The sequence below is a fragment of the Dendrobates tinctorius genome, unplaced genomic scaffold, assembly GCF_039654945.1.
Source record: "Dendrobates tinctorius isolate UK_male_01 unplaced genomic scaffold, ASM3965494v1 ptg000030l, whole genome shotgun sequence".
NCBI classification, from domain to species: Eukaryota; Metazoa; Chordata; class Amphibia; order Anura; family Dendrobatidae; genus Dendrobates; species Dendrobates tinctorius.
In genome coordinates this window covers 33,363,525-33,435,613 of record NW_027361698.1, presented here as the reverse complement: position 1 = coordinate 33,435,613, position 72,089 = coordinate 33,363,525, and the positions used below count along the sequence as shown (strand labels likewise).

Here is a 72,089-nt window from a genome sequence, read left to right as displayed (position 1 = left end):
CCTCTGAGAAATCACCAGCAAGGCAGAAAGGCGTCGGCTGCCTTATATCCAGTCAGCAATTCCAGTCACCCAGTCATCATCATCCTGCTCAGGTGCTTGGTAATCAGCCTCACTACCTTCCTTCACCAGAAGAGGGAGTTCATCAGACCTCAATGGTGAAGGGGAAAATGAACTCGCAACAGTTATTGCTTGTTTTCTATCATCGTTAGGAAAGGTCAGGTGATGCAAATGTCCAAGCTTTATAAAAAAACAGCCTCCTCTAAGGCTAGGTTCACACTTGCATTCAGGAGGGCTGCGGATGGCCGGGGGGCAGGTCTTTCCCCCTCTGACACCGATGCCTCACATCCATCATTCATTTCCTGCGTATGTCTTTGCTCCGCCTCCTCTGTGTTTAATTCAAATGCAGGCGCCTGCACTGTAATATATTTTCTTGGGCATGTGCAGTTAGCACTGCCCATTCTCTCACATCACTTCATGGCCTGGCTATTGGGCCTGTGTGGACACGCTGCCAGAGATCCCGCCCTGCAGTCACTTATGATTTATTCACACTGCGGGGCTGGGAATCTTGGGCATGAGCAGTAGTTCTCTGCGGCTCTCATGCCCAAGATTCCCAGCCCCGCAGTGTGAATAAATCATAAGCGACTGTGGGGCAGGATCTCTGGCAGCACGTCCACGCAGGCGCGATAGCCAGGCCATGAAGTGATGTGAGAGAACGGGCAGCGCTAACTGCGCATGCCCAAGAAAATATATTACAGCGCAGGCGCCAGCATTTGAATTGAACACAGAGAAGGCGGAGCAAAGACATAAGCAGGAAATGAATGATGGATGTGAGGCGTCGGTGTCAGAGGGGGAAAGACCTGCCCCCCGGTCAAAATTCTGGTATGTCTGACTAATTTTAAAAACGTTTATTTCAGTGGTGGAAGGGACCCTAATTAAATGAGCCACCTTGACAGAATGCAGCATTAGTGCTGCACAAGGTGGCTCTTTTACTTAAAAACGCCTGGGGGAGATGACAGGTTCCCTTTAAATGAATAAAACGCTGCCTTTGTCTGTACATAGTGTTTCGAGTATATTGTGCCAAGTACTGCTCATATAAGAGGATGGTGGCCCATTCCGGTACAGGAGTCCACCAAAGGATTCTCCTGTTCTCCTGTGGGTCAGTCCAAGCCTGGATGCCAGCATATCCGCATAGTTGTTTTTTTTGCAAAAGACGCTTCAGGACAAGGTTGGCAATATTTTTCCAGAAGCATATTTCTTTGTTATGGCCTCTGCAACAGCTTTGCTGCTGGCATCTTTTTTTTGGGGGGGGAATTTTACAAATATTCCAAGCCGGAGCTGCCTGAAGATTGGACTTCTCACTTCTTTAACCATGGTTAAAAAAAATAGTTAAAAAAAGGCCGAACATATACACAGCAAGTCATTTTGACATTGTTGTGGATGTGTTAATTATTTTTAACATTTATAAATCCCTTTTTCAGGCGGGTTCCAGGAGGTATCCGCCTTAAAAACATGTCTTGTGCACTTTTAAACAGAAAAGGCAGTGAAAAGTCTCAGCTTTTTCCTGAGGTAACAGATGCCTTACAGAAGTTGGGCTGGTGACCTGAATACTGTTTTTATAAGTAGAATATAATTGTTTATGTAGGGAATTTTAGACTTCACGATTGCAGCACACAAATTGATTTTTTCTGTTTTAGAAATGGGGAGGGGGATGGCGTGGAGATCCATGTATTAGCCCTGTAGATTTAATAAAAATGCTTTCTGTGCTGACTCACAATGCTGAAGTTGATACAGGAAAGATGTATATCTTTGTACCGTGTTAGCCAGTAGATAATAATAAGAAACTCCCGAAAAAGAAACCAACTTCAGCATTGAAAAATATTCAGAATTGAGAGTCCTCAGTGTTTGATACCTTTTAATGGCTAACTGAAAAGATGGTAACACATTGCAAGTTTTCGAGACTACTCAGGTCTCTTCATCAGGCATAGACTAATGCAAAATCTGAAGAGTCACATATTTATGCACAATACAGCACAGAAAAAATGCAATAGATGAGACAAGTGACGTGAAGCAGAATTATGATTATGGGAGAGGGAGAAACATAAATATTGAACCAGTTCATAGATAAGGAGTCCGGATGTTTTATTGTCCTCTGATTGTGGTCTCCTAATGTGTTGTGATGCCCCCACAAGGTCTTAGGAGCAAATTCCTTAATTGATGTAAAAAGACATAAATCCATGCGACACATTCATTCCAGCCTTGAGAGTGTCAAAGGTCGTCATAAATTTATACTCACAGACTCTTCTCTCTCTCTGAGATGTGAAGTTACCTTTCAATACCAGTAATTTCATATCCCTGGTGTTGTGGTCCATCATACAAAAATGTTTTGCCACAGGTAGATCCATTCTTTTTTCTCTTATTGTGAGACGATGAGCATTCATCCTTGTTCTAAGCTTTTGCCCTGTCTCCCCCACATACAGACCCCCAGTTGGACATTTAGTACAAATAATTAAGTACACCACATTAGATGTAATGCAGCTGAAAGTACCTGGGATCTTGTAGTCCTGATGTGAATTGGGGATCTTTATCTTGTCCATGGTCATTATAGATGGACAGGTTTTACATTTTTTTCTGGTTGCAAGGAATGGTTCCTCCAGCTGTTGGAGAGAACAGGGAGCTTCTGACAATGATGCTTCTTAGATTTGGGGGCTGCCTAAAGCACAGTAGTGGGGGGTCTGGAAAAATGGATTGTAATCAGGCATCTTTTTGTAGTAAAGGTTGTAATTTCCGTGCAGCTCCCCTTAGCACTTCCAGATTTGGGTTGTAGGTGACTACTAGAGGCACCCGGTTATTTTCTTCTTTAGCTTTGTAATGTAGCAGGTGATTCCTTGACATTCTGGTGGCTCTTGTAATTTGGTTTTCAATTGTTCTTGGATGGTAGCCCTGATTCAAAAAGGTCTTTTTGAGGCGACCAAGTTGTTTGTCTCTATCCATGGGGTTGGAACATATACGATTGTATCTGATGGCTTGGCTATAGATAATAGAGTTCTTTATGTGTTTTGGATGGAAACTGTCACATTTAAGGTATGTTGGACGGTCAATTGGCTTCTGATACAGGGATGTCTCTATTTCATTGTTTTTTAGCTTAATGATGGTGTCCAAAAAGTTAATCTCAGTGCTGGAGTAGTTGAGTGTTAAATTGATGGTGGGATGAAATTGATTAAACTGTTCGTGGAACGTCTTTAGCTGTTGCTCAGACTCCGTCCAGCTGATTAAAATATCATCAATAAAGTGGTAGTAGGCCAGGGGCCTGATGGGGCATGAGGACAAAAAGTCGCTTTCAAGCTTGGCCATGAAAAGATTTGCATACTGTGAGCCATTTTACTTCCCATAGCTGTGCCAGTCTCCCGTAGATAGATCTTGTCAAATTCAAAGTAATTGTGGGTGAGGATGAACTTTATAAGTTTCACCACAGCATCAGCATCAGTCCCTGAGTTTTCCATGAAGAATTTGCCTGAAACTACCATCCAAGAACAATTGAAAATGAAATCACAAGAGCCACCAGAATGTCAAGGAATCACCTGCTACATTACAAAGCTAAAGAAGAAAATAACCGGGTGCCTCACCTACAACCCAAATCTGGAAGTGCTAAGGGGAGTTGCACGGAAATTACAACCTTTACTACAAAAAGATGCCCGATTACAATCCATTTTTCCAGACCCCCCACTACTGTGCTTTAGGCAGCCCCCAAATCTAAGAAGCATCATTGTCAGAAGCTCCCTGTCCTCTCCAACAGCTGGAGGAACCTTTCCTTGCAACCAGAAAAAATGTAAAACCTGTCCATCTATAATGACCATGGACAAGATAAAGATCCCTGTTGTGAGTTGATTTTCTGGTCTACCAGTTGTGAGTTCTCCTTCCAGGCTCCCTCTGGTGGTAACAGGAGGTAGTGAGGCTGATTTAATCAGTAGAGATCTGCCACCTGATAATGAGGATGACGATTGGACCTCTGGAATCTCAGACTGGATTTAAAACAGCCGACGCCCTATTCTGGTGCTGGTGATCCTTCTGGCTTTTCAGGTCTTGGTTTTTAGCTTTGTTCCAGTCATCTCAAGCTAAGTTTTTCTGCTAATGTTCACACTTGATTTTGTTGGTCTATTCAGTTTTTTGTGTGGTGCTGAATTTCCACTCATATTTATCTGTATTTGCCAAATTGCTTTTTGTCCCTTATTAGATTGGCCTCTTTTTGCTCTGTCTCAGAATATTTCAGAGTGCTGATATAGTGGGAGAAGTCTAGTGACTTTAGGGTTAATTTTGTTATCAGAAGTGTTGGACATTATTTTGTAGGGTTTTTGGCAGATTGCAGACAGTGTCTTTCCTTTCCTATCCTTTCTAGTTAGTTTGGGCCCCATTGTTTGCTCAGCCTATTTTCCTGCCTGTGTTTGTGTTTTCATCTTGTTTCACCATCAATACATGTGTGGGGGCTGTCTTTCCTTTGGGGTCTGCACTGGGGCAGTTAGTTTTCCCCTTTTCTTGCTTTAGGTTTATTTAGTCCTCCGGCTGTGACGTGGCGTCTAGATTCATCGTAGGCACGCTCCACGGCTGCTGCTAGTTGTGTGGTTAGGATCAGGGATCTGCAATCTGCATAGTTATCAACCTCTCTGGTTTTCTGTGACTTAGCTTGTTTAGTTTTTCTCCTCGGTGACCCATTCATAACAGATCCCCAATTCACATCAGGAATACAAGATCCCAGGTACTTTCAGCTGCATTACATCTAATGTGGTGTACTTAATTATTTGTACTAAATGCCCAACTGGGGGTCTGTATGTGGGGGAGACAGGACAAAAGCTTAGAACCAGGATGAATGCTCATTGTCACACAATAAGAGAAAAAAGAATGAATCTACCTGTGGCAAAACATTTTTGTATGATGGACCACAACACCAGGGATATGAAATTACTGGTATTGAAAGGTAACTTCACATCTCAGAGAGAGAGAAGAGTCTGTGAGTATAAATTTATGACGACCTTTGACACTCTCAATGCTGGAATGAATGTGTCGCATGGATTAATGTCTTTTCACATCAATTAAGGAATTTGCTCCTTAGACCTTGTGGGGGCATCACAACACATTAGGAGACCGCAATCAGAGGACAATAAAACATCCGGACTCCTTATCTATGAACTGGTCCAATATTTATGTTTCTCCCTCTCCCATAATCATAATTCTGCTTCACGTCACTTGTCTCATCTATTGCATTTTTTCTGTGCTGTATTGTGCATAAATATGTGACTCTTCAGATTTTGTATTAGTCTATGCCTGATGAAGAGACCTGAGTAGTCTCGAAAGCTTGCAATGTGTTACCATCTTTTCAGTTAGCCATTAAAAGGTATCAACCACTGAGGACTCTCAATTCTGAATATTTTTCAATGCTGAAGTTGGTTTCTTTTTCGGGAGTTTCTTATTCGTAAATATTTTTTTCTTCTATTTTTTATAGGTTTAACAACAATTCACAATAATAAAATACAATGCAGCGAGGTGCCCTTATGTGAATACACTGAATAACAGCTACAAAAATGAAAAAAATTGACAGAAAATGGGCAGTCTGCAGGAAGGGCATTATCATTAAAAGGGTTAAATGGTTAAAGTGAGCAAATACCCAATTTTGACATATTTGAATAAGTAACTGATGTTTTTAAGGGGTTAAATGACTTTGGGCCACTAATGTCACACCACCTTTACATATATAGTGATGTTCCACCTCAAATTCAGGTCACTCTAGCCTAGCCCAAAAGTGTCATGGGTATCAGAACAGGTATCAAAGCGAGCAAATAGACAATTTTCACAGATTTGAATAAGTTACTGGTGTTTTTAGGAGGTTAAATGACTTTGCGCCACTGATCTCACACCACCTTTACATACATAGTGATGCCCCACATCAAATTCAGGTCACACCAGCCTGGCTTCAAAGGGTCCTGGGCATCAGAACGGGCATAAAAGTGGGCAAATAGACAATTTTCACAGATTTGAATATGTTACTGGTGATTTTAAGGGGTTAAATAACTTTTGGTCACTAATATCACACCAATATTACATACATATTAATGGCCTGTATCAAACTCGGTGTTAGGGCCACTTCCTCCCAGCCCCCCGCTACTTACCTCCTCGCTCCTGCATCCCAGCGTGCTGCTTGACGGGGAACGCGGCGGTCTCCTCCTGCGCTGTCCAGAGGAGCTTCGGGTTTCACGCATGCGCACTAGGATGCAGCTGCACGCAGTGCCCGCATCTTTATCCACGGCTGCGTCCTGACCTGGAAGCTCCATCTGGCCAATGGAGTTGTGCTGACAGGTATATCAGGAAACCTTCCCTTAGTGGAGGCGCCTGATTACTGTTGTGTGCGTGTGTGTGTGTGTTACGCCATACCTGTACTTAGGCCGCCTGCTATCTGTTACCTTTACCTCCGTCCTTCCTGTGGCCACCCGCTCTTTAGTTACCAGTCTCCTGTCTGTGTGTCCTTTCGGTACCCTCGCCACCTTGTGGTGGGCCTCTCACTCTCTGTCCCCTCAATCCCTCCCAGGGGTTCCCTTGCCTTCGCTGCTCCCTCTGGCTCTGTACCTCGTTCTCCTGTTTGGTCTCTTCTCCTGTCTCAGTCTGTCTGCGCCCTGTGGGAATCCTCCTTTTCGTTCCCTCAGTGCTCCAACCCTGCATTACTTTTTCTTTCGGCATTTTACCGCCCTACGAGCCGCCCTCTTGGTATCGGCTGTCGAGGTACTTGAGCCCCTTGGGCCTGCCCCTAATGATCCCTGTATGGGGGTCAGTTTCACTTGATAAGCTCGCCTAAGGGGAGTTCGGTACCGCGACCCAGAGGGTCCACTCTAGGAAGCTCGCCTGTCAAGCGTGACACTCAGGTCATTCTAGCCTGATCCAAATGAGTTCTTGGCATGAGAACTGGCATCAAAGTGATCAAGTAGACAATTTTTTATAGATTTAATTAAGTAACTAGTAGAGATGAGCGACTTTGCCTTTTTCAGGGTCGAGTCAGGTTTCATGAAACCCGACTTTCTCAAAAGTCGAGTCGAACGAAATCGGCTGACTATTGGGAAAAGTCGCAGGTCCGACTGAAACACGAAACCCAATGCAAGTCAATGGGGAAGCAAAGTCGGCAGGGAGTGGAGGACACCTACATGCCGGACCGCTTTTTTTAAAGTGCGCAAAATCGCTCTCTCTCTCTCTCCCTAGACGCTGCACATGTCATCTCATTGCCCACAGTGTTTGTCCTTGCTCATTGGCTGAAAGAAAAGTCACATGCAAGCATTCTGTGAAATCCGAATTTGGCGCTCGGGTTGACGACTGAGTGGCCGACCTCACGCTATGGTCGTGTTTCGCTCGGCGAAACCCGACTATGGCGAAAGCCGGCGACTTTTGAGTCTGACCGACCTGTTTTGCTCAACTCTAGTAACTAGTGTTTTTAAGGAGTTAAAAGAAATTGTGTCACTGATCTCACACCAGCATTACATACAAATTGATGTCCCACATCAAATTCAGGTCACTCTAGCCTGGCCCAAATGTGTTCTGGCTGCAGAAATGGCATAAAAATGGGTAAATAGCAAATTTTCACAGATTTTCACAGCACAAAACAGGAAGATCCACATCAAAATCAGTTTTCTTTCAGGCTGGCCAGAGAGGTTACTGATCAAAAAAGCTGGTATCAAAGGTTTCAAATTGTGACAGTATGTGTGCAAGCATATTTGGACCAGGCTGAATTTGATACGGGCTATCACTATCTGTGTACTGGAGGTGTGAAATCAGTGGCCCTAAGTCATTTAACCCCTTAAAAACACCAGTTACTTATTCAAATCTGTGAAAATTGGCTATTTGCTCATTTTGATGCCAGTTCTCATGCCTAGAACACATTTGGACCAAGCTGTAGAGACCTGAATTTGATGCTGGGCATCACTATCTGTGTGTCTGAAGTGTGAGAGCAGTGGCCCAAAGTCATTTAACCCCTGAAAAACACCAGTTACTACTTTGAATCTGTGAAAATTGGCTATTTGTACCCTTGGATGTCATTTCTGATGCCCAGGACGGTTTGGCACAGGCAAGAACGACCTGAATTTGATGTGGGGCATACCTATGTATGTAATGGTGGTGTGAGATCAGTAGCCCAAAGTCATTTAACTCTTTCAATGACGCCCTTCCGATCCAACTTTGCTGCCAATTTTTGTGGCAGTTTTATCATTATTGCAGCTGTTTTTAAGTGTATTCACATCAGGGCACCCTGCTGCATTGTATTTTATTATTGTTATTTTCAGCTTTTGCAAAATAAGAAGCCAACTTTAGCCCCGAATAAGAAACTTGACAAAAAAGAAATCATCTTCAGCATCGTTGCTGACTCTTGGGTGTGAGCGTGAATTGCTGTGTTACCAAGTTTATGTCCCTCGGACAATTTTGAGTGTTCCTGATAGATTTTTTCATGCTAATTTCAGAAATGACTTCAGATTTTTCCTATCACGTAAGGTTTTTGAGAAATGATATGAAAAATCATTATAATATTCTGTTAGAATTCTAAAAACTCACATATGAACTTTTTCTGAAACAGTATATTCTGAATTTTCCACTGAAATAACATAAATAGCTGATCTACACATATGCAAGCACTTGTTATTTGAATTCCGTGCAGGTGCAGTGAATCATTCAGCTGACCGTGTATGGAGCATACCACATCTCCTGGGCAGGAGAAGAATCAAAGGACAATACTGACATACTTAGAGCATGGCTGAATGGATCACGGCCTTAAATACCGTTCACTGTCCCAATGATATGGAGCGAGCAGAGAGATCATGTAACAGATTGCTACTTCTGCTTACAAATGTAACAGAATATTCAACAAAGAACAAGAAATCAATAGAATATCCTAATCTTCCTTCAGCCATAAGACCAGTGCCACACGATGAAAGTCTTCGTGTTCCAAAGCCTCCCAAAGTATGGACAATGGAGAATGACCAAGATGAACTAGCAATGTCAGTGGAAAATGAAACTGCTGCAGACCCAGATTTTGAGCCTTCTACATCTACTCCACATCTGTTCCGTCAAGCTGATCTGAGTGACTTGGTCAGAGATTTCAAATTGTCAAAGAGGCGGGCAGAATTCTTGGTATCAAGGCAACAAAAACGGAATCTCTCATTACCAGGAGAAAGAGTTTGTTTTTTGCTGTTGTCAAGAAGACCTTAATCAATTTTTCAACCATGTCGACAGTTTAACCTTTTGCAACGATGTCTTGGGGTTGTTTGGTGCTCTTGAATGCAAACATGACCCGAAGGAATGGCGACTGTTCATTGACACGTCAGTTTTAAGTATGAAGCCTGTTTTACTACACAACGGAAATAACTATCCTTCTATACCTATTGGACATGCCATACATATGAAAGAAACGTATGAGAATATGGAGTTATTGTTGACCCACATTAATAGAAATTATAACTGGAACATATGTGGTGATCTAAAAGTTGTTGCACTTCTTGGGCTGCAGCTTGGATATACCAAGTATTGTTGTTTTATTTGTGAGTGGGACAGTCGTGCACGAGAAATGCACTATTTCAGAAAGGACTGGCCACTCCTGCTGGACAGAAGAATGTTAAACATAATCCTCTCGTTGATCCAGCAAAGATATTTCTCCCTCCTTTGCATATTAAACTTGGCTTATGAAGAATTTTGTCAAAGCAATGAACAAAGAATCAGCATCCTTTTCTTACTTGCAACCGAAATTTCCAAGAATAAGTGATGCAAAGATTAATGAAGGTATTTTTATTGGCCCACAGATCAGAGATATAATGAACGACAGTAGCTTTGATGGTCTTTAGCATGGTGCTGAACAAGTGGCATGGAGAGCCTTTAAAGATGTGACCTTCAACTTCCTTGGCAACAGCAGGGCACTGAACTTTGAACAACTCGTGGACAACATGTTCACAGCATATCATTTGGTGAAATGCAAAATTTCACTAAAAATGCATTTTCTACATTCTCACTTAGACTTTCTCCAGCCAATCTTGGTGCCGTTAGCGAAGAACACGGTGAAAGAGTTCACCAAGACATTGCGCTGATGGAGAAAAGGTACCAGGGAAAGTGGAGTACGTCCATGCTGGCTGACTATTGCTGGAATCTTATTTGAGAAGCATCTAACACGGATTATAAATGAAAGTCGTCTGCAAAACACTTTTGGACAATTGCTTTTGCTACTGACATCGATGCACATGTATGTAGTGTTTCGGACGTCATAATGTAGACTATAAACTGTTGTTCCTTAACCCCTTACTGCCAGCTGATATGGTATTACCCCCTTTGAGGTGAGCTCCGGCGATGAGCCCACCTCCAAGCCGCGACACGTCAGCTGCTTTTAACAGCATACATGTGCCTGCAATAGGCGTGAACGGAATCGCGATCCATCCGCGTCTATTAAGTAGTTAAATGCCCGCTGTCAAACCCGTCCGGAAATACATGCAGCGACGACCCCTGTCACGTGATCGGGGGTCATCGCTGCGTTGCCATCACAACCAGAGGTTTCCTCGAGACCTCTATGGTTGTTGATGGCAGATTGCTATGAGCGCCACCCTGTGGTCGGCGCTCATAGCAAGCCTGAAATTCTGCTGCATAGAGGTGATATGAGCATCACCTCTATGTAGCAGAGACGATCACACTATGGCAGCTTCTAGCCTCCTGTGGAGGCTATTGAAGCACGCCAAAAGTTTTATAAATCTGGTATTTCTGTTATCGCACCGACCAGATGACTAAAGATATCTAATCACTTATACTGCATGAGGACTGGCGTAAAAAAATAAAACCAATTTTTCACCAGCTGTTGGTTTGTTCATTCTGCCTCCCAAAGATCACAGTAAGGTTCGGCACACATTTATGCTGTGCTCTGTGCTGAGAAAATGTCTGAAATATGTGATTCAGATAGAACCCCTAAAAGAAGATTCCCTATAATGAGGCAGATGAAGACACTGTGGATGCAGTCTGGCCTATGATACAGCGGTTTCGGTGAACAGAGGCCAGAGTCCAGATTAACTCTACTGCCTCATTATAGTGTATGAATCCTTCAGGGGTTTCATCTGAATCACGTCACGATTTAGATGGAAAACCCAAAATAATTGCTCAGCGTAGAGCACAGGATAAATGTGATCCCAAATGTAAAATGCTCCCAAAAACAGCTTCAACTCAATCCACAAAAAAAGTCCCCACTCAGATCCGTCATCTGTCAATGAAATATAGGGGGCTTCCACATTACTGACAACACAAAGGCTCTGGAAAAGAAACACAGCTCCTGCCCCCCACCAAAATAAATTCAGCAAATTCTGTGCTCCCAAATCCAAATGCCTCTTCTCTTCTGAGCCCCATAGTGTACCTAAACCACTTTTAGCATCCACATGTTTGGCATTTTTGTAGCGATAACAGTCCACCTAATTTATGGGTGTGTGTCTCCAGAAGCACGAGCTGGGCATAACGTACTGGTTAATACAGCATACTGATCCCTACAATGACAGTTTGCGGTTTTCACTTGGCAACATCCACTTCTGCTTGTTTCTGGAAAACACCTATGAATTCAAAATCGTCACTTGTTGTAAGGGTCTGGTACTTTGCCCTGCCCTTGAGCTTCCTGTCTTTCCTGTTATTTTAGTCTGGGTCAGGAGATCCTCCTTGTCTGAGTATTTTGTTGCTGTTGGCTCCTGAGCTTCTGCCTGTTTCTTCTGGACTCCTTGCTGCTGCTGCTTGTTACTTGGTGCTCTACCTCTCCACATTCTGCTGCCTTCAGTCCTCTGTGCTGCCCCTTGATCCTGACCAGGATTGCCTACTGCCTGGACTTCTGGTGTGGAGCTACTTGCCTCTAGAACTGCTGTGGTCAGTAAGAAATTCTGACACCATTATTTCTTCCTGGACTGTGTCTGCTGGGCTGCGGTGCTGGACTTGAGCGGGACTTTTCAGCCCAAAAGGTACATTTAGAGACCTTCTCCTGCTAATGCTCCACCAGTGTATTGCTGGACTTCCATGTTTAAGTGCTGTGTGCATTCTCACTCATATTAATTTAAAACCCCGCTTTAAAGGATAAAAACCAACAGCTACAATTATAATTAATAATGAAACTAAGTGGCGTTGTGCTGTTGGCGGCAGCCTAAATGGACCAGAGAGTATTATACTAGGACAGTCGAAAACTACTAAAAAAGCCTAAAACCAAAAAGAACCACACATTGACCAGAAAGTGCCAGAGAAAAATGATACATTTTATTAATATAATAGAAATATAATAGAGAAACGCATCATTATTAAAAAAAATTTTTTTGTGTATGCTAAAATATTGGGGCAATTGTTGTGAATTCTCTTTCTGGTCTCCCTTTGGTTATTACTGAAGGTAGTGGAACTGGTCAGATTGACAGATGGGTTGTGAGTTCTCTTTCCGGGCTCCCTCTGGTGGTTACTGGAGGTAGTGGAGCTGATCTGATTGACAGAGGCTGGCCACTTGATAATGAAGATGAGGATGACGATTGGAGATCTGGGGTTTCAGATTGGGATTTATGACAGCTGACTCCCTCTATCCCTGCTGGTTATTTTCTTCCTGTGCCTTCTGAGGTCTGATGTCTCCTGCTCTGTCCCTGCATGGTTCAGCTAAGTGGTTCATTTGCTATTCTGTTTGCATTTGATCTGGTTTTGTCTATCTCTGCTTTGTGCGGGTCAGCCAGCTCCGGCTGGGGCTGTGCTGAATCACCGCCCATATGTTACTGCATGTGCCAGTTTGGTTTGTCCCCTGTTATATTGGTCTTTTTTTGCTTTGCTTTCAGAATATACCAGAGTGCTGATATAGTGAGGACGAAGTCGTGCGACTTCAGTGTTTTTTGTTCATCAGACGTGTTGGACTTTTTAGCAACAAAAGCCCCATAAATGTAAGGTGATATGGAGACAAGGGGAAAGAAACCCCCACTCCAACACCATATGCACAAGCTCAAAATAGATATGCGTACAAGGAGAAGCATAAGAGCATGCGATCAATTGTATGTAAAAAATTTTTTTTCAAATTTTATTAAATACAGATAATACTAAAGAAGTAACAAAAAGAAGTGCTCATAAATAGGTGCGGACAATATGTCCCATGGGACAGCCCCTCAACCTACCCCAGATGGAACAAGACTGGTGAGAACACCATTAGGGGAAGTGTAACATATATGGTATCTATACACAAACAAGAAGTATTCAGCTCACCCCTCTTCACTCCTGATCACACCTCCGACGCACGGAAACACCCTGACCCGGGTGTATAGTGCATGCACAACATAAAGAAGGATTTTTCCAGAGTCTCCAGGAGATAAAATAATAATTGCTTTATTGAGAATATAAAATCTTCATATCATCAGGTAAAAACGACATAAAGAGGCGTATGGAGGGGAGCAATTTCCTACGCGTTTCACCCTAAGAGGGCTTAATCATGGAATGCCATGGTATCTATGTCATGAAGCCCCATTGCCATCCAGGGGCCAGAGTACTGCAGGTCAAATAGCCAGGCAAAGTACAAGTGCTCATTGTATTAGGGGCATGGCGTGAATACCCCATAATTGTAAATCGCCCCAGAGCTGCAGAAAAACCCCGTGGGTTAAATTACCAGGGAGGGGAGGAGGAGGAGAGCCCGGCAGTGAAGCCCCCGACACGCATTTCGCGACGTTCCCCGCCGCTTTATCAAGGAGGAGATGGCTGTAAATGTCCAAGTAGGGCCTTCAAATAGCCCTTGAACCCGGTCATGTGACCGGTATCCAGCCAATGATGTTAGTGCCTGCAGCGCAAGCGCCATGGCATCCGCAGGTCCTTCACTGCAGCCACGCATCATACACAGTGCGCACGCGCCGGGAAAACCCGGGGCAGAGCACCGTGCATACAGATGCCGGCCACAGCACGGAGCCACGGACAACATGGCGATGCGCACGGCCATAAAAGGGAAGTGGATATGGAAACAACTATATGGAACCAAAATTGGGGGATATATAAAGGGGCCAAAGCAGAGTCATAAGAATTAACCCTAGCTTAACCCTATGTCCTCAAACTAAGCTATGCATGGGCGCAGGAGTAATTTGCCTAAATAAGCATATAACAGTATGATAAAATGAGTATACATTAAAGCCAAAATAGGGCATAAGGCTACTTTCACACTTGTGTTTTTTTGCTGCGCGTTTTTTGCGCACACAAACGCATGAAAAAAACGCATCATGCGTTTGTGTGCTTTTTTTGCGGGTTTTGGTGCATTTTTTAAAAAAATGCATGCTTTTTTTGCGCATACGTGCGCATTACAATGCGCACGTATGTGCACCCATAGACTTTGATGGGTGTTTTGCTGTAAAAAAATGCATTGCGTTCGCATGCGTTTTTTGGGGCAAGTCGGACGCAAAAAAATGCAACAGGATGCATTTTGTGCGCCCGAGCACACACTGCAAAAAACCGCATGCGCATACAAACGCGTACGTGCGCATATGTATGCGCACATATGCGCACCCATGTTAAAGCATAGGGGAAAAAAACGCATGCTTTTTTTGCGCTAAAAAGCAGCGCAAAAAAGCGCAAGTGTGAAACCAGCCTAACAGTCATCAAAAAGGTATGCAATAAATTGCATAGGAAATTTAACCATAAATGCATCTCTGATGAAAAAACCTATGTCCACATGTGTAAGTAACACATAAATAAAGCATAACAACAGTTAGACAGATATACAATAGGTTCCAAATAGTTGCTTGTTTGTGGAGAATAGAAGATGGCATATCAGATCCACTATATAGGGCTAGACCGAAGCCAGCAAGGACTCACTGAATGAACTAAAAAGATAAGAATGAATGAAGAAAACAATGAATAAAAAATATTATTAAAAAACAAAAGAGGTTAAAACCAATCACTGCTGAGCAACATGGGAAATATAAGGTTATGCGGAACAATGAAAAGGAAAAACAGGAAAGTAAACAGTTTACAATATACGTCCTCATATATCAGAACAAAGTGTGAGGAAAAAGGAACCACTGCAGATACCCACTGGGATTAAGGGTCTTGTATGGACATATATAGGGAATGGGGTAAAACTTAGAAATTCATTCAGTCCTCTCGGGCTCATGGTATCCAGTTGTACAATCCATTTCACCTCCATTTGCCCGAGAACTTTTTTATAGTCACCCCCTCTTATACCCATATGAAGTGCATCGATACCCCTAATTTGAAGCAGCCCCGCATTGTGGTGCGCCCGAAAGTGTCGGGGAATGGTTTTGAGCTCTAACGGTTGGGACGCAGTCCTGGCCGCACCAATGTCCCTCACATGTTCACGTATTCGCACCCTCAGCTCCCTGGTGGTGAGGCCAACGTAAATTTTAGGACACGGGCATGTGGCATAGTATATAACATTCGACGTTCCACATGAAATCCGATGTCTGATCTTGTATTCTCTCATACCATCCGAGGAGCTGAAGGTGGAACAGCGCAGGACATTGGTGCAAGCCAGGCAATGTCCACATGAGAAGGATCCACATATCGGACCACAAGAACCAAAGAAGTTCTTGGGGGTAGGCACATAGTGACTCCGCACCAATAAATCACTCAGATTTCTTGAGCGGCGTGGCGTCAAGGATGGGTAGTGTCCTAGGGCATTCCTCAGGGCCAGATCTGTCTCCAAAACAGGCAAATGTTTTTGTAAGATGGCGCGCATATTACGCCATTCGTGATTGTATGTAGAGATAAACCGTATGGGTCCATCTCTTTTAAGCAAACCACTCTTCTTAGGCTGGTTTCACATTAGCGCATTTTCAGCGCGCGCACGGCCGGGGGTAGCTCCGCCCCCGAGCCGGCTCTCTGCCCGGCGTGCCCGCCCCTTCCTTGTAGCGCCGCCTCCTAGCGGACAGCGGCGCCTGCGATCGGCGCACCCTATCTTTAGCATAGGGTGCGCCGATCGTGCGCAGGCCGTGCGCTAGTTGCGCTTTGACCTGCGCTGCGCACTTTTGACGGTGCGCCGTGCGCGCCAAAATCCGAAAAGTTTGATTTTGGCGCGCACGGCGCACCGTCAAAAGTGCGCAGCGCAGGTCAAAGCGCAACTAGCGCACGGCCTGCGCACGATCGGCGCACCCTATGCTAAAGATAGGGTACGCCGATCGCAGGCGCCGCTGTCCGCTAGGAGGCGGCGCTACAAGGAAGGGGCGGGCACGCCAGGCAGAGAGCCGGATCGGGGGCGGAGCTACCCCCGGCCGTGCGCGCGCTGAAAATGCGCTAATGTGAAACCAGCCTTAGTCGGTTGTAAAAGGCCACAACGTGGGGTGTGTCTCGCCCTATTGTAGCCCCTCTTGACACACCTGCGGCTATAGCCCCTTGTCAAAAAACGATCACTCAAATCATGGGCTTGCCTCTCAAATCGATCATCGGTGGAGCAGATGCACCGCATGCGGAGAAACTGTCCAACCGGGATGGCCCTCACCGTGGCCGGATCATGGGCCGATGACGCATGTAATAAAGAATTGACAGAGGTGGGTTTCCTGAATACGTCCGTCTGGATGCGCCGATTCGCATCGACCTCCAGGCGGATGTCCAGGAAATCCACACTCCTGTCATCATACTTGTATGTCAAACGAATGTTAATACTATTATCATTCAAAGACCTCATGAAATCACCGAGCTGGTCAACAGTACCATCCCACAAAAACATCTATGAAGCGGTACCAGCACAGCACATGGGAAACGTCCCGTGGGCCCCAGTCGCCAAACAACCTAGTTCATTCAGTGAGTCCTTGTCTGGCTTCGGTCTAGCCCTATATAGTGGTTTTTTAATCAGAGATGCATTTATGGTTAAATTTCCTATGCAATTTAGTATACAATCATGGCCAAAAGTATTGACACCCCTGCAATTCTGTCAGATAATACTCAGTTTCTTCCTGAAAATGATTGCAAACACAAATTCTTTGGTATTATTATCTTCATTTAATTTGTCTTAAATGAAAAAACACAAAATTAATTGTCCTAAAGCCAGATTGGATATAATTCCACACCAAACTTAAAAAAGAGGGTGGACAAAAGTATTGGCAATGTTTGAAAAATCATGTGATGCTTCTCTAATTTGTGTAATTAACAGCACCTGTAACTTACCTGTGGCACCTAACAGGTGTTGGCAATAACTAAATCACACTTGCAGCCAGTTAACATGGATTAAAGTTGACTCAACCTCTGTCCTGTGTCCTTGTGTGTACCACATTGAGCATGGAGAAAAGAAAGAAGACCAAAGAACTGTCTGAGGACTTGAGAAACCAAATTGTGAGGAAGCATGAGCAATCTCAAGGCTACAAGTCCATCTCCAAAGACCTGAATGTTCCTGTGTCTACCGTGTGCAGTGTCATCAAGAAGTTTAAAGCCCATGGCACTGTGGCTAACCTCCCTAGATGTGGCCGGAAAAGAAAAATTGACAAGAGATTTCAACGCAAGATGGTGCGGATGTTGGATAAAGAACCTCCACTAACATCCAAACAAGTTCAACTGCCCTGCAGTCTGAGGGTACAACGGTGTCAACCCGTACTATCCGTCGGCATCTGAATGAAAAGGGACTGTATGGTAGGAGACCCAGGAAGACTCCACTTCTTACCCCGAGACATAAAAAAGCCAGGCTGGAGTTTGCCAAAACTTACCTGAAAAAGCCTAAAACATTTTGGAAGAATGTTCTCTGGTCAGATGAGACAAAAGTAGAGCTTTTAGGGCAAAAGCATCAACATAGAGTTTACAGGAGAAAAAAGAGGCATTCAAAGAAAAGTACACGGTCCCTACAGTCAAACATGGCGGAGGTTCCCTGATGTTTTGGGGTTGCTTTGCTGCCTCTGGCACTGGACTGCTTGACCGTGTGCATGGCATTATGAAGTCAGAAGACTACCAACAAATTTTGCAGCATAATATAGGGCCCAGTGTGAGAAAGCTGGGTCTACCTCAGAGGTCATGGGTCTTCCAGCAGGACAATAACCCAAAACACACTTCAAAAAGCACTAGAAAATGGTTTGAGAGGAAGCACTGGAGACTTCTAAGGTGGCCAGCAATGAGTCCAGACCTGAATCCCATAGAACACCTGTGGAGAGATCTAAAAATGGCAGTTTGGAGAAGGCACCCTTCAAATATCAGGGACCTGGAGTAGTTTGCCAAAGAAGAATGGTCTAAAATTCCAGCAGAGCATTGTAAGAAACTCATTGATGGTTACCGGAAGCGGTTGGTCGCAGTTATTTTGGCTAAAGGTTGTGCAACCAAGTATTAGGCTGAGGGTGGCAATAGTTTTGTCTGGCCCATTTTTGGAGTTTTGTGTGAAATGATCAATGTTTTGCTTTTTGCTTCATTCTCTTTTGTGTTTTTTCATTGAAGACAAATTAAATGAAGATAATAATACCAAAGAATTTGTGTTTGCAATCATTTTCAGGAAGAAACGGAATATTATCTGACAGAATTGCAGGGGTGTCAATACTTTTGGCCATGACTGTATACCTTTTTGATGACTGTTATGCCATATGTTGGCTTTAATGTATACTCATTTTATCATACTGTTATATGCTTATTTAGGCAAATTACTCCTGTGCCCATGCATAGCTTAGTTTGGGGACATAGGGTTAAGCTAGGGTTAATTCTTATGACTCTGCTTTGGCCCCTTTTGTATATCCCCCAATTTTGGTTCCATATAGTTGTTTCCATATCCACTTCCCTTTTATGGCCGTGCGCATCGCCATGTTGTCCGTGGCTCCGCGCTGCGGCCGGCATCTGTATGCACGGTGCTCTGCCCCAGGTTTTCCCGGCGCGTGTGCACTGTGTATGATGCCTGGCTGCAGTGAAGGACCTGCGGACGCCATGGTGCATGCGCCGCAGGTGCTAACATCATTGACTGGATACCGGTCACATGACTGGGTTCAAGGGCTATTTGAAGACCCTACTTGGACATTTACAGCCATCTCCTCCTTGATAAAGCGGCGAGGACGTCGCGAAACGCGTGTCGGGGGCTTCACTGCCGGGCTCTCCTTCTCCACTCCCTGGTAAGTTAACCCACGGGGTTTTTCTGCAGCTCTGGGGCCATTTACAATTATGGGGTATTCACGCTATGCCCCTAATACAATGAGCACTTGTACTTTGTCTGGCCATTTGACCTGCAGTACTCTGGCACCTGGATGGCAATGGGGCTTCATGACATAGATACCACATATGTTACACTTCCCCTAATGGTGTTCTCACCAGTCTTGTTCCATCTGTGGTAGGTTGAGGGGCTGTCCCATGGTACATATTGTCCGCACCTATTTATGAGCACTTCTTTTTGTTACTTCTTTTGTATTATGTGTATTTAATAAAATTTGAATTTTTTTTTTACATACAATTGATTGCATGCTCTTATGTTTCTCCTTGTACACATGTTGGACTTTTTGCAGGGTTTTTTGCGTGATTGCAGTGTCTTTCCTTTCCTGTCCTGTCTAGTCAGTGTAGTCCCCATCATTTGCTCAGTCTATTTTCCTGCCTGCATTTGTGTTTTCATCTTGTCTCATAAATAATATGTTTGGGGGCTATCTATTCCTTTGGGGTCTGCTCCGGGGCAGTTTAGATTTCCCCTTTCTTGCTTTAGGCTTAGTTAGCTCTCCAGTTGTGCCGAGTCATCTAGGATCATTGTAGATAAGCTCCACGGTTACTGCTATCTGTGTGGATAGGATCAGGGGTCTGTAATCCACTTAGTTACCAACCTCTCTAGTTTTCTGTGACTTAGCCTGGGCCTGCTATCCTCCTCGGTGACCCATTCATAACAGGCAATACTATCCTGATACAGAGGCATACCAATACAATGAATGGTGCTAATAAATATAGAGGTTAATAACCCCCTGATGAAGGCTATGTGCCGAAACACGCGTTGGGATGGGCATCTATCCTGGAGACCAGGAGCTATACATACTGTGAGTCACTATTAACCTCTATTTTACAGTTGTACCTTTATTACTATTGTATTCCTGGTCTGGTCTATATACTATTACACCCCTTTGGGTGTCTAAGTAATAGGTTAAATCTATATCGTGGCATATCTTATACTGACACCCACCTACTGGTGCTTTTTGAAATTGCACTGCACTTTATTTTTGTACGTTAACCCTATAAATGCTACTGTATATATTTTTTATGCACTTTATTAATGTATGTTTCACCTTGTTGCTATTTTAATATTTTTTCAGTCACTGTACAATAGTAGGCAGTTTTGCACATTATTAATGTATGAATTCACATTGATGTTGTTTATATATTTTTAAAAGTCACTGCACAGTTGTAGGTAATTATTTATTAGTACCATTCATTGTATTGGTATGCCTCTGTATCAGGATAGTATTGCCCCAATTTTGTAGCATACACAAAAATTTTTTTTTAATAATGATGCATTTCTCTATTATATTTCTATTATATTAATAAAATTTATAACTTTTATCTGGGACTTTGTGGTCGATTTGTCACTCATATTATCGCTGGACTTCCATGTTTAAGAACTGGGTGCATTCACACTCATATTATTGCTGGACTTCCATGTTTAAGTGCCATGTCCACTCCTGCGTCATATTACTGCTGGACTGGTTCGTATTAGCGGTCATGCCCTGCTATTCAGTTTGTTGAACATTTCTATATTGGGCTGTGCACTTCATTACAATTGCAGGAAGATCTGTTAGATTTGTTTCCATTTCTTACTTTGTTAAATACACTTGTTTGCCTCAGCTTTGTACTCAAATTTGTTTTATCCCATGCAATCAGATACCATAGTACCCACATAATTGTTACACTTGTATATAAATTCCCAAAGGGGTAAAATTTCTAATATGGGGTCACTTGAGGGGGGATTCTGCTCTTTGAGCACTCAGAGGCTCTGTATATGGAGTTTGCAAACTATTCAAGGAAAATCTGCGCTCCTGAAGGCAAATAGCGCTCCATCCCTCCCGAATCATAGAATCATAGAATCATAGAATCATAGAATCGTAGAGTTGGAAGGGACCTCCTGGGCCATCTGGTCCAACCCCCTACTCAAAGCAGGATTCGCTAAATCATCCCAGTCAGATGTCTGTCCAGCCTCTGTTTGAAGACTTCCATTGAAGGAGAACTCACCACTTCTCGTGGCAGCCTGTTCCACTCATTGATCACTCTAACTGTCAAAAAGTTTTTTCTAATATCTAATCTGTGTCTCCTCCCATTCAGTTTCATCCCATTGCTTCTAGTCTTTCCTTGTGCAAATGAGAATAAAGTTGATCCTTCTACAATGTGACAGCCCTTTAGATATTTGTAGACAGCAATTAAGTCTCCTCTCAGTCTTCTCTTTTGCAAACTAAACATTCCCAAATCCTGCAACCTTTCCTCATAAGACAGGGTTTGCAGACCGGTCACCATTCTGGTCGCTCTTTTCTGAACTTGCTCCAGTTTGTTGATGTCTTTTTTAAAATGTGGTGCCCAAAACTGGACACAATATTCCAGATGAGGTCTGACCAAAGAGGAGTAGAGGGAAATAATGACTTCACGTGATCTAGACTGTATGCTTCTGTTAATACATCCTAGAACTGCATTTGCCTTTTTTGCTGCTGCATCACACTGTTGACTCATATTCAGTCTGTGATCTATTAGTATACCCAAGTCTTTTTCACATGTGCTGTCACTTAGCCCTATTCCTCCCATTCTATATAAGCTTTTTTCATTTTTATTGCCCAGATGTAGTACTTTGCATTTCTCCCTGTTAAAAACCATTCTGTTAGTTACTGCCCACTTCTCCAGTTTATTTAAATCTTTTTGAATCCTCTCTCTCTCTTCTCTAGTATTAGCTATCCCTCTTAGCTTTGTGTCATCAGCAAATTTAATCAGTTTACCCTCAATTCCTTCATCTAAATCATTGATAAAGATGTTGAACAATACAGGGCCCAGGACAGAGCCCTGTGGTACCCCACTTGAGACATTCTTCCAACTGGATGTGCAGCCATTTACGACCACTCTTTGGGTCCGATCACTAAGCCAGCTATGAATCCACCTAACAGTTGCCTTGTCCATTCCATACTTAGTCATTTTTTCAATAAGGATTCTATGAGAGACTTTGTCAAATGCTTTGCAGAAGTCAAGATATACTATATCTACAGCATTTCCTTGATCCACCCAATCATTGATACCGTCATAGAAGGAAATTAAGTTAGTCTGACATGACTTATTAGTTACAAACCCATGCTGTTTGATCACTTCATTCTTATCCAGGTATTGACTTACATGTTGTTTAATAATTTGTTCAAAGATCTTTCCTGGTATAGAAGTCAGACTCACCGGCCTATAGTTGCCTGGGTCCACCTTCTTCCCCTTTTTGAAGATAGGAACAACATTTGCTCTTCTCCAGTCTTCTGGCACTTCTCCTGTTCTCCAAGAATTTTCAAAGATTATGGAGAGTGGTTCAGAAATTTCTTCTGCTATCTCCTTCAGTACTCTGGGGTGTAATTCATCTGGACCTGGAGACTTGAATTCATTTAGGTTAGCTAAGTGTTTCCTCACTATCTTTCTGTTTATAGATATCCTGGATTCTTCTATTCCCTTAATAGGACAGTGAATAACAGTTGGTGTTACATTTCCTTTCTGAGAGAAAACAGATGCAAAATAGGAATTTAAAAGTTCAGCCTTCTCAACATCCTGTCTTACCATTTCATCATTTTCATCCTGTAAAAATCCTATAGCATCTTTGACTTTTCTTTTACTTTTGACATATCCCCAAAATCCTTTATTATTGCTTTTGACATCTCTTGCAAGCCTCAATTCATTTTCAGCTTTAGCTAATCTGATTTGTGCCCTGCAGATTCTGCAGACAGCATTATATTCTTCTTTAGATATGCCTCCCTCTTTCCATTTTATAAACATTTTTTTCTTCCTTTTTAGCATGTGCTTAAGTTCTGTGTTCACCCATCCTGGTTTCCTTAAATGCTTCCTATTCTTCCCTCTTTTCGGAATTGTTAACAACTGTGCTTTGAGAATTTCATTTTTCAAGATTTCCCATCCTTCCTGGACATTTTTGTCTTTAAGGATATCCAGCCATTGGATCCCTCCAATTATCTTTCTGAATCCCTTAAAATCTGCCTTTCTGAAATCTAACCTTGACGTCTGAGTCTTCACAGGTCTTCCGCCTCTAGTTATCCAAAATTCTAAAATAGCATGGTCGCTACCTCCTAGGGTTCCAGCCACTTTTACCTCCTCAACCATTTCCTCCCTGTTTATAAGGATTAGATCCAAGGTAGCAGTTCCCCTTGTTTTCTCCCCTACCTTTTTGAAGATAAAGTTGTCAGCAAGAGAGGATAAGAATTTCCTTGACCTGTTAGTTTTGCCTGAGAGAGATTCCCAACAAATGTCTGGATAGTTGAAATCTCCCATGACAACTATGTCATATTTTTTGGAGAACTTGGCCATTTGATGCATAAAGAGTTCATCCATATCTTCAGCTTGCACAGGCGGCCTGTAGTAAATGCCTACAATGGTGTCCTTTCCATTGTTCTGTCCTTGTATTCTTACCCAAACAGTTTCCACAGAACTCCCAGTCTCTGAAGCTTCAATCTCTGTGCAGATATACGCGTTTCTAACATACAATGCAACACCTCCTCCTCGTTTATCAAGTCTGTTTCTTGCAAATAAGTTGTATCCTTCTAGTCTTGTATTCCAATCATGTGTATCGTCCCACCAAGTTTCAGTGATTCCAATGACATCATATTTCTTTTCCTGTGTTAGTAGTTCCAATTCTCCTTGTTTGTTGCCCATGCTTTGTGCATTAGTATAGAAATATTTTAGTTTGTGATTGGTTTCTCTTTCTCCAATATTTTTATTAATTAGATTCTTTCGTCTTTGTTCTTCCTTTCCACTTCTATTAGCAGAGTTCTCAATAGCATTTGTCAGGTGTATGGCTTTTTCTGGTCTTTTGCTTCCCTTCCCATGTTGTTCTAGTTTAAAGCTCTCCTTACAAGTGTAGCAAGGCGACTTCCAAATACATGCTTTCCAGTCTTCGTAAGGTGCACCCCATCTCTAGCAAGTAGTCCATCGTATAAGTAGTTCACTCCGTGATCCAGAAATCCAAATCGTTGCTGACGGCACCATCGACGTAGCCAGTTGTTCACCTGCAGAATCTTATTCCACCTCCTTGTTCCATGGCCATCCACTGGGAGGATGGAAGAGAAGACCACCTGCGCTCCCAGTTCTTTCACTTTCTTGCCTAAGTCTTCAAAGCCTCTGCAGATGGTTTCCAGGTCGTTTCTTGTGGTGTCATTTGTCCCCACATGTAGTAGCAGGAATGGGTAGTCATTAGAGTTGAGCGATACCGTCCGATACTTCAAAGTATCGTATCGGATGGTATCGGCCGATCTTTAAAAAAAGTATCGGTATCGCCGATTCCGATACCGGAAGTCCCATTCAAGTCTATGGGACTTCCGGTATCGGAATAAGAAAAACCCTTTCCTGCCCTTGTACAGCCTCTCTGGGGTCTGTACGGGCCTTTCGGGGGGCTGTGCCGGCCTGCCAGGGGGTCTGTGCAGGCTCCGGTGGTCTGTGCCGGCCTGCCGGGGGGCTGTGCAGGCTCCGGGGGGCTGTGCCGGCCTGCCGGGGGGCTGTGCCGGCCTGCCGGGGGGCTGTGCCGGCCTGCCGGGGGGCTGTGCAGGCTCCGGGGGGCTGTGCCGGCCTGCCGGGGGGCTGTGCAGGCTCCGGGGGTCTGTGCAGGCATCGTCCGATGGGACTACAAGTCCCATCGGGCGATGCCTGCTACCATGACAGTGATTGACACATTAGCCAATGATGGGACAGTAGTAGTCCCATCATCCGGCTAATGTGTTAAATGTAAAAAAAAAAAAAAATTACATGCTACATACATACAACATGCATACTACATACATGCTACATTCATACTACATGCAACATACATACTACATATATACTACATGCATGCTACATACATACTGCATGCTACATACATACTACATGCATGCTACATGCATCATACATAACACATATATACTACATGCATGCTACATACATACTACATGCTACATACTACATATATACTACATGCATGCTACATACTACATGCTACATACATACTACATATATACTACATGCATGCTACATACATACTGCATGCTACATGCATGCTACATACATACTACATACATACTACATGCTACATACATACTACATATATACTACATACATACTACATGCATGCTACATACATACTACATGCATGCTACATACATACCACATACATAACACATATATACTACATGCATGCTACATACATACTACATGCTACATACATACCATATACATACTACATGCATGCTACATACATACTACATGCATGCTACATATATACTACATGCATGCTACATACATACTACATGCTACATACATACTACATATATACTACATGCATGCTACATACATACTACATGCTACATACATACTACATATATACTACATGCATGCTACATACATACTACATATATACTACATGCATGCTACATACATACTACATATATACTACATGCATGCTACATACATACCACATATATACTACATACATACAATACATTCATACAATACATACATAGACATACAGTACATATAACATAGAGTAACATACTTACCAATACTTGTCACATTGTTCCCCGAAGCCATTGTCTTTCCGGAATAAATATTAACATAACAAACCACAAAAATACTCACCCACGATCTGAAGCAGTCCACGAGTGTGTCCCACGACGATCTTGGGTAGAGAACTGCAGCATCAGCTGTTGCTGCCGTTCTCTACTGGCTGCAGGAATCCAATGACGGAAGGTAGGTATCCTTCCGCACTGTATTCCTCCGCCACTTAAAAAAAAAAAAGTCCCTAGTCTCACTTTATGCCATTGCTGTGTGGGAAATTCCCACGCAGCAATGGCATAAAGTGAGACTAGGGACTTTTTTTTTTTTAAGTGGCGGAGGAATACAGTGCGGAAGGATACCTACCTTCCGTCATTGGATTCCTGCAGCCCGTAGAGAACGGCAGCATCATCTGATGCTGCAGTTCTCTACCCAAGATCATCGTGGGACACACTCGTGGACTGCTTCGGATCGTGGGTGAGTATTTTTGTGGTTTGTTATGTTAATATTTATTCCGGAAAGACAATGGCTTCGGGGAACAATGTGACAAGTATTGGTAAGTATGTTACTCTATGTTATATGTACTGTATGTCTATGTATGTATTGTATGTATGTAGTATATATGTGGTATGTATGTAGTATGTATGTAGCATGCATGTAGTATATATGTAGCATGTATGTAGTATGTATGTGGTATGTATGTAGCATGTAGTATGCATGTAGCATGCATGTAGTATGTATGTGGTATGTATGTAGCATGTAGTATGTATGTAGCATGCATGTAGTATATATGTAGTATGTATGTAGCATGTAGTATGTATGTAGTATGTATGTAGTATGTATGTAGCATGCAGTATGTATGTAGCATGTATGTAGTATGTATGTAGTATATATGTAGTATGTATGTAGCATGCATGTAGTATGTATGTAGCATGTAGTATGTATGTAGCATGTATGTAGTATGTATGTAGTATATATGTAGTATGTATGTAGCATGTAGTATGTATGTAGCATGTAGTATGTATGTAGCATGTAGTATGTATGTAGCATGCATGTAGTATATATGTAGTATGTATGTAGCATGTAGTATGTATGTAGCATGCATGTAGTATGTATGTAGTATTTTTTTTTTTTTTTTTTTTTTTTTTTAACATTTAACACATTAGCCGGATGATGGGACTACTACTGTCCCATCATTGGCTAATGTGTCAATCACTGTCATGGTAGCAGGCATCGCCCGATGGGACTTGTAGACCCATCGGACGATGCTTGCACAGACCCCCGGACATCAGCACAGCCCCCCGGCAGGCCGGCACAGCCCCCCGGCAGGCCGGTACAGACCCCCACAGGGTGCACAGACCACCGGCAGGCCGGCACAGCCCCCCGGCAGGCCGGCAGAGACCCCGGGCAGTCCACACAGCCCCCCGGCAGGCCGGCACAGCCCCCCGGCAGGCCGGCAGAGACCCCCGGAAGGCCCGAAATGACGGCGCATCATGATGCGCACACACCGCGCATCATGATGACGTCAGGCCGTCAATCAACTGAACTTCCGATTCCGATGCCGAATTCCGATATTGAAAAAATATCGGAAGTCGGTATCGGAATTCCGATACAGCAAGTATCGGCCGATACCCGATACTTGCGGTATCGGAATGCTCAACACTAGTAGTCATCTGTAGGTCTGAAGAGTCCTGATATCCTGTCAGACACATCTTTAATTTTTGCACCTGGAAGACAGCACATTTCTCTTGAAGTTATATCCGGTCTGCAGATAGCGGCCTCTGTTCCTCTCAACAGGAAATCCCCCATGACCACCACTCTCCGTTTCTTCTTCACAACATTTTTCTTTCTCCATCCAGGAGGACTCTGAAGGCGTACAAGGTTGCTGTTTGTTGGCAAAGTCTTATCCTGATGTATTTCTTCATCATTTTCCTGCGTGAGAGCCTGGTACTGGTTTCTGAGCAGTATGGGTGCTGACTGCCTCCTGATCCTCCTGCTTCTCTGGGTCACATGTCTCCATTCCTCTGTTTCTTCAGGTGCACTTCGAATTTCTTCTCTTTCTGTAACATGAAGAGATAATTCTGCTCTGTCCAAGAACTCTTCACCTTCCTTAATGATCTTCAACGTAGCCAACCTCTCTTCGAGATTTTGCAACTTTTCCTCCAACAGGGACACAAGCTTGCATTTGTGGCATGTGAAATTTGGCTTTTCCACTGGTAAGTCTGTGAACATGTAGCAAGAAATGCAGCTCACCAAATGGCTCCTGGCCTCTTCCATCTTGAGATTTCTTAAAAACGATGAAAGATGAGCCAAAATTATCGGCGCGCGTTTTTTCCGATTTCCTCTTTTCAGCTGCAACGGCCAAAACCCAGTGATCGTAGAGCTCGCGGAGACTCTTCACTTATCCCAGAAGGCACTGGGAATATGCAAATGATCTCCTCAAGACTCTTCCCCTGGTTTTCCGATTTCCTCTTTTCAGCTGCAACGGCCAAAACCCAGTGATCGTAGAGCTCGCGGAGACTCTTCACTTATCCCAGAAGGCACTGGGAATATGCAAATGATCTCCTCAAGACTCTTCCCCTGGTTTTCCGATTTCCTCTTTTCAGCTGCAACGGCCAAAACCCAGTGATCGTAGAGCTCGCGGAGACTCTTCACTTATCCCAGAAGGCACTGGGAATATGCAAATGATCTCCTCAAGACTCTTCCCCGGTTTTGGAATCTCGTCATGTGGCTAAGCACTGCTGTACAGCAATATATAGGGTATTTCTACATTCAGCAGAAATTGTGGGACAAATTTTGGTGCCATTTTTACCCATTTCTTAGTGTGAAAATGTAAAATCTGGTGCTAAAACATTTTTTTTTGTCGTAAAAATGTAATTATTTTTTTTTCACTGACCAATGGTATAAAATTCTATGACCCACCTGTGGTGTCAATATGACACTGCACTCCTAGATTTATTTATTGAGAAGTGTAGTTTGTAAAATGGTGTCTCTTATGGGGGATTCTGCTGTTTTGGGACCTCAGGGGCTCTACTAATGTGACATGGCACCCTCAAACCAGTCCAGCAAAATCTGAACTCCAATGTGGCGCTTCGTCCATTCTGAGTTTTGCACTGTGCCTCAAAAGTAGTTTTTGTCCGCATAAGGGGCATCAGCGTACTCAGGAGAAATTACACAGCAAATTGTATGATGCAATTTCTCCTGCTACCCTTATGAAAATGCAATATTTGGAAACTAAAAAAACATTTTTATGGGAAAAAATATAATTTTATTTTATTTTCACAGCTCATTGTTATGAACTTTCGTGAAGCAACTGGGGCTAAAAGACATTTTTGTGGGAAAAATGTGATTTTTTTTTTTATATTCATGGCTCAATGTTTTAAACTTCTGTGAAGCACCTGGGGGTTCAAGGTGCTCACCACACATATAGGTAAGTTTCCTGAGGGGTCTAGTTTCCAAAATCGTGCAAATTGTGGGGTTTTTTCGCTGTTTAGACACATCAAGGGCTCTCCAAATGCGACATGCCTTCCATTAATTTTTCCAGCACATTTTGCATTCAAAATTTAAAATGGCACTCCTTCCCTTCCGAGGCCTACCATGTGCCCAAATAGTAGTTTTCCTCCACATAAGGAGTATCGGCATGCTCAGGAGAAATTGCACAGCAAATTTTAAGGTCCTTTTTTTCCTGTTACCCTTGTGAAAATAAAAAATTGGGGTCTAAATAACATTTTTTTGATAAAAAGATAAATGTTAATTTTTTCCTTCCACGGTCATAAAATTCCTGTGAAAAACCTGAAGGGTTAATAAACATCCTGAATGTGGTTTTGAGCACATTGCACGGTGAAGTTTTTAGAATGGTGTCACTTTTCGGTATTTTCTGTCAAACAAACCCCTTAAAGTCACTTTAAATGTGAAGGGGTACCTAAAAAAAGATTTGTAAATTGTGTTGAAAAAAAATTAGAAATCGTTGGTCAACTTTTAAACCTTATAACTTCCTAAGAAAAGAAAATTATCTTTCAAAAATGTTGCTGATGTAAAGTAGGCATGTGGGAAATGTTATTTATTAACTATTTTATGTGACATAACTCTCTGATTTAAGGGCATAAAAATTAGTTTAAAAATTTTCCCCAAATTTTCTTTTTTTCACAAATAAACACAAGTCATAGCAAAGAAATTTTACCACTATCATGAAGTACAATATGTCATGAAAAAACGTTCTCATAATCAGTGGGATCTGTTGAAGCGTTCCAGAGTTTACCTTATAAAGTGACTCTGGTCAGAATTGTAATATTTGGCATGATCATAAAGAAGAAAACAGGCTTGGAGGCTGAAGGAGTTAAGAAGGGGTTGTACAGTAGTAGACAACCTTTTTAAGTGAAAAATAAAATAGTGTCCCATTCCTGGGGGACATTAACTTTTATCAACACTAAAACTAAAAGGAAACATGCAAGAAGATAAAAAGAAAGTAGAAATTACTTGTTTGAGTTCTCCTTTCTCTTTAAACTTGCTTACACCATTTTATAATGATATATTGCAATAACCTTACTATGTCCAGATAATTCTTTGTCCTGTGAGGTCTGCCTGAAGTAACAAAGTCAAAATCAATATTGCATTTTTATGTACCGTATATACTCATGTATAAGCCGAGATTTTTGGCACACTTTTTGTGCTGAAAATGCCCCCCCTCAGCTTATACACGAGTCATTGTCCAGAAAGCCAGCAGGGTAGGGGGAGCAGCGGAGCAGGAGTCGGCAACTGTGACATCATACTCACCCTCCTTGCACCAACGCTGAATGTCCCTGCATCTCCATTGTCCCGGTGCGGCAACTCTTCCCTTGTGCTGAGCAGTCACGTGGTACCACACATTAAGGTAATGAATATGCATGTGTCTCCACTCCCATAGGCATGAAGCGCATATTCATTACCTTAATGAGCAGTACCACATGACTGCTGAGCACAGGAAAAGCTGTCGCGCCGGGAAAATAGAGATGCAGGGACATGCAGCGACGGCGCAAGGAGGATGGAGGAGGACCGGGGGAAGCCAAGCTGAGCCATGCATACAAGGATGGGATGGGGGAGCAGAGCCATGCATACAAGATGGGATGGGCTGAGCCATGCATACAACGTGGGGCCCATGAATACTGGGTCGCCCGCCAGGGCCGTGGGGTACTCGGTACCGGGTCGGTATCTCAGAGGGAAGAGTCACAGTAGCGGTGACCCGGTCCATGGCCCTGGACGTCCATGTAAAAGGGGTTGAGCGTGACTGATTAAAGTTTATAAGTGGATGATACGTGACGCCACCTGTGGTGATCGGCAATGAAGGGGTTAAGCCGACGCTGCAAGCAGATCCTCTGGGACAGATGGTGTGGTGCTGTAGTCCGAGGGCAGAGTAGATGAGGTTGGTGTAGATGAGGAAATAGTGAGAAGTAGATGGTGCAGTGTTAGGCACAGAGATGTAGCAGTGCTGAGTGGGTTGGCGCAGGAAGAAGGCAATGAGACAGATGAATGCAGTTCCAGTTCTTTTACTCACGTTCTTGGCACAGACAGGTGCCCGCTTCAATGCTGCGGTCTCCAGATCAGGGGCTCAGCCAACTCCCAGGCAGATGGAATTAACCTTTTCAGCTCTCCCTTTCGTGTGCCTGTTCTGAACGTCTCCTCACTAGCACTTGCGCTGAAGTACTTGTAGTTGCGTATTAAACTCAACTTCCTCCTTCTTGATGTTATTTAGAACTACAGACAGCTGTAGCCTGCTTCGGGAACTCCTTGCTATCAAGTCCTGGCTCACTCACGTTGCTGTTGTGCCCCCAAGTCTTAGGTGGGAATAAAGTGGTGACAACTTCTATTCCTCCGATGTCTGCTGCAGGACCATCAGTATCCATACAACCTCGGGGACCGGACACCGGCCATGCGCTTAGAACTTGAGGAAGGGCTCCGCTCTTACCCTAGTCCTTAGTTCTCTTCTTCTCCTTACGTTCTGCACTAATCTTTCTTCCTTTTGGAGAATCAGGCTTTCTATTTCTCTTTCCCGTGCCAGCAGCTCCAGGTCACTGAAGTCTGCTGCAGCACCTCATTCACTCCATCCCTGTCAGGGGATCTTCTCTCACCGACTGACTTTTTCCTAATACTCTCCCACTATCTTTTGCAGTCTAAGTTCCACCCACCTCCCAGCACGCTTCGTATTACAAGCAGGGAGCCACCAAAGGTACTTTGCTACACTACTATGTTGTGTGGGATGCAGGTGTTGGAGTCTGGCAAGGTGTTACCATCTTACCTGGAGAGTGGGATACTATACCTCAAGAGGAGGTGCAGTACCTCTGTGGTGACTGAACCCTCAAGGGCACCACAATACAACAAGGGGAGCCACACAGAGCCCGGCAGGACAGGGGGAGCCACACTGAGCAGGACAGGACAGGGGGAGCCACACAGACCAGGACAGGGGGAGCCACACATAGCAGGACAGGGGAAGCCACACATAGCAGGACAGGGATGAGGGGACAATGCATACACGGCTTATACTCGAGTCAATAAGCTTACCCAGTTTTCCATGCAAAGTTAGGTGCCTCGGCTTATATTCTGGTTGGCTTATACTCCAGTATATCGATAATTGAAAATGTGAATAATTTATTCTCGTGTTAGGGTAGTTTATTTCACAATATTTAGGCTCAATAATAAACAAACTTTAATTTCACCTTATTGCCTCTAATATCACAATTTTGTATGCATACTTGAGACACACTCATCCAGTGACCCTTGTTCTGTAATGTGCCATAATACTAAGATATCTTGTCTAATTTTATTAACATCTAGAAAACGATTTGCTGCTTCTTTATTCCCCAGAGTTATAAAGCACTGAAATATATTATTCACAAAGTCTTTCTACTCCTAGCAAAGTAACAGAGTGTCATCTTGGGTTACATAAAGCAACTTCCCACAAGGAATAGATATGAGGTGAGACAAAATGTTACAAAATGTTACAGTCTTCCACTACCACTTTCAAAGTGATGTGATCTTTGGGTTTATTTAACTTTCCCTTTATTTCTGGTCTGAACAGCAAAGCACAAACCATTTTTTCAATTCCACTTTTTGTGTTTGGCCAGGGAACACCGCAACAGCACCTCTGACGGCAGCAAGTATTTCAGGTTAGGCTGTTAACAAATTACAAAAATAATGCAAAAATCACTTTGTATTCTTGATAAAATCTGTTCACTGAAGTTTTATAGGTCGGGTTGTTCGATGATACCAAATATGTGTACTTTGCTTATTTTTGTTTTTACATAAATATATGTATTTATTGGATTAATATTCTTTCATGTTTTTGTTCTTGATTTTTTTTTTTTCAAATATATTTTATTGAATTTTTATAAACTATAAGGAAGACAGGGGTAACAGAAAAGGGTAAACAAGGAAAGAAATAAAAAATAGAGAACTCCACATTGAAATTAGAGTTTATAACTTTCAAACCAGACTCCAAATATATAGCGCAACAATCTACTAACTTACATGTAAATAGAGTTCCAAATTGCCCACTTTAGATGGTACTTATGTAAGACATTGTTGTTGAATGCAAAACGTTCTTCTATCAGGCTATGTGTATGCAAAGTGTCAAGGATAATTGAAAATTAGGGTACTTCTGTCTTTTTCCACCACATGGCGATTTGATTCTTAATTACAGTAATATGTGTATCATTACGTATCTAATGGATGTATCTACCCCCTCCATATCCAAGGATAAGATCACCATCTGGGGAGAGATCTCGATAGAGTTATGTGACAGTAATTTAACATGTTTTCTAGTTTCTATCCATAAATTTTGCAATTTGGGGCAGCTCCAAAAGAGGTGGAAAAGATTCCCCGGAAAAGTACATCCTCTCCAAGATAAGGAAGACATCCCAGCACCTATATGGGCTAGTCTAGTTGGTGTGAAATACTATCGAAGTAATACCTTATAGTAGCATTCCCGCAAGGTCACAGAAACCATGGCCCTGCAGGTGTGCTCTATGGCAAATTCCCATTGCTCTGAGTTAAAATTCTTTCTTAAGTCTGTCTCCCATCTTTCCATATATACATGTTTCGTAAAGGTGAAGTCTCCATTGAATCGATTGTATATGTTTTTGAGAGTCCAATTCAATTTAGAATTACTGTGGTTGACTAGTGAGGCCACAATCTCTAGATTTAGAGTTTTTCTATGGATAAGAAGTAGAAGATTGTCTTTCAAGATCTGATACGAGAGAAACTCGCCAAATGGCAAATGGTATTTCTCGCTGATCTCGGAAAAGGAGGATACCCTACTACCATCCCAAACATCTCCTACTTTCCTGACCTTTAAATCAAACCAGATTCTAGGTATAGATGACTGAAACATTACATCCAAGAGTTTAAGGGGACTTTTTTTAGAGAGCTAATTATATTCTCTTTCCTTTTTAATTTAGCAAATTTTGACCAGGCATCCAATATGGCGTGTAAAATTGGATTAGAGTGGCGTCTAGTTATAGGCTCTAAAAATATGACTAGAGAATATGCTTTGTAAAGGTTTATAATTACTACTTGCTAATTCAAGATCCATCCAGGCCGCTTGCTCTCCAGACTTGAACCACTGCTGACTATTTTTAAGTAAGGTCGCCTGATAATAGGCCCCAATATTAGGTAGTGCCAAACCTCCATGTTTCTTACTTCTGAATAGGATAGTATGTGCTACCCTTGGTTTTTTATTGCCCCAAACAAATATTTTAATTAATATAAAGAATCTTAGGTAATATAATAGATTTTACCACCAGTATATGTCCCATAAGAGTAAGGTTCAAATTTTCAAAATGTTTAAAGTCTTTGGAAAGGGTATTTATTAGGCCTTCAATGTTGTTAGGCATAATTTGTGCAAGATTTTTTGTGATATTTATACCTAAGTATGTCAAAGTTTGAGTTTCCAACTGAAAGTCGGTCAAAGCTAGTACTTCTTTAATTTCTTCATGCGGAACATTGAATGGCATTACTTTAGATTTCCCCCTATTAATTTTAAAACAAGATACTCTGGAAAATTGTTCTAATATTTCCATTAAGGTTTTGACCGATTTAATTGGGTTAGTTAGAGATAAAAAAAGGTCATCCGCAAATAGGCTTAGTTTGTGGGTATGATTTTTTAGTATTGTATCCGGTTATTGAGGGGTTTGCCCTAATTGTTTCTGCTAGTGGTTCTATTGCTATTGCGAATAATAAAGGAGAGGGCACCCTTGTCTAGTCCCATTTGTTATGTTAAAGGATTTAGACAGGTAATTATTTACATAAATTGTAGCGTTTGGGTTAGAATAAAGGGAGAATATTTTAGAAACAAAGTGGTCATGGAATCCAAATTTAGACATGACAGTTTGAAGATATAGCCAATTGATTCTGTCAAACGCCTTTTCGGCATCTAAGGCTAAAAGGGGATGGGACACTAGAATTCTTGATTGAATTGAGTAGGTTAATAGCTCTTCTCGTGCCATCTGCTGCTTGTCTACCCACAATAAAACCCATCTGATCTTCATTTAATAACTTAGGTAAAACACTCTTGAGCCTTTCAGCTAGTATTTTGGAGAATATTTTAATATCCCCATTAATTAGGGAAATGAGCCTAAAATCTTTTACATTTACTAGTTCCCCTTTTTCTTTTGGTAATAAAATTATTGTGGCTTCCAACATGCTCTTTGGAAAGAAACCAGTAATTGCTACTTAATCATAACGAACCTTTAAATAGGGAGTAAGAGCTTTGGCAAATATCTGATAGTATTCATTAGCAAACCCATCTGGACCTGGTGATTTCAATGATTTGAGGTTTAGGATTGTCTTATCAATTTCCTCTATGGTAATGGGCTTGTTCAGTGTGTCTAGATCCGATTCATGTATGCGGGGAAGTTTTAAACCAGCCAGAAACGAGTTTATAGCAGGTTGGTCAGGGGAGGGATACCCAGGTTCTTGATCCAAGTTATATACTGTAGCTTTTGAAAGAAATTTGCAAAAACATCAGCAATGTCTTGCGGGTGTGTCTGCAATTGTCTTGCTGTGTTTCGGATCTTGTTGATCCTTCTTGTTATCCTATCCCTTTGTAATTTTCTCATCATATAACGTGTGGGCTTATTTGTGGAGGTATAGTAAGTAGCCTTGGAAGCTCTTATTGCTGCATCATAATCTGAGATAAGTTCTGCTTTCAATTGTTGCTTTAAATCTAATATTTCCATATGGATGGCTTGTGATGGTTTTGCTAGACTGTTTTGTTGGTCTTCTTCTAATTTGATTTGGGATTGTAGGCGAGCAATTTTTTCCCTCTCCTCCCTCATATTTCTGGCCGATAATTGCATGATACACCCTCTAATTACAGCTTTGTGGGCTTGCCATAAAATGAACGGATCAATCTGTTCTGTGGCATTATTTATAAAGTAGTTATTAATTGCCCTATCTATAATTTCCCTATATTTGTGTGTTTTAAGTAAGGAGAGATTGGTCCTCCACAGAAAGGTATTGGATGTTGGGGGGCCTATGACAAATTCTGCCCTTATTGGTGAAAAAGATTTGTTAAGGATTTCAATTTTTTTTAATTTAGAGAGAATACGTTGGTGAGGAAAAGGTCAATTCTTGAGGAAGATTGGTGGGTTTCAGAGAAATGGGTATACTCTCTGGAAGATGTATTGAGGCAGCGAAAAACATCGAATATTACATTATGGAATAGCCACTTATCTAAAGATGAGCATGATTTACGTGGTTTGGAAGATGCGTCCCAGTCGTTATTGGGCACCAAATTAAAGTCTCCCACCAACATCAGCTCACCCCTTCTGACTTTTTCAATTTTTTTAATTAGTCTGTTGAAGAAGGGCAATTGTTTACTGTTTGGGGCATAGATATTAACTATAGTAAAGGTGCTGCCACTGAGGCACCAAGATATGAAATCTTCCCTCTGGATCTACTTCTTCCGAATGCAATTTAAAAGGTATTTTATTGCTAATAATAGTTATTACTCCCGCTTTCTTGGTTAGTTTCAAGGCCTTAAATATATTAGAGTAGTTTTTGTTTTGGAAGAACGGATGGTTATCTCTGGCTAGTCTTACTTCTTGTAAGAAGATTACATCTGCCTGATAGTTTTTGATTTCTTTCCATTTCACATGTCTTTTAAATGGACTGTTAAGTCCTCTCACATTATATGATAGAATTTTAATATCCATTTGGTATGGAACCCCTTGGAATCTGGTATCTAAAAATTAGAGCAAGAAAAAAATAATAAAGAAAAATAAAAATAAAAATAGCAAAGTTTAAGTACTAAAGATTAGAGAAAATTGAAACACAACTCAACGGAGAACTCCTGGAGGGAGCCACCTATTGTGGCTATCTCCTGAAAGCGGGGAAAAAAAAGGTGACCAGGTTCCCGCAGAACAACCACTATGCATACAATAATAACATAAACTTCTTTAACTTAAATGTGTTAATCTTTCCAAAGTAAAGACCTTAAAGAATTTTGATGTGGCAATTAAACCTTTATCCTTAAGGTCTTTTTGGATGTATGCTAGAAAGTCACAACCTTCATCAGGATTAATCATATATTCCTGCCCTTGTACCAGACTATGACCCTGGTTGGAAACCCCCATCTATATGTGAGTCCTAATTCTCTCAGTTTGGTAGTAGTCTCCCTAAATGCTCTTCTGGCATCCTTAGTGTTTTTTGAAAAGTCTGAGAAAACTTTTATGTTGTCATATGGTTCAGGGAAAGTATGTTTGTCTCTTAAAAATTTTAAGATTTTCTCTTTAGTCTCAAAAAATAGTAACCTCAAAATGGTGTCTCTGGGTTTATCTGGAGGTATGCCTTTTGTTCTTGGTAACCTGTGAATTCTATCAATTGTCAGGTGGATATCTGATAGTGAGGGAATTGCCTTTTTAAACAGAGTTTTGGCGTAGTTAGAAAGATCATCCTGTATTAAGGTCTCTGGTATGCCCCTAAGTTTAAGGTTATTTCGACGACATCTGTCTTCCAGATCCGTCGTTTTGGACTGGAGAAATTTGACTTCCTCTCCCAGATCCTGATTTTGTTGAACTAATGTCTTAATTTTGTTTTTCAGCTTAGTAATATTGGTCTCGTTGACCTCAAACCTGTGCGTAAACTTATCGCTAACCTCTTGTATGAGATTTCTTTGAGCCTCAAAGCCCATGGTAATGGAGTCTTTTAACACTTTACAGAAGTTGGCAAGGACCCCTTCTGATACTTGTCTCTCTGAGGCAAAAAAGGTTTCATAGCTAATCGCGTCTATTGAGGGTCCCTCCAGAAGTGAGACTACCGGGCGCCCTTTTTTTTGTAGGGGTTTATTAGGACTCCCATTAAGAGAAAATTCCTCTGATGTGCTGTCTGAATCTAAGACCGAAATACCACTGCACCTGTCACCCTTTCCAAGGTTCTCACGTTTGTGAGACTGGGAAAGGTCCATAGTGTCTTCACGTGTAGTGTTAGGTTCAACATATTGACCGTCAATTTTAGTATTCACGCTAGGCTTCAGAGAATTACGAATCTCAGGGAGTAACTCCCTTTGTACTTTTTTTTCTTGCGTTAATTTGTCATGACAGGTGTTTGTGTCTTTTAGTGAGGATTTATATTTGTCTTCAGACCTCTCACGAGGAGATTTGGATTTGTGTGGACTTACTGGATCAGAGGAATTTTTGTTTTGTCTCGTTTTTGTGGTGCCCCATTTGTTTTGGGTGCTATTTGGTTGCCCTTTACTGTATATCTCAGGTTACCAGACGCCATTCTAGCTGACTAAATCAGGTAGGCTAATTAGTGTGTAGTATGACAGAAAGATTACCAGTTATGTGTAAACAAGTTCCTATGTAGTTGTAGGTAATAAGTGATGTCTTAGATTTATATACAGTTGTGGCCAAAAGTATTGACACCCCTGCAATTCTGTCAGATAATACTCAGATTCTTCCTGAAAATGATTGCAAACACAAATTCTTTGGTATTATTATCTTCATTTAATTTGTCTTCAATGAAAAAACACAAAAGAGAATGAAGCAAAAAGCAAAACATTGATCATTTCACACAAAACTCCAAAAATGGGCCAGACAAAACTATTGCCACCCTCAGCCTAATACTTGGTTGCACAACCTTTAGCCAAAATAACTGCGACCAACCGCTTCCGGTAACCATCAATGAGTTTCTTACAATGCTCTGCTGGAATTTCAGACCATTCTTCTTTGGAAAACTGCTCCAGGTCCGTGATATTTGAAGGGTGCCTTCTCCAAACTGCCATTTTTAGATCTCTCCACAGGTGTTCTATGGGATTCAGGTCTGGACTCATTGCTGGCCACCTTAGAAGTCTCCAGTGCTTTCTCTCAAACCATTTTCTAGTGCTTTTTGAAGTGTGTTTTGGGTCATTGTCCTGCTGGAAGACCATGACCTCTGAGGGAGACCCAGCTTTCTCACACTGGGCCCTACATTATGCTGCAAAATTTGTTGGTAGTCTTCAGACTTCATAATGCCATGCACACGGTCAAGCAGTCTAGTGCCAGAGGCAGCAAAGCAACCCCAAATCATCAGGGAACCTCCGCCATGTTTGACTGTAGGGACCGTGTTCTTTTCTTTGAATGCCTCTTTTTTTCTCCTGTAAACTCTATGTTGATGCCTTTGCCCAAAAAGCTCTACTTTTGTCTCATCTGACCAGAGAACATTCTTCCAAAACGTTTTAGGCTTTTTCAGGTAAGTTTTGGCAAACTCCAGCCTGGCTTTTTTATGTCTCGGGGTAAGAAGTGGGGTCTTCCTGGGTCTCCTACCATACAGTCCCTTTTCATTCAGATGCCGACAGATAGTACGGGTTGACACTGTTGTACTCTCGGAATGCAGGGCAGCTTGAACTTGTTTGGATGTTAGTCGAGGTTCTTTATCCAACATCCGCACAATCTTGCGTTGAAATCTCTTGTCAATTTTTCTTTTCCGTCCAAATCTAGGGAGGTTAGCCACAGTGCCATGGGCTTTAAACTTCTTGATGACACTGCGCACGGTAGACACCGGAACATTCAGGTCTTTGGAAATGGACTTGTAGCCTTGAGATTGCTCATGCTTCCTCACAATTTGGTTTCTCAAGTCCTCAGACAGTTATTTGGTCTTCTTTCTTTTCTCTATGCTCAATGTGGTACACAAGGACACAGGACAGAGGTTGAGTCAACTTTAATCCATGTCACACAGATCAAGGATGCATAATGCCATAAAATACATATTGCTTTATTGAAATACATACAAAAGACATAGACATGATAAAAAGAGATGGATGTATCGATGGATATCACAAATACAAATGTGCTAATCGTATGTAAAAATACACATCAGAGATAAAGTATCAAAAAATCATGACAGAGTACATCAGTATAAAGCATAGGGGATGTGCAAAACATTAGCATTCATGAGCAGAAAGACTATGGTCTACTGCAATAATAATAATAACTGGCAGAAATACTGAAAGCATCCAATATTACAAGACAATGTGATAAATGTAGCCAAAATACATGCCCTACATGGAGAGGAAAGCTCTCGGCAGATTATATATAATGTAATCAGAATCAGTGCACAGCACTGCTGTAGTAGCAGTAACATGAAAAACATGTATTGAAAGAATACTAATAGTGTATATTAACCTACTGCAATAACAGTGACATTAGACAATTGCATGCATATATGTAGCCAAAACACATGCCCTACATGAAGAGGAAGGCTCTCGACAGATTATGTAAAATGTAATCAGAGTCAGTGCATAGCACTGCTATAGTAGCAGTAACATGAAAAACATGTATTGAAGGAGTACTAATAATGTATATTAACCTACTGCAATGACAGTGACATTAGACAATTGCATACATAGTCATGAAACATAACATAATATAGTCAAAAATACTAAATAGGTATAAATATACTGCCAAATACAATGTCCAACACTATCTAACTAAGGGGCAAAAGATAATGTATACCCACAATAGTATGCCATCACATAGGTGCAATAAACAACACAAGTGTGCACATGGCATGTATGCCCCTATTCCAAGTGTGAAGCAACACCCCTAAGTAGAAAGCACATATGACCTGTGATACCGCAGTCCCCGACGCGCGTTTCGCCTTAGCTTCGTCCTGGGAGGTGAGTGTGGCTACAAGGTGTATAGGAGTATATATAACGGCATGATTACAAATTGCTCACACTTGAGAAATCGCCCAGTGCCCGGCGTGTGACGTCATCATGGCGCGCGTCTCCCGGCCGCACAGCCACTCCCCAAGTGTGCAAGTGTGATTTAGTTATTGCCAACACCTGTTAGGTGCCACAGTGTTGTGAGTTCATTTTCCCCTTCGTCACTGGGGTCTGGTGAACTCCCTATTCTGGTAAAGGAAGGTAATGAGCCTGGTTATCAGGCACCTGAGTCTAATGAGGATGACTGGCTGAGTGGAGTCACGGACTGGATATAAGGCTGCCGACGCCCTTCTGCCCTGCGGGTGATTTCTCTGTGGACTTCTAGGACACCAGTGTGATTCCTGCTCCTCTAAAGCTAAGTTTCTGTTTTGCCTGTTAGCTTTTTGTTTTGTTTTTTGTTTTCCTTGCTTTTCAGTGTTCTGCCATTCCCTGCTGGGGTGAGCTGAATCTCCTTTTGCCTGTAGCTCAGTCTTCAGTATATTCCTGAGTACTGACATAGCTTTTTTGAAGCCTAGCGTCTTCAGGACCTTTTTCACTGACAGTCTGTTGGCTCTTATTTTCATAGGGTTTTTCACGGATTGCAGACAGCAGCCTTCCTGTCCTTTTCTATTTAGTTAGCTTGGGCCCCTCTTTGCTCAGTCTATCTTTCTGTCTGTGTTAGTATTTTCATCTTGCTTCACCGTCATTATATGTTGGGGGCTGCCTATTGCTTTGGGGTCTGCTCTGGGGCAGTTTAGATTTCCCCTTTCTTTCTTTAGGCCTATTTAAGTCTCCGGCTGTGATCGAGGGGTCTAGGGCATTGTAGGAACCCCCCACGGCTACTGCTAGTTGTGTTGTTAGGTTCAGGGGTCTGCAATCCGATAGCTGCCAACTTCTCTGGTTTTCTGGACTTAGCTAGCATTTCTGTTTTTGCCTCCTACGGTGACTCAATCATAACAGAATCACCCGCCATACCGCAGATCCTAGGGTATTCAATAGCAGGAAAGAATTGTGTTTAAAAAAAAAAAAAAAAGGTGTGTATATTCTTTACTCTATATCTCTGAGGCTGTAGGGGGAATTTTTTTTTTCTCTCTCAATGGAGATAAAGCAATTGTCTGATCGTGTGGAGCAGCTCGCTGCGGAAGTGCGGGGAATTTCCGCCTACCTTGCTCGTTCGCATGCTGTTGAACCAAAGATCCCTACACCTGATGTATTTTTTGGGGATCGATCTAAATTTTTGAGTTTCAAAAGTAATTGTAAATTATTTTTTGCCTTGAAGCGTAAATCGTCAGGAAGCTCCGCGCAGCAGGTTAAAATTGTCATCTCTTTGCTGCGTGGCGATCCCCAGGATTGGGCGTTTTCTTTGAAACCAGATGATCCTATTCTGACTAATGTGAACGCATTCTTTCAAGCTTTGAGGTTGTTGTATGACGAACCTAATGCTATTGATCAGGCTGAAAAGACCCTGTTGGCATTGAACCAGGGTCGAGATTCTGCAGAGTTGTACTGTCAAAAGTTCCGAAAGTGGGCGGTCCTTACTACCTGGAATGATAATGCCTTGGCTGCTCTCTTTCGGAAGGGTTTGTCAGAAGCCGTAAAAGATACTATGGTGGGATTTCCTGTTCCCTCTGGTCTGGACGATTCTATGTCATTAGCCATTCAGGTTGATCGGCGTTTACGTGAACGCAGGATTGCACGAGAGGTGTTGCCACCGGTTGAACAGACGTCTGAACCTATGCAATGTGATAGAGTTTTGTCTAAGGCGCAACGTCAGGAGTTCAGAAGGCGTAATAAGCTGTGTTTTTTCTGTGGAGATGCCTCGCATATTATTTCTGTTTGTCCTAAACGAGAGAAACGCTTTGCACACACGTTTTCTGTTGGTGGTGTTCAACCTAAGTTTCTTCTGGCAATTACTCTGATCTGCTCCCTGTCCACATTTTCCGCCAAGGCTTTTGTGGATTCGGGAGCAGCGCTAAACCTAATGGACTTGGATTTTGCTAAACGTTGTGGATTTCCGATGACACCTCTGCAGACGCCTATCCCTTTGAGGGGGATTGATGCTACTCCTTTGGCTAAAAATAAACCTCAGTTTTGGACCCAGGTGGTCATGCGGGTCGCCCCAGACCATCAAGAAAATTGCAGATTTTTGGTATTGCATGGTCTGCATGATGCCGTTGTTCTGGGGTTTCCCTGGTTGCAAATTCATAATCCAGTTTTGGATTGGAAATCTGTGTCTGTGGTGAGTTGGGGTTGTCGGTGTGCCTTTAGTGAGGCTCCGGTTTTTTCCACCTCTCCTCAGTCGCATGATGTTCTTGACTATTTGGCAGACTTTTATGATGTATTTAGTGAGAATGAGTCTGCGTCCTTGCCTCCTCATAGGAGTTATGACTGTGCAATTGAACTAAGCTCGGGGTGTAAATTTCCTAAGGGTCGGCTCTTCAATTTATCTGTACCCGAGCACGAGGCTATGCGGTCCTATATTAAGGAGGCGTTGGAGAAGGGTCATATTAGACCATCCTCTTCACCCTTAGGTGCCGGTTTTTTTTTTGTGGCCAAAAAGGATGGTTCTTTAAGGCCTTGTATTGATTATCGTGCCCTCAATAAAATTACTATTAAATAACAGTATCCGTTACCCCTGATTTCGGATCTATTCTCTAGAGTTAGAGGTGCTTGCTGGTTTACCAAGCTTGACCTCAGGGGGCATATAATCTTATCCGCATTAAGCAGGGGGATGAATGGAAGATGGCGTTTAATACTCCGGAGGGACATTTTGAGTACCTGGTGATGCCTTTTGGGCTCACTAATGCCCCTTCTGTCTTCCAGTGCTTCATGAACGATATTTTCCGAGACTTTGTCGATAAATTTTTGATTATCTATCTGGATATTTTGATCTTCTCCAAGGATTGGGATTCTCATGTGGAACATATTCGGATTGTGTTCCGGATCTTGAGGGGGAATTCCCTGTATGTCAAAGGATCGAAATGCCTTTTTGGAGTACAGAGGATTTCATTTTTGGGATTTATTTTGTCTCCGTCAACTATTGAAATGGACCCAGCCAAGGTACAGGCCATTTATGATTGGGTTCAGCCCACTTCTTTGAAGGCCCTCCAGAAGTTTTTGGGTTTTGCTAATTTTTATCGGAAATTTATAGCAAAATTTTCTAGTATTGCCAAGCCATTGACTGATCTGACTAAGAAGGGTGCTGATGTGTTGAATTGTTCTCCTGAGGCTGTTGCTTCCTTTCAGGAGCTGAAGCGAAGATTTACCTCCGCCCCGGTTTTGCGGCAACCTGATGTCTCACTCCCGTTCCAGGTACAGGTGAATGCTTCTGAGATTGGTGCAGGAGCTGTTTTGTCCCAAAAGGATCCTGTAACATCGAAAATGAATCCCTGTGCTTTCTTTTCCCGAAAGTTCTCTCCATCTGAACGTAACTATGATGTGGGGAATCGGGAACTGTTGGTCATGAAATGGGCATTTGAGGAGTGGAGACATTGGTTGGAGGGAGCTAAACATCAAGTTGTGGTCCTCACTGACCACAAGAATTTGATTTACCTAGAGTCGGCTAAACGCTTGAACCCTAGACAGGCTAGGTGGGCCTTGTTTTTTACACGTTTTGATTTTGTGGTCTCTTTTCTTCCTGGAACTAAGAATTGCAAGGCAGACGCCCTCTCTAGAGGTTTCTTTGCTGATTTTCCTGTGGTGTCCAAGCCTGCTACCATCTTAGGCGAAGGGGTAGTTCTTTCTGCCATCTCGCCCGATTTGAGACTTGCTCTGCAAGAGTTCCAGGAGGACAAACCTGAGCGTTGTCCCAGTGGAAAGTTGTATGTTCCTGACCAGTGGAAGAAGAGAGTGATGTCTGAAGTTCATTGCTCTGCATTGGCTGGTCATCCAGGTATTTTTGGTACTAGAGATCTGGTGAGTCGCTCTTTTTGGTGGCCCACCTTGTCTCATGATGTCAGGAATTTTGTGCAGTCCTGTGGGACTTGCTCCCGGTCAAAATCTTGTTCTCGCTCTGGTGGGTTGTTGATGCCTTTGCCGGTCCCCAGGAGGCCATGGACCCATATTTCAATGGATTTCATCTCTGATATGCCGGTCTCTCAAAGAATGACTGTTATTTGGGTGATTTGTAATAGGTTCTCTAAGATGGTTCATCTTGTACCACTCCCTAAGTTGCCATCTTCCTCTGAGTTGGTGCCCCTGTTTTTGCTACAGGTGGTTCGCTTACACGGGATTCCTGAGAACATTGTGTCTGACAGAGGAGTTCAGTTTGTGTCTACATTTTGGAGTACTTTCTGTTCCAAGCTGGGAATTCAGTTGTCCTTCTCCTCTGCTTTTCACCCTCAGACCAATGGGCAGACAGAGAGAACAAACCAGACCTTGGAGTCGTATTTGAGATGTTTTTTTTCCGCTGATCAGGATCATTGGGTTTCGTTTTTGCCCTTGGCCGAATTTGCTTTAAATAATAGAGCTAGTTCTGCCACTTTGATGTCACCTTTTTTTTTGTAACTTTGGGTTTCATCCTCGATTTTCTTCAGGGCAGGTGGAGCCTTCTGCCACTGTGGTGGAGAGAATGCACCAGATCTGGGACCAAGTGGTGGATAAGTTATCTCTCTCCCAGGAAAAGGCCCAGAGGTTTTCCAATCGACATAGGACCATTGGTCCCCAGTTTAAGATTGGTGATATGGTGTGGTTATCATCAAAAAATATTGCTATGAAGGTGGCTTCTCCTAAGTTTAAGCCTAGATTTATTGGACCTTACAAGATTTTGGAGATTATTAATCCGGTCTCTTTTTGTTTGGCTCTTCCTGTCACATTTAAAATCCAAAATGTGTTTCATAAGTCCTTGTTGAAGAGGTTTGTTGAACCAGTTGTTCCTGGGGTGGCACCTCCAGACCCTGTATTGGTTGAAGGTAACATGGAATATGAGGTAGAGAAAATACTGGATTCCAGTCTGGCTAGACGGAGACTCCAGTATTTGGTTAAGTGGAAGGGTTATGGTCAGGAGGATAATTCCTGGGTCTCTGCCTCTGATATTCATGCCAAAAGATTGGTGCGTGCTTTTCATCGGGCTCACCCTAATCGCCCTGGTGGCGTGGTTGAGGGTTCGGTGACCCCTCCTCAAGGGGGAGGTACTGTTGTGAGTTCATTTTCCCCTTCGTCACTGGGGTCTGGTGAACTCCCTATTCTGGTAAAGGAAGGTAATGAGCCTGGTTATCAGGCACCTGAGTCTAATGAGGATGACTGGCTGAGTGGAGTCACGGACTGGATGTAAAGCTGCCGACGCCCTTCTGCCCTGCGGGTGATTTCTCTGTGGACTTCTAGGACACCAGTGTGATTCCTGATCCTCTAAAGCTAAGTTTCTGTTTTGCCTGTTAGCTTTTTGTTTTGTTTTTTGTTTTCCTTGCTTTTCAGTATTCTGTCATTCCCTGCTGGGGTGAGCTGAATCTCCTTTTGCCTGTAGCTCTATCTTCAGTATATTCCTGAGTACTGATATAGGTTTTTTGAAGCCTAGCGTCTTCAGGGCCTTTTTCACTGTCAGTCTGTTGGCTCTTATTTTCATAGGGTTTTTCACGGATTGCAGACAGCAGCCTTCCTGTCCTTTTCTATTTAGTTAGCTTGGGCCCCTCTTTGCTCAGTCTATCTTTCTGTCTGTGTTAGTATTTTCATCTTGCTTCACCGTCATTATATGTTGGGTTCTGCCTATTGCTTTGGGGTCTGCTCTGGGGCAGTTTAGATTTCCCCTTTCTTTCTTTAGGTCTATTTAATTCTCCGGCTGTGATCGAGGAGTCTAGGGCATCATAGGAACCCCCCACGGCTACTGCTAGTTGTGTTGTTAGGTTCAGGGGTCTGCAATCCGATAGCTGCCATCTTCTCTGGTTTTCTGGACTTAGCTAGCATTTCTGTTTTTGCCTCCTACGGTGACTCAATCATAACACCACAGGTAAGTTACAGGTGCTGTTAATTACACAAATTAGAGAAGCATCACATGATTTTTCGAACAGTGGCAATACTTTTGTCCACCCTCTTTTTTATGTTTGGTGTGGAATTATATCCAATTTGGCTTTAGGACAATTCTTTTTGTGTTTTTTCATTTAAGCCAAATTAAATGAAGATAATAATACCAAAGAATTTGTGTTTGCAATCATTTTCAGGAAGAAACTGAGTATTATCTGACAGAATTGAAGGGGTGTCAATACTTTTGGCCACAACTGTACGTCAAGCTGTGCTATGAAAAAGAGAAATTTTTAACTTTCAAAGCTATAGATATGACCCTGTAACCAGTTTGTTTAGTGCTGATCTGGTATATTAGTATTTATATACTATAACTGGAAACTTAATATTATATATAATGAAGTCACTGTGCAGGTTTAAACAATAAGCGAAATAGAGTGGTATTGTCTCTTAGTAGAGAGTTTTGTGAAAGGGTCGTTGACAAGACTTCTTGGATGGTAAATATCTTATGACCTGAAGTTATCACCCAAAAATTAGCTTCCAGGTCACAAACGCCACTATGCGGTAAAATTAATGAGTATCGAATAAAGCTCAGTCCTTAATACTTTAGTGTGTGTAAGCCCAGTCACCACTATGCAGTTAGTTTATCCAGAGGATCACATGTTGCCCAAAACAGAGTTTAAGTTTCCCAATGGACAATACCCCCCACTCTAGGCTCCTGCTATCAAATCCACATGGGTATTTATGCGGAGATCAGCATAATGTACTGTCTCTTGTTATGAAGGCTTCCACATATATTGTATCCTTTAAAATTCTGGGAAACACAAGTGTGTCCAATAAATATATGCAAAGCCCTCAAGTATCCCCAGAATCCGCAGTAATGATGCCAATCACTTTCCCCTCAAAATGACCACCAATAGTGAAAAAGATCCCCTGCAGCACAGAGGTTTTAAGCTCTCTTACTTTGCAGCCCTAACAGGGCTATTGTTTTTGGTTAAAGTAGCTTCTTTTGTCGAGTCTTCTGTTCCAGAAATCACTTCTGTACATCACCAATCTTCTTTCTTCTTAAGACGTCTCCCAATCTTCAGCTATTCCAGCCACTCTTTCTTCTAAGCCGGTTCCTCTTCAGGAGCATTGGACTCCCCTTTGTCTTCAGTGGCTTGCCTGTAACACCGCTCTTATCTTCGCCTGTCACGTCCCGTCGCCATCGCCAGCCGCGCCTCCTCCTCCGCCTCCCTCAGGGGCCGCTCCCCTGTCTGCAGCGTCAGTGGTCTCTCACCGCCTTCTTACCTCGGGTTAGTCCCTGTCGTCCGCGCGCTGTAATGGCGTCGCTTCCTGTGCTTTTCTCCTCAGCGCTGTGGCTCCGGTTTCCCCCTGTCAGACAGGCGTTGCAAGTTATGGACTCACTAGTTGTAGCGGCTTCACTTCTGTCCGGTTCCCACTCCTTGGCGGTGACGTCACAGCTCAGAGCAGGGACTCCCGGACTCTTGCCATGTTTAAATCTGCTGCTCCCGCCGTTTTTACCGTTGCAGCCACCGCTTGTCACAGGCAGGTATGCAGGAAAGCAGGGACTTCAATTCTTCCTGGGTGGCTATGCAGAAGGTCCTGAGGCAGTCTTTAATGTGTTTAGCAGTAAATAGAAATAAATGTCTTTTTAAGTGCTCTAAAAACACAATTTTATTAATGATTATGTAATTAAAAGCATGGACACAGAATTGCATGGAAACAAAGGGAAAGGGAATACCGCATGCACAAATTGGCAAAAAAAGGGGCTGTATGAAGCACAAAACCACCCACAGAAGCCCAGGTTGGCCCACCTACACTAGATCACATTGATCAATTATGTATAGGCAGTCAGGGAAAATTGTATATGACACACAACCGGTAATCCTAAGAAAATGACATGTGTCATGGAATAGAGAGCTCAAAGAAGGACTAGTTAATGTGACCTATGGCATATAGTCACAGTCAATCATACAGCTAATGCTGATACTTAAACTATACATGAGGGGGCCTTAGGCATATAGCCTTACCTGAGCGCTGTATGTGAGAGTGCTGACGGTCTACCCCGACGCGCGTTTCGGATCACTATGCTCCTTCCTCAGGGGGCGTGGGTAAAGGGCGCATAGTAGAAATCTTTATAGTGCACCGATTTGAAATACTGCGGATGCGTCCGCTGTCAATCAAAACCTAAACCGCGCCTCTACTCCAATGAGCCCTGGAAACAAGCGGGCCCTACATGGTCCGGCGTCATAGAGAGGCGGAGCGCACCGTCCAGTTGACTGGCAGCTCACGTGCGCCGAACATGGAATGCACGAGCGGCCATATTAGAAGAGGGCATATAGAAGGGAAAGACAAGTGCAAAAAAATAACAAATAAAAAAAGAGAAAATGAAAACCAGAACACTAACAACATGCATGTAAAACAGAGAGGCGCATATTAAGTGCAAAACAAAACACCCATTAAAGATATAAGTATGAAATGCATGAAGGTGCAATTAAATACATGGGTAGATGACAGCGCCATGTTTAACACTTAAAAGGTTAGACACATTCAATGATAAACGTGCTACTTATACCAAAGGAGATATATATATATATATGTATAAAAACATATATAACTCTGCACCAAGATGGATAACAACATACTAGCAAATATACACAACATATACAGTATAAATATTTGTACAAAGTACAGTTAATGTATATAAAAAGAATACATGCATGGCAAGATCACAATGAACATGAAATGACCAAAGAGTCCATGGATAAATATATTATATATAGAGGTATATGCAATATCCAGATTAACACACGCATCCATCATTCTTCAAGAGTCTTCACGGTACCCAAGGGTAGAGAGAATCCAGCAGCAATCAGAACATAGTAGCGATACTAAAAGATGAATTAAAAAGGAATGAGAAGGCATGAAAAGATTAAAAAATTAAAATAACAAAGCCACAGTGCACACGTACACACGGAAACTACAAGAATGGGGCATATTAAATGTTTTCATTTAACCCATTTGGATGCATAGTACCTAGCACCCGGATCCATCTGGTTTCAAGTTGGGCTAAGCGGCCAGACAATCCCCCCTAATGTTAATATTAAGGGTATCAATACCACGGATCTTAAGTAATGCAGCATCACAATGATGCAATTCCCTAAAATGTCTGGGCAGGGTTTTAAGTGTAGAAATATCAGTGCAAGCAGATGAGGCCTGAATGCCTAAAACGTGTTCCCTCGCTCGAACCTTCAACTGGCGCGTTGTCATCCCCACATAAATCAGTCCACAAGGACATGTGGCAAAATATACCACATACCGAGTGGTGCATGATATGCGTTGCCTAATGGTATAAGATTTTGTGCCATCAAAGTTAGTAAATGAGGTACAACGTTCAATATTTGGGCAGGCAACACATCTACCGCACGGTATACAACCCTGCCTAGCCGGAATATTGTCCAAAAAAGTAGGTACAGATTGGCCCTCATAATGGCTGATAACCATCTGATCTCTTAAATTTTTAGCCCGCCTAAAAGTGAAGGAAGGGTAGTCCGGGAGAAGTTTAGCTAGTATTGGATCCACCATAAGGATTGGCCAAGCCTTTACCAACACCCTCCGCATCATCTCATGCTGAGAATGAAATGAGGTAATAAACCTCACTACATCATCCCTCTTAGATTTTTGAACCAAAGAATTCCCATATAGTAGGTCATTAGGTACCGAGTGTTTGGCACGCTGGTAGGCTTTTTTAAGGCAGAGCCTACTATACCCACGTGCCAAAAACGGTGTATGTAATTCCTTGGCCCTGATTTCAAAATCAGTGTTGGTAGAGCAAATACGGCGTAGCCACAAAAATTGACCTACAGGGATGGCTTTGATGAAATGGTGTGGATGGCACGAGGAGGCATGTAATAAAGTATTCGTGGCAGTTTCCTTACGGAAAATGTCAGTCTGGATGATCCCATCCAGATCCTTCTTAACCCTAGAACGCATACCTGGGGCCTCGCAGGCCTGCCAGGTTACTTGTTTTCTATTTTCTGTAAAAGTACTTTAGTTAGAATTTTGAAAATCTAGGTAATCCTCAGGTATATAGTTGTTAGTAGTTTCCAGTTATTCATATATTTTTATGTTACAGACATTTCAGTATAACAACTGTTGTGAGTTCATTTTCCCCTTCTTCACTGAGGTCTGGGGAACTCCCTATTCTGGTAAAGGAAGGTAATGAGCCTAATTATCAGGCACCTGAGTCTAATGAGGATGATTGGCTGAGTGGAGTCACTGACTGGATATAAGGCTGCCGACGCCCTCCTGCCCTGCGGGTGATTTCTCTGTGGACTTCCAGGACACCAGTCTGATTCCTGCTTCCCTAAAGCTAAGTTTCTGCTTTGCCTGTTTGCATTTTGTTTTGTGTTTGTTTTCCTTGCTTTTCTGGATTCTGCCATTCCCTGCTGGGATGAGCTGAATCTCCTTTTGCCGGTTGCTCTGTCTTCAGAATATTCCTGAGTACTGACATAGCTTTTTGAAGCCTAGCGTCTTCAGGGCCTTTTTCACTGTCAGTCTGTTGGCTCTTATTTTCATAGGGTTTTTCACGGATTGCAGACAGCAGCCTTCCTGTCCTTTCCTATCTAGGTAGTTTTGGGCCCCATCTTTACTCAGTCTATCTTTCTGTCTGTGTTAGTGTTTTCTTCTTGCTTCACCGTCATTATATGTTGGGGGCTGCCTATTGCTTTGGGGCCTGCTCTGGGGCAGTTTAGATTTCCCCTTTCTTTCTTTAGGCCTATTTAATTCTCCGGCTGTGATCGAGGGGTCTAGGGCATCGTAGGAACCCCCCACGGCTACTGTTAGTTGTTGTGATAGGATCAGGGGTCTGCAATCCGATAGCTGCCAACCTCTCTGGTTTTCTGGACTTAGCTAGCTTTTTTGTTTTTGCCTCCTACGGTGACTCAATCATAACAAACAACCTTTTTTTGGGACTACCCCATATTCACGCACCTGGGGCCTTTTAGGCCTGTGCTAGGTTTACATGTGATACTCAGTCTTTTTGTCTGTATTGTTGCTGGGGAAGAACTTTTATGACTCTGCTATTGCTGGGAAGAGTGTGGGTTCTGCATGACAACATGGTCATGTGATCTTGGAAGGGAGGCTCCCTCACAAAGTCATGTGTCTCTGACCTCATCGCAGGTCTTTTTGTCCTAATTGCTGGAGAGACTTTGGAGGAAGAAGTCAGCTTTCTTTTGTCTGGAAATAGAAACTTTCTGAGCTCCAAAACCAGAGGCTTCTACTGCACTACAAGAAAGTGATCTGTTGGAGGTAAGAGGAGGGGGGCTGCACTTTACCTGCTTTATATCTCTTGGTGTGCTGGGACCCTAACAAAGAGTCTTATCACATACTGTTTACAGTGCACAAGCCTGATTGTAATCTTTTTTTTTTTTCTTTTTAGTTTACTGACATCTAAAATTACAATGGCACAGTCTACTTCCAGGGGATTGACTGATCATGAAATCGAGGTGATTGTTTTCAATAGTGATGAAGAAAGTGAAATTTCTTTGTCTGATGAAGAGTACATGCCACCTAATGTATCAACTTCATCGTCCAGCGATTCTTCAGATGATGAAGAAGTAGTAGATCCAGCAGAACGTTCAAATAGAACATCTAAAACGAATATTTTTTGGAACAGTACTGCTGCGGCTCCTGCACACACCCCATCACATAACATTATTAGAGTTGCTCAAGGAGCTGTCGGAATTCCCCAATTCATGTCCAAAAGAGATGTTTTCTGTAAATTTGTTTCGGATGATATTGCAGATGAGGTAGTTTTGTGTACTAACGTAGAAGGAAAACGTATCGCGTCAGGAAGAAAAAAAACATGGAAAAATATAACTAAAGAGGAACTATATGCTTATATTGGCCTTACTCTTCTGGCAGGGTCGACAAAATCATACGATGTTCCAATCAGAGAGTTATTTCAGAACCCATTTGCAGATCCACACTACAAAGCTACTATGTCCATCAATAGATTTGAGGGTATTCGGAGATGCCTTCGTTTTGATGAAAAGAGAACTCGCCCTGTGAGGTTGGCAACCGATAAATTAGCCCCTATTAGCTATATCTGGAATCTTTTTATCAAGAACTGTACAAAGCTTTACCATTCCAGTGATAATGTGACAGTGGACGAGCAACTTCTTGCCTTTAGGGGACGTTGCAAATTCATTCAGTATATGCCCAGTAAGCCAGCTAAGTATGGCATAAAAATTTTCTGGATGTGCGATTCAGCAATCTATTATGGGAGGAATGGTCTGATTTACTGTGGCAAAGAAGCTGATGCTCCAGTCCAGAAAGACCTATGTTCCGACATAGTAAAAACACTTGCTCTACGGATTACGGATCCATTACGGATCACCTCCTGGCGGACCCCAGCGCTAGTGGGAATGCATCCTTACTTTGCAATTGTAAAATAAATTTTGAAAAGTATTTTTATTTGAGTTATTCCGTGTTATTTGCACACAGGCCTAAAAGGCCCCAGGTGCGTGAATATGGGGTAGTCCCAAAAAAAAGGTTGTTATACCGAAATGCCTATAACATAAAAATATATGAACAACTGGAAATTACTAACAACTATATACCTGAGGAATACCTAGAGTTTCAAAATTCTAACTAAAGTAATTTTAGAGAAAATAGAAAACAAGTAACCTGGCAGGCCTGCGAGGCCCCAGGTATGCGTCCGCCAGCCTTAGCTGGGGTCACCAGGAGGTCAGATCCATTACGGAATCCCGTCCTGGCGGACCCCAGCACTAGTGAGAATGCATCCTTACTTTGCAATAAACTTTGAAAAGTATTTTTATTTGAGTTATTCCATGATAATTGTAAACAGGCCTAAAAGGCCCCAGGTGCGTGAATGTGTAGATTTCTATGGGTATGCGTTCTAGGGTTAATGGGAAACATCAAGAAAACTGATCTTCACTGAATCCCAAACCAAGGTGAGTCGAATGTTAAGATAGTTGCTGTTCAATGCTGATATAAATTGCAGAAGGTCGGTGGAGCTGCCCTGCCAGACAAAGAAGATATCATCGATATAGCGTGTCCATAACTGTACACGCTCAATCGAGCCCTGTTTGTCGGACAGGAAAATGTCCCTCTCCCACAGCCCCAGGAAGAGGTTGGCATAAGACGGCGCAAAGGCCGCACCCATGGCAGTCCCCTGGTGCTGTAGGTAGAAGGACCCCTTAAACACAAAAAGTTGTGTGTGAGAGTGAACTCCAGAAGCTCAAGGATGAGGTCCCTCAGACCGGTAGGAATGGTGGTTGAATCAAGAAAAAAGCGGACAGCTCTCATTCCGTCTTGATGTTTGATGCTTGTATAAAGGGACTCAACATCAACTGAAGCTAAAAGAGTATCACTCTCTATGCAGAGCCCATCGACCTTCCACAATAGGTCTCCTGTATCCTTGAGGAAGGAAGGAAGGCTAGACACTAACGGTTGAAGATAATGTTCAATCCGTTTGTTGATATTCTCGAGAAAGTTCCCCTCGTCCAGAAATTATAGGTCTGCCGGGTGGTGACCTGATGTCCTTATGGATTATAGGCAAGAGATAAAGTGTAGATATAGTCGGTTCTTTAACCGTAAGTGCCGAAACCAGTTGTTTGGTGACAATGCCGTTAGCCATGGTCTTGTCCAGAATCAAATCCAATTTGGCATTGAAAGCTGAGAGAGGATTGTACGTAAGCTTTCTATAGCAAACAGGATTGTTGAGTTGCCGAAATGCCTCCCTCTCATACATCTGTATAGGCCAGACTACTACATTGCCACCTTTGTCAGCCGGCTTCAGCACAACATCTGATCAATTTTGAAGGTAACGTAAACTTACCCTCTCACTTTTGGTTAAATTATCATTCCTGCCAAATCTTGGAATTTTCTTAAATTCATCAGCCACCACCCGCACAAACATGTCAATACTAGGACAAGATGAAAATGGGGGGAGCTTTGACGATCTTGGACGAATAGATGGGGGAATCTTACCTCCCTCACCATCATGTTCAATCACCAGTTCTCCCAGGATTCTTACTGCCTCTTGTTCCTCCTCTGAAGGAAAAAGATGTTGGAGATCATTATTATCGAAATGTCTTTTGAACAGCAACAATCTAGCAAACGAATTTAGAGCCTTGACCGCAGTAAAGGTCTTGAAATTAGATGTGGGTGAAAAAGATAGGCCCCTACCCAGTAGAGAAAGGTCCACCTCAGTGAGGATATGATTGCTCAAATTTATCACCTTATTATCTCTCCGGTTGGCATCAGGTGGAATCATCGCACGTCTCTTGTATGGGTGGAAGGAATGATCACGTAATCTATGAGACCCACTGGTCCCAAAAGAAGAGGCGGAGGTCTGAGATGCATCTGATTGCCCATTGAGAGAGGTAACCGAGATATTTGAAGGTGTACGATGTAGATTTGAGCTATTTGCACTTCTCCACAGATAGACCTTCTTGACCTGGTAGTCTTTAAGGTCTCTGTTGAATTTAATCAACTGATTGTCTTGAATTTTTTTAACTAACACATCCATAGTTTTATCCAATTCGATTTCAAACGGCTGAATTTTATCCGCAGGACACCCTTTACGTATCTCTTCCTGACCTGAATCAATGGATTCATCCAATAAAGCAATGTTCGTAGAATTATGGTTAATCAAGAGCTGCAAAAAGGTCAAGGAGCACATATTCCATGCCTCTTCCCACTTAACAATGAATTGATCATCCTTAATAGGGAAGGTAGGGATAACTTTCACTTGTAATCCCATAAGAATCATTTTGTTAGCCACATACTTCTCCAGGAACAACCTATTCCACCACAATCTGGATCTTTTAACAAGTAATGTTTTGACATTTTGAAATTGGAGTCACCCGTCTGCAGAGATTCTGATTGCTGCTGGATTCTTTCTAATCGTGGGTACCGTGAAGACTCTTGAAGAATGATGGATGCCTGTGTTACTTTGGATATTGCATATACCTCTATATATAATATATTTATCCATGGACTCTTTGGTCATTTCATGTTCATTGTGATCTTGCCATGCATGTATTCTTTTTATATACATTAACTGTATTTTGTACAAATATTTATACTGTATATGTTGTGCATATTTACTAGTATGTTGTTATCCATCTTGGTGCAGAGTGATATATATGTTTTTATACATATATATATATCCTTTGGTATAAGTAGCACGTTTATCATTGAATGTGTCTATCATTTTAAGTGTTAAACATAGCGCTGTCATCTGCCCATGTATTTAATTGCACCTTCATGCATTTCATGCTTATATCTTTAATGGGTGTTTTGTTTTGCACTTAATATGCGCCTCTCTGCTTTACATGCATGTTGTTAGTGCTCTGGTTTTCATTTTCTCTTTTTTTATTTGTTATCTTTTTGTACTTGTCTTTCCCTTCTATATGCCCTCTTCTAATATGGCCGCTCGTGCATTCCATGCTCGGCGCACGCGCGCTGCCGGTCAACTGGACGGTGTGCTCCGCCTCTCTATGACGCCGGACCACGTGGGGCCCGCGTGTTTCCGGTGCTCATTTTCTTAGGATTACCGGTTGTGTGTCATATACAATTTTCCCTGACTGCCTATACATAATTGATCAATGTGATCTAGTGTAGGTGGGCCAACCTGGGGTTCTGTGGGTGGTTTTGTGCTTCATACAGCCCCTTTTTTTGCCAATTTGTGCATGTGGTATTCCCTTTCCCCTTGTTTCCATGCAATTCTGTGTCCATGCTTTTTATTACATAACCATGAATAAAATTGTGTTTTTATTGGACTTCTTGACTGCGTTTGTATTGGCTGTTTCTGCATGAAGTGCAGTTGTCCTTTCACGTCCTACATTTCCATGGTATAGGGTTGATTTGTGAGTATTATCTCAGTATGTAATTTACTTTCTCACCTACCATATGTACCACAATTGTACTTTATATTAAGTGCTCTGTAGTCGCTTTTTTGGTTGTCCATGCAGGAGCTCACCGCTCAGACGGCCATCATCGTCCTGAGCACAGGCCATGCCCCTGCCTGTTCTTGATTTTTTTAACAATTTTATAAAACTTTTTTTTTTACTTATTTACTATGTTCCAGGATGGGACATCAACTTTCCCTATCCTGATCCCTGATCAAATACTGCAATATTTTCCACTGCAGGGCATCAGATCAACATCTTGCAGGCAGGGAGGAGGAGTGTCAGCTCCTGCACTGAGCAGGAGCTTACATGCCACGGTTGTTGGGTAACCATACTGCCATCTTTTGGCCCGGGGTCACCATGGAGACCATAGGCACAATGCGACCACAATCGTGTTCTGGCAATGGGAGCAGAGAGGAAGCTCCCTCCCTCAGTGATGCCCATCGATGTTCCTGTCATTTTTGACAGCGGCATTAGAGAGGTTAAATGCCCATGCTCGGTGCTAGCTCTGATCATTGTCATTGCTGCAGGGTATCAGCTCTCACATAGAGTCCGCGTAATCATAAAGAAGTTTATGTATGGAGGTTTGCGGGAAGGCATCTTCTGCAGTGCCATACATATACGGCGCATGTCAGGAAGAGGTTAAATGAGGTGCCCCATGAACAATGTTCATTTTAATCAATAGATCTTGGAACAATAATAGTTTCCACAACTGAATGTGTTTTAAAAAATGTTCCTGTGCTGATAATATTATAAACATTCTCTGTATAGCGCAGGCATCCATCCACGCTTCTCTCCTTCCCTGGCAGGGATGCCAACTCGCCACCATGACCCCACCCCGCACTTCCTCCTCCAGCTTCTGCCTGGGGTTTTCGCATGGCTCGCAGATTGTGTTTAGGGAGTTCTAAAGTGTACCAGCCAGTGGCTGGGAGACACTTATAATGTAAGAATCCTCCACCTGATGGGAGGTGTCTGAGCAAAGTGTTCACTTTGTTAGTTGCAAGCTTGCTAGTTCTCAGGTCGCCTGTTTTAATTTATCTTCCAGTACCTGTCTGTACCTGCCTTTGCCTGCCTGTGCCTACCTATATATCAGCCAAACTTGCCTGCATTTGCCAATGCCCACCTGTATACCAGCCAAATCTGCCTGTAACTACCAGTGCCTGCCTGTATATCAGCTGTACCTGCCTATACCCACCTGTATACAGCCATTCTGGTCTGCACCTGCCAGTGACTGCCGGTATTCCAGACATCCGCGCCAACACCTGCCGCTCTTGTGTTCCTGTCATGCCTGCCTGTATCAGCTGAAATTTCCCCTCTACGCCATTTCAATTTTATCCCGCTTTGGAGGTCATCTGCCGAGTGTACGAGGTCCATCCTGGTGTAGCACTTGGTGTCCATCTGGAGCCAAGTCTAACCTTACCATCAAGGGCTCTAGTGAAGAGTCAGGTGTTCACTTAGTTAAACCCCTCCAGGCTGTCCTCTGACTATGGCACAGTGGTTCCACCACCACTCCCATTACAGTTTACTCAGACCATGGAAAACAATGTCTCTCCATCCTCTCCAGTCTCTGACTTTTACCAGGAGGTCTCCCCCTTTAAAGATCTACCACACAAGGCGAGACACAAAAACACTTTTGGCTCTAAATATACAAATCATTCACACAGAAGTAATATGTTTGTATAGATTGTCACTGATAGAAAATATCTTGGTTCTGTAATCTCTTTTCACTATTCTCTCTTCAATATTGATAAATGCTACGGTATCAATAATGACTAATTCATGCAAGGCATCAACATTTAAAGGGACACAAAGTGAAGGTAAAAATATATTTTCCACTTATATGCAGAATCTATACAATTATATAATAAAGGATCACCATATATTTAGTAAGCTATTTAGTACAGTGCTTTTTAAGTCTAATTTTGTCTATAACTTGCACGACTAATGTATGTAATTATTCCAGGTTGCTACTTGGTAGTACATCCCTAAACTAATAAATAGGTTACAGATTGCTTCTGAGCCATGTATTTTATCATCCAAAAAACAGTCTGTGTGAATCCAAATTGATCACTGACTCAAGGTGAAGGGAATGATTCAAAGCAGGTCTGTTTTGCCTTTCAAAGTAATGATCAAACAAAACAGTGGGAAAACTTGGATTAGCATCAGAAAATGTTTTAACGGTGGAATAAAGGTAAGAGTGCACACAAAGACACAATATATAGAAGACGTAAGTGTAATAAATGTCTGACATTACATTTTTTTCCCATCATTTTCTGTCTGGACATTATGGGGATTGGATAAAATATAGCATAATCTCTCACAGTTAGAGTTGAGCGAAACGGGTCGGTCAAATTCATAAGTCGCCGACTTTTGCTGAAGTCGGGTTTCATGAAACGAAACCCGACCATAGCGTGAGGTCGGCCACGAGGTCGGCGACCAGAGCGCCAAAGTCGCGTTTCAAATGATGCTTCCAGCGCCCTTTTTCAGCCAATGAAGGAGGACGCACAATGTGGGCAACGCGATGACATGGGCAGCGGTCACCATCATCTTTGAGAAGGGAATGCAAGTGATTGGCTTGCTTTGTGTGGCGTCACAGAGGCTATAAAAGGGTGTGCACGCCGCCCGCCATCTTACTTCTGCCGATATTAGCATTAGGGAAAGGTTGCAGCTGCTGATTCTGAATAAGGGAGAGCGTTAGGCAGGGAAGAAGAAAAAAAACTGCTTCTGCTGGTAGCGATTTCCACTGTACAACACAACAGTTTGTGTGCAGTGACGGGGAGGCTATATTTTTTGTGCATCAGCTCTGTTGGTTATTAGGCTCCCTGATAGCTGCATTGCTGTTTGCACACTGCTGTGCAAACTGCTTTTTTAAAAGCAAAAATACTTTTCTTCCTCTTTTCTGCACAGTTACCAAACGTTCATTTTTCCACACTTTTGTGTGCAGCAGTCCTGCTTATTAGGCTGCCTGCTGCCATACTTGGACTGAGAGCATCATTGTCAGCCTCCTAAAATCTCTAGGGAGCTTCCAATTCTCCCCAATACTATACACACCTTGTACTTTGTCATACACCATCCAATTTCAGCCTGTTAAATTGAGGTGTAATCTATAGTGGGCCTGAGATAATAGTTCAGCCTCCTAAAATCTCTTGGGAGCTTCCAATTCTCCCCAATACTATATACACACCTTGTACTTTGTCATACACCAGCCAATTTCAGCCTGTTAAATTGAGGTGTAATCTATAGTGGGCCTGAGATAATAGTTCAGCCTCCTAAAATCTCTAGGGAGATTCAAATTCTCCACAATACTATATACACCTTGTACCTTGTTTTACAGTACCATATAGCTGGTGGTATTTTGGTACATTTTTCCAAAAATGAGGAAGTATGGTGGAAGAGGCCGTGGAAGTGGGCGGGGGTTGACAGCTGGTACTGATGGGGGTAGGGGTGCATCTGCTGGTAGTGGCAAAAGCACAATAGCACCTAAGGCAGGAGGTGTTGAGCCTGCGTCATTGTCTGGCTTCACAAGGCCTCGAAGTTCCCTTTTCTGGGAGTTGGTAAACCGCTTTTAAAGCCGGAGTTTCAGGAGCAAGTTTTGGCTTACATTGCTGACACAGCCTCCAGCTCTAATGCCTCCTCTTCTGAAGTTTCAAAAAATAAAAGCACTGAGTCATCAGTGGAGGCTCCTGGTCAGGAACAACACCTTTCCTTGTGTCCTTCACCCCTACCAAAAGTGAAGGATGCGGCAGGCCACACTACAGATTACTCCATGGAGCTCTTTTCACATACCATGCCTGGGTTATCAAGTCAAATCGTGAATTCCCCAGTCCAAGATGAATCGGACATGGAGTGCACTGATGCACAGCCACTGCTAGATTTTTCTGCTGGTACATTCACTCAGAGCACTACATTGTCCTCGCAGTGTACTGAGCAAGAATCTGACCCTAATGAAACTCAGGTGCCCCTTCCCGCATACTATACCACCTTACACGGTGACACAGAGGAAGGTGCACATGAAATTGAAGAGGAGGTGATGGATGACCCAGTTGTTGACCCAGATTGGCCTCCATTGGGCGAAGAGGGTGCTGCTGCCAATAGCTCAGAAGAGGAGGAGGAGGATCCGCAGCAGGCATCGACATCGCAACAGCTGTTATCTGGCAGGCCCGTAGCAGTCCGAAAACGGTTTACAAAAACCAAAAGAGTTGCAGGACAGCTTGTCCAGACGGTCAAATTAGCACAGCGTGCAAGGCCTCAAAATGTCTTCCATAGTAGGAAGAGTGCAGTGTGGCACTTTTTTTGAACAAAATCCTAATGCTCAGGCAAAGGTTATCTGTAAGAAGTGTGCAAAAACCTTTAGCCGAGGGAAAAATCTGAGAAATTTGAATACCAGTTGCATGCTTAGACATTTAACCACCATGCACTTGCAAGCGTGGACGGACTACCAACCCTCACGTACCACATGTGCACCTGCTCCGAATGAAGGTAGTCAGCAACGCTACATCGCTTCCCCCACTGTAAGCCCACTGGTTAGCACACCACCAGCAGCAAATATTGAGGTGTCGTCGCAAGGCCAAAGCAGTCAGGGAATCACAATGTTATTGCTATGAAAGGCTGAATCTTGGTCATCAGCAAGACCACCAACACCATCACCATCACCAACCCTCTCTGTCCGCCATGTCCACCGCTAGTTCCACCATATGCAGCTCTCAAGTTCAGCTCACCCTACCAGAGGCTCTCAGTAGGACAAGAAAGTACTCATCCTCTCATCCACGTACACAGTGTTTGAACGCCCACATTGCCAAACTAATCTCGTTAGAGATGATGCCCTACCGGTTGGTTGAAAGCGAAGCTTTCCGCGAGCTCATGGCCTACGCAGTACCATGCTATGACCTACCCAGTCAGCACTTCTTTTCTTGAAAAGTCATCCCAGCCCTCCACTTGCATGTGAAAGACCGCATTGTCCATGCACTCAACCAATCAGTGAGTGGAAAGGTGCACCTCACAACAGATGCATGGTCCAGTAGGCATGGCCAGGGCAGTTACGTCTCCATCACTGCGCACTGGGTTAATGTGGTGGATGCAGGGTCCACAGGGGACAGCGGCGGTGGGACAGTGCTGCCTAGCCCACAGTATAGGAAACAGTTGGCTGTAGGCGTTCGACCCTCCTCCTCCAGAAGCGAAAGCTCGTCCACAGAGCGCAGTCGCACGAGCACTCCATCCGCATCTGCCAGTGTTGCACACGAGGTGTCCCACTATCGAACAGCTAGTGGTAAGCGTCAGCAGGCTGTGTTGAAGATGATGTGTTTGGGCGACAACAGACACACCGCGGAGGTACTGGCCGAATACTTCAGCGACAAACTGAATCATGGCTGGGCAGTCTACATCTTGAGGCAGGCAGTGATAACGGCTGGAATTTTGTGGCAGCCATAGCCCTTTCAAAACTCAGACACATACCTTGCCTGGCTCACACCTTGAACCTGGTGGTGCAGTGCTTCCTCAATAATTATCCGGAGTTAACAGCCCTGCTCCATAAGGTGCGAAGACTGTGCTCGCACATCCGCCGGTCGCCTGTACACTCCAGTCATATGCAGAAGCTGCAGCGATTGCTCCACCTTCCCAAGCACCGCCTAATTATCGACGTTGCAACAAGGTGGAACTCCACCCTGCACATGGTTCAGAGTCTGTGCGAATAGAGGCAGGCTGTAATGCATTTGTGGGAGGATACACGGGCAGGCAGTTTGAGGGCAGACATGGAGTTGTCTGGTGTGCAGTGGTCGAAGCTGAAAGACCTCTGTAAAGTCCTTCAGTGTTTTGAGGAAAGCACACGGCTGGTAAGAGCAGACGACGCCATCATAAGCATGAGCATCCCACTTATGCGTTTGCTCATGCAAACTTTGACGCACATTAGGGAGCAGGCGTCTGCAGCCGAGAAGGAAGAGGAGGAGAGGAGCCTTGATGACAGTCAGCCTTTGTCTGCTCAGGGAACTCTCCTGGACGAGGTGGAGGAAGAAGAGGAGGAGGAGGACAATGGGGATGATTATTTAGGGGAGGATGCTTCTCGGGGGGCAAGAGAAAATGTTGGCGTGGCAAGGTCAGGTAAAAGGGTTTGTGCGTGACTGGAGGGATGTTGATTTGCCAGAAAGTGCTCCTCCAACCTGCACTCGCAGTGCATCATTGACACCTGGAACATTGGCCCACATGTGTGATTATGCCTTGCAGAGCCTAAAAAGGGACCCCAGCATTGCCAAAATGATGAACGATGACGACTACTGGTTGGCCAGCATCCTGGATCCACGCTATAAAGGCAAATTCCAAAACATCATGCCACAGGAGAACCTAGAGCTAATATTGGCTAACAAACAAGCAACTCTGGTAAACCGCTTGTTTGAGGCATTCCCAGCACACAGCGGCGGTGATGATTCTCCCACGAGCCGTATGGGGCAACATGGAAGAGGTGTTCGTGGTGCACACAGCCGAAGTGGCGTTGGACACAGGGGTTTCATGACCATGTTGTGGACTGATTTTTCAAGTACCGCTCACACGACTGGTAATACTGCATTGACTTAAAGTGATAGGAGACAGCAGTTGTCAACTATGGTAACAAACTACTTCTCCTCCCATATCGATGTTCTCCCTCACAAGTCATTCCCCTTTGACTATTGGGCCTGTAAACTGGACACCTGGCCTGAATTGGCACAATATGCCTTACAGGAGCTCGCTTGCCCTGCTGCTAGTGTGCTATCCGAATGAGTCTTTAATGCTGCTGGATCAATCCTGACAGAAAAAAGGACCCATCTGTCGACTCAAAATGTTGATGATCTAACCTTCATTAAAATGAACCATGCATTTTGTCCCACCTTCCCCTGCTGACACGTGGGTTGCCAGAAAAATGGCTCGCTTTCGTCCTCCTCTTCCTCGGACTTCTCCAATTCCTCAATTTGCAGCTGCTGAATGTCCAACATCAACATATGCCATTTTTTCAACCTCCCAAACCAGGCTGCCTCCGCCCCCAAGGCCAGGGTCACCACCTGTCGCACTCACCTGTGCGAGTGCCATTGCCCTGGACAGGTGGGAGAGCCCACTCTCGGGCGACGGCACTGGCACAGGGTCCCTCATAGTACAATCAAGTGTCTCTGATGGCGGGGGTGCACACCCCCTGTCAGACACACCGCCGTACTATGAGGGGCCCTGTGCCAGAGCCGTCGCCAACGAGTAGGCCCCCCCTGCTTGCTCAGGATCACAGCACTTGCAAAGTTGAAATACTTACCTCTCCCTGCTCCACCGCCATGACGTCTTCCGCGTTTCCAGACAGTGACATTCTGGTCAGAGAGCGTGATGACATCACGTCTGTACGCCCTCTGCCTAAACAGTCCAAGTGCAGAGAGATGGAAGATGGGGGCGACGAGGAGTCCAGACTAGTACAGGGATTCCCTAGCGAGGAAACTTATTTAATTGTTTTAAAGGTTGGGAGCAATTTTTGGGGAGCACTATACTCTGGAGAATGATATATGGGGCCCACCATACACTGCAGCATTCCAAAGGTGGACATCAGACACTGAAGCAGCATTTACAGGGCCCATTATACACTGGAGCATTAGAAATGGGGCCCATTATATATGGAGCATTATTTGGGCCCATAAGACAGTGGAGCTTCATCCATGGGGACCAACATATACTGTAGCATTATGTGGAGCTCATCATATACTGTATGGAACATTATATGGGACCAATGATTCTGTATGGAGAAATATATGGGCCTCATTACTCTGTATAGCGCACTATGTGGAGGCCATAATACTGTATGGAGTAATATACTGTCCGTTTTTGGAGCTATTGGAGAATTTAAAATGGATATCAGTCATGTGATGTAAGAAGTGAAGTAATTTTCATTGTACTATACTGCTATTTCTCTGCCGTATCAGAGGATCATGAATTGTGGCATGTGTTAAAGGAGCCCATTGACACTCTTTGGCCCTGGGCCCACGAAAATCTGGAGCCAGCCCTACCCCCCCCCCACAACTTTAGCCAAATAACCCCCAGTTTTCAATGCCTAACTATTATTATAAAGTAAATTAAGGTTGACAAGCTTAAGTAATAAGAATTGATGTTTTTGGCATTAAAATGGGCACTGTAGGTGTGTTTCCTGTCCTCCACTCACTGCCGACTTTTCTTCCCCATTGACTTGCATTGGGTTTCGTGTTTCAGTCGGCCTTCGACTTTTCACGATAATCGGCCGATTTCGTTCTACCCGACTTTTGCGAAAGTCGGGTTTCGTGAAACCCGACTCGACCCGAAAAAAGGCAAAGTCGCTCATCTCTACTCACAGTAGATTCTTTAATAGAAAAAATAAATCTTATTACTTAGCTGAATAGTAAGTTATATTTATGTGTTTATTGCACAGTCTATAATTTGTAATAATTAAACAGAAAAATGTCCCTACCATGTGGAGCAAATAGAGTTCTTTGGGGGTTTTAATGTGCACAGTAAAAAAAAAAAATAACTTTCCAGAATGATAATTAAATAAAAAAATAAGGTTGGAAAAAATATTATTTGGCTGACATTTTGGCAGATCCTGCCAGGAAAATAATTGAGTATTGCCTGTAGTTAAATACCCAAGGCTAAATTCTTAAAATTATGCAAAGTCTAGGGATACCTATATGCTTAGAAAGTAATTAGGGCAATTATTATGTACACAGTGTGTAGAGTCAACTCTACTCCTTTACTTTTCTGGTCAGGCTGAAGAATAAGGCTAATTGCACACGTACTTTTTTGCCCTGCGGATTTTTCCGCGCAGAATTGAAGAAATCCGCAGGTCAAATGACCTGCATTTTTCCTGCGGATTTCTTCCTTTTTTCTTGCGGTTTTTGTGCGGTTTTCCCCTGCGGATTTGGAGAATGGAGCAGGTGGAAAACCGCACAAAAGAAGTGACATGCTGGATATTTTGAACCACAAGAAAACTGCGCGGAAAAATCCGCAGTGTCCGCACAGCGTTTTTTTTTTTCTACTGATTAACATGCTACTGTACATCACAATGCGGATATGCAGCGTTTCTGCGCGGTAAAATCCGCTGCGGATCCTCTGGAAATCTGCATCGTGTGCACATGGCCTAATACCTTCTTCACTTTGAAAGGGAACCTGTCACCAGGTTTTGCTGGTACGAGTTACAGCCACCACCTTTCAGGGCTGATATACGCATTCTATAATGCTGTATATCTGCCCCCAACCCGACCTAGAAGAACTGAAAAAAAAAAAACTTTTATTACACTCACTTGCGGGGCGATCCAGTCCAAGGGGTATCGGTCTTCTTGGTCTGGCACCTCCCATCTTCTTATGAAGGCGCCGGGAAAGGTCGGAGAGGCCCAGCACCTGTGCACTGCAGGACTTTGCTCTGCCCTCAACAGGACAGATAAGTATGCCTGCGCAGAAGCGCGATGCTAAGCAGACTGTGTGGATGATGCAGGGACGCATCATCCACACGAACCAAGAAGGACGAAGGTGATCGTATGAAGATGGGAGGAGCCTGACCAAGAAGAACGACACCCCTCGGACTGGACCGCCCCGCAGGTGAGTACAATAAGGCTAAGTGCACACGTACTGGAACTCTCACGGAAATTACCGCGAGAATTCCGGAATTCCATTCCGCGGGAAAATCGCATTTTAAATTCCCGCGATTTTCCCGCGGAAAAACTAGCATTTTGCAAGCGTATTTAGCTTGCAAAATGCTAGCGTTTTCCAAGCGATCTGCAGCATCGCTTGGAGAACTGATTGACAGGTTGCTCACACTCGTCAAACATAGTGTTTGACGAGTGTGACCAACTTTTTACTACTGAGGCCGCCTATGCGGCATCAGTAGTAAAAGATAGAATGTAAAATAAAAATAAAAAATGGTGTTATTCTTACCCTCCGACGTCCCGCGCATCCGTTCCCAGTAATCATTTGCGAAAATGCCCGCGATGACGTCCGTTCTCGCGGGATCGCGATGTCTCGCGGTAATTCGCGATGACGTCGCGCGAATGACCACGAGACTTCGCGATCCCGCGAGAACGGACGCCATCGCGGACATTTTCGCAAAGGATTACTGGGAACGGATGCGTGGAGAGAGGCGGGAATGCTGCGCGGGACACCGGAAGGTAAGAATAACAATATTTTTTATTTTAAATTCTATTTTTTACAGGGATATGGTACCCAAAGCCCGGAGGACAGTCTCCTCTCCTCCGGACGGTGGGTACCATCCGCAATTGTTCTGCTTACTTTCCGCATGGTGTGCACAGCCACATGCGGGAAGTAAGCGGAACAATGCATTCCTATGGGTGCGGGATCGCCGCGATTCCACAAATTAATGAGCATGCTGCGCTTTTTACCGTGAAGCGATTCCGCCGCGGTAAAAACCGCAGCATTAGCACAGCATTGCGGAATCCCATAGGAATGCATGGGATGCTTATTTTTCGCGGCAAAATCGCGCGGTTAAAACCGCCGCGGAAACGCGAAAAAAACGCCACGTGTGAACTCAGCCTAAAAGTTATTTTTCAATTCTTCTAGGTCGGGTTGGGGGCAGATACACAGCATTATAGAATACTGTATATCCACCCTGAAAGGTGGTAGCCGTAACTCATATCAGCCAAACCTGGTGACAGGTTCCCTTTAAGTGATTGAAAAGGTTATCAAAATTGTTGTATGTCTCAGGTTGAGGCCTTGCAGAGATGTAAAATAAAATATAAAGCCGGCTCATTTGGCGTTTTTGGTACTGAAATCTTATATTTATGAAAATATTACTGTTTGCATTACTATTTGGTCATCAAACATTTCTTTCGTTGTGATAAAAAACATAAAATTACACTATAAAAACTACATGTTCATCTAGCAAACACAATGCACCACAAATGGTGGGGCTTTAAGACTCTTCAAAATTAAGTCATCAAGATAAAGTAAGTATCAAGAAACTCATTAATATAAGGGGAACTCATTAGTGTAAGGGCCTTTTGATAGATATAACTAATATTAATAATAATAACTAGATGGGCATTTCCTGAAGGAAATACATGGTGCTTGAACAGAGCTGCCAGCTTTACAGCAGTGTATCAGGTGTCGACTGTAAGAAAGTAAAGTTAGAATATGAATGCATTACACATCCCCGTTCTAGTGATTTGGGGCTGTTTTTAAGTAATTTTTTTACACAGTCAGCCTTTGGGGGGTGCCCTGATCCTAATGCACACACTTAAAATTAAATCTGTGACGAAAAAGTCACTCAGACCCCGTTTTTCGGTGTATTTTTTCGTGGCAGTCTAATGTTAATGTGTGCAGTAGCATCAGCTAAGGATTCCTCAGATTTTCCCGCAAAAAATGCATGCGGTTTTTTAAAAAAACTGCATGCATTTTTTGCGGGAAAATCTGAGGAATCCTTAGCTGATGCTACTGCACACATGAAAATTGCACTGCGATGCCAAAATACTCCGTAAACCGGGGTCAGAGTGACCTTTTCTTCACAGATCACCTCTGACAATCTGCCCCAGGCCCTTCCAGCCTCTGACAACCTGCCCCGAGCCTCTGACAACCTGCCCCCAGGCTCTTCCAGCCTCAAACAACCTGCCCCAGCCTCTGACAACCTGCCCCCAAGATCCGACAGCCTCTGACAACCTTCCCCAGACTCCGACAGCATCAGACAACCTGCCCCAGGCTCCGACAGCCTCTGACAACCTGCCCCAGCCTCTGACAACCTGCCTCCAGGCTCCGACAGCCTCTGACAACCTGCCCCAGACTCCGACAGCCTCTGACAACCTGCCCAATGCTCCGACAGCCTCTGACAACCTGCCCCCAGCCTCTGACAACCTGCTCCAGGCACTTCCAGCCTCTGAAAACCTGCCCCCAGGCTCTTCCAGCCTCTAACAACCTGCCTCCAGCCTCTGACAACCTGCCCCCGGCCTCTGACAACCTGTCCCAGGCTCTTCCAGCCTCTGACAACCAGCCCCAGGCACTTCCAGCCTCTGAAAACCTGCCCCAGGCTCCAGCAGCCTCTGACAATCTGCCCCAGGCTCCAACAGCCGCTGACAACCTGCCCCAAGGCTCTTCCAGCCTCTGACAACCTGCCCCCAGCCTCTGACAACCTGCCCCCAGGCTCCGACAGCCTCTGACAACCTGCCCCTGGCTCCGACAGCCTCTGACAACCTGCCTCCAGCCTCTGACAACCTGCCCCCAGGCTCTTCCAGCCTCTGAAAACCTGCCCCCAGCCTCTGACAACCTGCCCCCCAGGCTCCGACAACCTCTGACAACCTGCCCCCGGCTCTGACAGCCTCTAACAACGTGCCTCCAGCCTCTGACAACCTGCTCCAGGCACTTCCAGCCTCTGATGACCTGCCCCCAGGCTCTTCCAGCCTCTAACAACCTGCCCCTGGCCTCTGACAACCTGTCCCAGGCTCTTCCAGCCTCTGACAACCAGCCCCAGGCACTTCCAGCCTCTGAAAACCTGCCCCAGGCTCCAGCAGCCTCTGACAATCTGCCCCAGGCTCAAACAGCCGCTGACAACCTGCCCCAAGGCTCTTCCAGCCTCTGACAACCTGCCCCAGGCTCTGACAGCCTCTGACAACCTGCCTCCAGCCTCTGACAACCTGCCCCCAGGCTCCGACAGCCTCTGACAACCTGCCTCCAGCCTCTGACAACCTGCCCCAGGCTCCGACAGCCTCTGACAACCTGCGTCCAGCCTCTGACAACCCACCCCCAGGCTCTGACAGCGTCTGACAACCTTCCCTAGGCTCTTCCAGCCTCTGACAACCAGCCCACAGGCTCCGACAGCCTCTGACAACCTGCCCTAGGCTCTTCCAGCCTCTAAGGCTATGTGCACACGGTGTGGATTCTGCTGCGTTTCTGCAGCGGTTTTGGCCCTGCGGAAACGCAGCAGTTCCACAGACCAAGTACAGTACAATGAAACCCTATGGATTTTCAAAAGCGCTGTGCTGACGGTAAATTTTTTTCCGTGCGGTTTTGCTGCGGTTTACAAACCGCAGCATGTCAATTGTTTGGGCGGTTTCCGCAGCGGTTTCACACCTTTAACATAGTAGAGGTGTGAAACCGCTGGGCAAAACCGCAGACCAAAACGCAGGAAAACCGCAGGTTTCCCACACAGCAATGGCATAAAGTGAGACTAGGGACTTTTTTTTTTTTAAGTGGCGGAGGAATACAGTGCGGAAGGATACCTACCTTCCGTCATTGGATTCCTGCAGCCCGTAGAGAACGGCAGCAACAGCTGATGCTGCAGTTCTCTACCCAAGATCGTCGTGGGACACACTCGTGGACTGCTTCGGATCGTGGGTGAGTATTTTTGTGGTTTGTTATGTTAATATTTATTCCGTAAAAGACAATGGCTTCGGGGAACAATGTGACAAGTATTGGTAAGTATGTTACTCTATGTTATATGTACTGTATGTCTATGTATGTATTGTATGAATGTATTGTATGTAGTATGTATGTAGTATATATGTGGTATGTATGTAGCATGTAGTATGTATGTAGTATGTATGTAGCATGCATGTAGCATGCAGTATGTATGTAGCATGCATGTAGTATATATGTAGTATGTATGTAGCATGTAGTATGTATGTAGTATATATGTGGTATGTATGTAGCATGTAGTATGTATGTAGCATGCATGTAGTATATATGTAGTATGTATGTAGCATGTAGTATGTATGTAGTATGTATGTGGTATGTATGTAGCATGTAGCATGCATGTAGTATGTATGTAGTATATATGTGGTATGTATGTAGCATGTAGTATGTATGTAGCATGCAGTATGTATGTAGCATGCAGTATGTATGTAGCATGCATGTAGTATATATGTAGTATGTATGTAGCATATATGTAGTATGTATGTAGCATGTAGTATGTATGTAGCATGCAGTATGTATGTAGCATGCATGTAGTATATATGTAGTATGTATGTAGCATATATGTAGTATGTATGTAGCATATAGTATATATATAGTATGCATGTTGCATGCATGTAGTATATATGTAGTATGTATGTTGCATGTAGTATATATGTAGTATGTATGTTGCATGTAGTATATATGTAGTATGTATGTTGCATGTAGTATATATGTAGTATGAATGTAGCATGTATGTAGTATGTAGTATGAATGTAGCATGTATGTAGTATGCATGTTGTATGTATGTAGCATGTAATTTTTTTTTTTTTTTTTACATTCAACACATTAGCCGGATGATGGGACTACTACTGTCCCATCATTGGCTAATGTGTCAATCACTGTCATGGTAGCAGGCATCGCCCGATGGGACTTGTAGTCCCATCGGACGATGCCTGCACAGACCCCCGAAGCCTGCACAGCCCCCCGGCAGGCCGGCACAGCCCCCCGGCAGGCCAGCACAGCCCACCGGAGCCTGCACAGCCCCCCGGCAGGCCGGCACAGCCCCCCGGCAGGCCGGCACAGCCCACCGGAGCCTGCACAGCCCCCCGGCAGGCCTGCACAGACCACCGGAGCCTGCACAGACCCCCTGGCAGGCCGGCACAGCCCCCCGAAAGGCCCGTACAGACCCCAGAGAGGCTGTACAAGGGAAAAACAGGATTTTTCTTATTCCGATACCGGAAGTCCCATAGACTTGAATGGGACTTCCGGTATCGGAATCGGCGATACCGATACTTTTTTTTAAGATCGGCCGATCCATTCCGATCCGATACTTTGAAGTATCGGACGGTATCGCTCAACTCTAATCATGAATGAACCACTTAAAAATGGTATAAGAGTAGTGTCTAGGAGAGCATTAACACTGGGCAACAGTTTGTCACCTAGTTTATACAATTCAAATATAAAAGGCAATAATAATTGGCTGTCCACAATTGGTTATTATAAGTGTGGCCAATTATCATGTAAAACCTGCCATTTTTCGTCCAAAACTTTATCATTCTCCAATTCTATTAATAATAAAGTATACAAAATTAAATAATTTCTGAATTGTAATTCTCACTATGTGATTTATATTGTCGAGTGTACTAAATGCGGTTTGAAATATGTAGGATCTACAATTCGAAAATTAAAAGAAAGAATACACGAACATTTGTAAGATTTTGTGCAGATTTCTAATAGAAATGTCTCTAATTTATCCAAGCACTTTATTTCCGCTCATAATAGGGATCCATATAGTATGAAAATTTATGCAGTGGAAAGAATCAAAAGAAATATACGAGGTGGTGACACAGAAAAATTCTTACAAAATCGTGAAGCATATTGGATTTATGTATTGGATACACGGGCACCCTTAGGCTTGAATTTAAGAAGAGAATTTTTGCTGCATTACTGAATTTTTAAATTATTTGTTTCTTATTTCTATGGTTTGTTTTAATTTTAACATATGGTTCGTGTCTTTGATT

At 43.4% G+C, this 72,089-nt stretch overlaps 1 long non-coding RNA gene across 1 annotated transcript; it reads left to right on the top strand.

Annotated features, from left to right (window-relative positions):
- Positions 1–48,041: 48,041 nt before the first annotated feature.
- On the top strand, positions 48,042–56,522 carry LOC141086057 (uncharacterized). Its single transcript, XR_012231490.1, has 3 exons — positions 48,042–48,320; positions 55,064–55,182; positions 55,373–56,522. It is a non-coding gene; the product is annotated as an uncharacterized lncRNA (long non-coding RNA).
- Positions 56,523–72,089: the final 15,567 nt, after the last annotated feature.